Source organism: Scardinius erythrophthalmus (genome assembly GCF_964197995.2).
Source record: "Scardinius erythrophthalmus genome assembly, chromosome: 9".
Classification (NCBI taxonomy): Eukaryota; Metazoa; Chordata; class Actinopteri; order Cypriniformes; family Leuciscidae; genus Scardinius; species Scardinius erythrophthalmus.
In genome coordinates this window covers 17,705,778-17,766,725 of record NC_138229.1, presented here as the reverse complement: position 1 = coordinate 17,766,725, position 60,948 = coordinate 17,705,778, and the positions used below count along the sequence as shown (strand labels likewise).

General features: G+C 37.3%; 4 protein-coding genes and 1 long non-coding RNA gene across 21 annotated transcripts in view; 4 read left to right on the top strand and 1 right to left on the bottom strand.

Moving 5' to 3' along the window:
• Positions 1-962: 962 nt before the first annotated feature.
• amph (amphiphysin) lies at positions 963-30,109 on the bottom strand (the record flags this gene model as incomplete). Its single annotated transcript, XM_081373917.1, has 26 exons — positions 963-1,067; positions 1,965-2,066; positions 3,325-3,498; positions 4,112-4,372; positions 5,798-5,839; positions 6,145-6,198; positions 6,465-6,512; positions 7,095-7,148; positions 7,487-7,639; positions 8,032-8,073; positions 8,748-8,780; positions 10,621-10,797; positions 11,062-11,088; positions 11,353-11,376; positions 11,539-11,640; positions 11,779-11,901; positions 12,094-12,232; positions 12,871-12,953; positions 14,293-14,368; positions 17,365-17,450; positions 17,580-17,687; positions 17,861-17,956; positions 19,943-20,037; positions 20,124-20,178; positions 23,846-23,926; positions 30,041-30,109. 26 exons carry the CDS (start codon positions 30,107-30,109, stop codon positions 963-965), a joined length of 2,409 nt encoding a protein of 802 aa, XP_081230043.1.
• Positions 30,110-30,954: 845 nt separating this feature from the next.
• otulinb (OTU deubiquitinase with linear linkage specificity b) lies at positions 30,955-35,598 on the top strand. 11 transcript variants are annotated; one of them, XM_081374887.1, is made up of 9 exons: positions 30,955-31,061; positions 31,308-31,475; positions 31,591-31,818; positions 32,434-32,504; positions 32,607-32,713; positions 32,783-32,923; positions 33,065-33,181; positions 33,633-33,902; positions 34,491-35,595. In XM_081374887.1, exons 2-9 carry the CDS (start codon positions 31,345-31,347, stop codon positions 34,746-34,748), a joined length of 1,323 nt encoding a protein of 440 aa, XP_081231013.1. In that variant the 5' UTR covers positions 30,955-31,061; positions 31,308-31,344; the 3' UTR covers positions 34,749-35,595. The 11 variants fall into 11 exon arrangements, with proteins under 11 accessions (XP_081231013.1, XP_081231018.1, XP_081231012.1 ...); XM_081374892.1 differs by having other exon boundaries at positions 30,959-31,061; positions 31,308-31,363; XM_081374886.1 differs by having other exon boundaries at positions 30,998-31,057.
• Positions 35,599-36,655: 1,057 nt separating this feature from the next.
• Positions 36,656-52,838, top strand: ankhb (ANKH inorganic pyrophosphate transport regulator b). The gene is made up of 12 exons (XM_081373738.1): positions 36,656-37,125; positions 39,749-39,965; positions 41,197-41,315; positions 42,786-42,869; positions 43,289-43,459; positions 43,648-43,782; positions 45,009-45,101; positions 46,133-46,228; positions 48,337-48,466; positions 50,063-50,186; positions 50,341-50,440; positions 51,792-52,838. Exons 1-12 carry the CDS (start codon positions 37,030-37,032, stop codon positions 51,930-51,932), a joined length of 1,506 nt encoding a protein of 501 aa, XP_081229864.1. The 5' UTR covers positions 36,656-37,029; the 3' UTR covers positions 51,933-52,838.
• A 2,981-nt stretch (positions 52,839-55,819) lies between these two features.
• On the top strand, positions 55,820-58,293 carry mycb (MYC proto-oncogene, bHLH transcription factor b). Its single transcript, XM_081373383.1, has 3 exons — positions 55,820-56,213; positions 56,487-57,147; positions 57,437-58,293. The coding sequence occupies exons 2-3, from the start codon at positions 56,496-56,498 to the stop codon at positions 57,961-57,963; spliced, it is 1,179 nt and encodes a 392-aa protein (XP_081229509.1). The 5' UTR covers positions 55,820-56,213; positions 56,487-56,495; the 3' UTR covers positions 57,964-58,293.
• Positions 58,294-59,418: 1,125 nt separating this feature from the next.
• LOC308695285 overlaps positions 59,419-60,948 on the top strand; it is a 96,311-nt gene continuing 94,781 nt past the window's right edge. For 4 of the 7 annotated variants that reach the window (XR_014030683.1, XR_014030684.1, XR_014030685.1 and 1 more), the window contains exons 1-2: positions 59,419-59,508; positions 59,628-59,839. This is a non-coding gene — a long non-coding RNA (uncharacterized lncRNA). Of the gene's footprint in view, positions 59,509-59,627; positions 59,840-60,948 lie in introns of those variants that run through there. The other 3 variants (XR_014030682.1, XR_014030687.1, XR_014030688.1) reach the window with 1 other exon arrangement.

Here is a 60,948-nt window from a genome sequence, read left to right as displayed (position 1 = left end):
TGATTTCCCACCCCAAACTTTCCCACTCGTCATTGGCTTAAAAAATATAGAGTTGAATAAATACAATTTCTCCAAACATAAAACATCATTCACAAATTAATGTTTCCACGTCCATTCAAGGTTAAGTTCTGCATTTTTGTGAATATAATACACATAATATCTGTAATTATAGGGAGCTACATGTTGTGTTTTGCCAAGCTGTATGAGCCAGGTGCAGTGTTTCAGATTTCTTCTCACAACATTTCTCATGCTGTAAACTCAACACACATCCATATTCATCAAGAGGACTTGGATTAATTTGGCATAAACACTGAAAGTCTCGCCATAAACTATGCCGATATCAAATATATGCCAAATACCACCACCATATAGCCGCGCACGGCCAGCCGTGAAACTACAGAGAACACTAACGATGATGCAATGTCACATTTATATCAGAAATATCTCAAAGAAAACACCTAAGTTTTGTGTAACACTTAGAATGGTTAAATAGGTTATATCACTACAAATTCTGATAAAATTCGCTGCAGAGCAACAAAGTCAATACAATACACTTGGTGCAGAGAGGATAAGGTAACGTTTTTTTGTCTTTAGAGGGGAAACTCTCACTTTAGTTCTTCTTTAAACAGACAGGGATTACATGTGGAGGTCACCAGAGTTCCAACAAAGCACACATCAATTCGTTGCTGCTCACAGGTAAACGAACAAAAAACAGGGACTTTATCTTGGTTTTGCAAGAAAAGGTTGACCATACTATCACGTCATGCTTGGTTATTTTCTGTATGCTCTGAGTAGGTATTTGTGTCTCCGCTTGCTTCGTTTAGTCGCTTGTGTTATTTCCTCTTGTATGGTTTTTGCCTGCTCTGATTGACAGCTGTCATCAGTACATCAGACTTCACGGTGGATGGCTCTGTCTGCAAACGTCCAGGTCCACACGCCTTCTCATGACACGCTGAGGTCATTTACTCCAGGCGCTGCGTAAAGTTTTCAGGAAACAGTCCTTTCTTAGCTGAGCTTCCGCGCAGTTGCCAGTCGCTCTCTCTGATGCCAGTGAGCCAACCAGCATCCTAAAGAGAGAGAATCAAATGAGCGTTCAAATCAGAAAACAAAAATTAAAGGGATACTCCACTGTTTTTTCATATTAAACTATGTTATTCCCTATGGCAAGCTGTTTTAGCTTAAATTGTACCCAGCGTTACTCGTCGTAATTGCATTTTTACTAGGAAGTATTCAATTAGAGAGCTCTAAAATTGAATTGTTACTAGTAAGAATTACAATTACAGAGCTCTCTAATTCAGTTCTTACTAGTAACAATTCCAATTAGAGAGCTCTACAAAGGAATTTTTACTAGTCATATGTCTCCATTGACTTCCATTCATTTTTAATTACGGAGCTCTACAATTGAATTGTTACTAGTAAGAATGCAATTACGACGAATAACGCTGGGTACAATTTAAGCTAAAACGGCTTGCCATAATTCCCTCAACTAAGACGAGTTGATACATATCTCTCTCGTCTCCGTGTGTGCACTCAATCGCTCTGGCGCGCAGTAAAAAGTCACGTTGGTTCTAATGACAGAATTTAGAATCTAATTTTCAGGAGTGACTTTTTACTGCGCAGAGTCGAAGTGCTCCCAAATTCAAGTGCTATTCCGCCATACTTTATAGTTATCCTTTTTACCCGCTTAGAAAAGCGCCACGTTTTATATTGTGTCACCATACTTGGTCGTGTAACTACTCGTGTAACTGTATTTAAATAGGGAAAACGTGGAGGGGTTTGGTCGCTTCTAGCTTCATCTCTGGTTCCTAATGAATGAACTAAAGTGTCGCTGCGCGCCAGAGCGATTGAGTGCACGCACTGAGACGAGAGAGATATGTATCAACTCGTCTTAGTTAAGGGAATAACATAGTTTAATATGAAAAAAAACGGTGGAGTATCCCTTTAAACATTCAAGCAAATCATACCTGGTCTTCAGCTAGCTCTGTAGGGACCACCAAAACAATGTCTCCTTTCTTCAGCTCCAGTTCGTCTGGGTTTGCTGCTTCAAAATCATGCAACGTTTCAACCTACGAGACAGCAGAAGAACAAGATTCATGAGTACATGTGCATACAAGCTCTGTTCATTTTCAGTATGTTCATCTTAAAGTCACCATAAAATCAAAATTGACAATTTGTATTTTATATGGAATATTGCAGCAATTATTATAAATGATTAATCCGTGCAATCCCTGTTGCAGCGACATCTCTTCTCTGATGACGTGTTTACTGGCTACCCTACATTTTTTCTTGTTCGAGAAGCCGTTTCATTCGGATGTACGTCACAATAGGGATGAAAAGACAATCGTGGTAGTGCTATCTAGCAGTCACATGTTTCCTATGATTAGGCTGCGTAACTAAAACATGCAAACGTTCACGGTTCTCTTGTTTCATAAATGCAACTGGTGACATCTTTTGTCTCAGTTATCGATTGTAGTAAAAATATCAATAGAGGACTTCAGTGATTATTACTGTAATGTTGTTACAGTGTCTGTTTTGTTGTTTGGCCAAATGTTTTGTAACCTGTAATGGACTATATATATTTCTTAGCAGTAAATTTAAGGTTATATCTAGCTTATCTGGCTTGGTCATTTTTAACTTGATTGTGCAAGGTTTCTGGGTGTCAGCCGCTTCCAGTTGTACAAAAACAGTTTGTTATGCTGCTTGATATTGCAAAATGATATTTGTTATCATACCATTATCGTAATCATGAACACACTGATTTGTAGCACAAATAGTTTTATTTTTTACTGCACATTGTTATTCTTTTATTTATAGTGGCTAATGAATCGGAAGTCTTGCACATTAAAGGTAAGGTGGATATGGGCAAAATCAATATTTTCTGGGTCTCTGTGATTTTGCCAAGTAAGAAATGTTCCTGGATCAACATATCCTGTCTGAAAATTTAGTCTTAACCCTATCCCCACCCCTAAACCGAACCATACCCATAACTTTTCCCTAAAATCAGAGGGAAATGATAGCTAAATAAAACTGATGTAAAAGCACCTAACCTTGGTGGTTAGCCTAAACTTGACATAAACTGTAAACTTGTCCCTCAAATCTGATTGGTTGATTGGAATGTTGTTTCAGGATCAGCAAAGACGTTGATCCAGGGACATGCTGTACTTGGTGAGATCAGGTTCACCATATTTCCTGACCACGTGTTTATTTATTTGGCGAGTTGCCCTGTGATTAACAGAATAATGTACGGTCACTTAGTCATTATTGCAAAATAAATGTATGACTGTCCACTATCCCTTACTTCAATGGTGTTCGCTTTATATTCACCTTGAACATGTATCCAGTAGGCATTCCAGAGGAGATGTCATTGGTTGTCTGGCATTCTGCGATCACCCCATTGTCAATGGATGCGATTGGAGATGTGAGATCCCCATCACGGTCATCATCACCCTCATTACTAGAGGCAGGCTCAATAACAACAGAAGGGATAGGCATCTTCTCCTAAGGTGAGGCAAACAAACAGCATCACTCAAGTGACAAACCTTAAGGTAGGATTTTTAAGTATATTTTTGACCAACAACTTGACTGTTAAATAATAGCCTACACATGATACAGATCACACATACTTTATATTTATAATACTTGTAATGTATGAAATGTAATAAATTGAAAACAACTGGATAAAAGAACAATAGGTAACGCTTAACAATAAGGTCTCATTTGTTAATATTAGTTAACTACACATGTTAACATGAACTAACAGCGAACAATACTTCTACAGTGTTTATTAATCTTCACGTTAACATTGATACTAGTTAATGCACTGTGAACTAACAATGCACAATTGTATTTCTGATTAACATTAACAAAGATTGATAAATTATGTAAAAATACATTGTTCATGTTAGTTTATGCTAACTAATGCATTAACATATTAAGACCTTACTGAAAAATAATTGACATTTCAGTAGAACATATTTGTTTTTAAAGCATTTTGATTATAATTCTAAGTATCAGTGAGTTTTAAAGTGCAGTCCAGAACGGTTACATAAATAAACCAGGGTCTTGTCAATGGTCTGCATACCAAAGTGCAGAAACACAGGTGAATATCTACCTCCTCTTTCCCATTGTTTGCAGCACCCTCCTTACTGGTTTCATCCCCTGGTTGGGGCTCAACATTATCAGGAGCATCTCCTGGTTTGGGCTCAATATTATCAGGAACATCTGGTTGGGTCTCAACCTTATCTGGTTCATCTGTTGGTTGGGTCTCAACCTTATCTGGTTCATCTGTTGGTTTGGGCTCAACATTATCTGGTTCATCTCCTGGTTTGGCTTCTAGTGAACTGGCCTCTTCCTCTGGTTTGGCATCTATAGTCTAGAAGAGGTGCCCAGGAGTGAGAGCCAGTGTTTGAACACTTAACACAAGCCACTCATGTGGATGGATCGGTGTACAGTACCACAGAGGGGAGCACTCAAGAGTGTCACAATGAGGGGTGCAGGGACCAGTTTAACTTCAGAAGTTAAAACTGTCCCTGATGTGGAATGGCAAGTCAGTTCTCAAAAAAACTGACTTGAGTTTCACCAAAAGTCAAGTACTTTGGCTAGGGGAAATGTTCAATAGACGGCATGAAGGATAGGGGGTCATGATTCATAGTGGATAACCACTGCCTACTGAATGAAGTAGCATGGATGAACATTCCTCAGATCATAGTGACAATATGATCTCAATATACATATGACGAAGTAACCAAAAAGTTCAGCCTAACTCCAGAATAACTGTAAAATGCAACCCCCTTTTTTTTTGTCATAAATTCCAGAACCCCTTTTCATTCAAAACTGCTGAATTCAGATTCAACAAAACATAGATGCTAAGATTATATTGACACCTGAAAATGTTTGCCCAAAATTACTGCCTGTTACGGTGATGTAAGAATGGAGTCACCATAGAAACCGAAAATGGTGATTAGAGGGATAATAATAGTCATCTGTTAAGCCACTATTTAAAGGTTCAGTAAGCAGGGGAAATGTCGGGTTATAACATCATCTCTGTTAAATTGCCTTTAGTGTGTGCAACCTTATGTGGTTCAAAGCTATTGTAACATAAAATACCAGGGGAAAAAACATGAAATGAAAATTAAACAATAAAGGTACAATCAGAAATGGCAGAGACAGTGGCAGTGAGCCTTCTAATGATCTCTGGATCTAAAAATAAAGCTTTGTGCTTGGAACAAGAAGAATCATTTATGAGCTGGACGGTGTTTGTTATTGTGCTGCCAGATGTTGCAACAGCTGATTGTACCCTGTAAAACTTAACGTAAAACATACAAATATACAAAAAAATGGGTTAAAGGTTTTGATAAATGTCACAGCGCATGTTAGAAGTTTCCATCCATCAACACATACTATTAAAAAAGCATTCTGCAATATTAAATAATGACTTATGTGGGTACCATCCTGTTCCATTTTTTTCCCAGCTATCAGTTTGGTAACCACACGAAGTTGAATATGAAGCCAGATGATGATTTAATATCAGACTAAGACTCTTTATAATATTTGAATAATTATACTGTTACTAGGTATTCTATAGCATGCATTAAAAAATTGTCAGAAATGATCTGAAAGTAACAGTGATTGAATAAATAAAATAATTAAATGTATTTGGCATATGGCTTCATGAGACAACAATAATAATAAAAAAAAACGTAAATATGTACAAAGCAATGTTGAAATAATAAAGTAAAACAAAAATCTTTATCTATTAAGACTTTTTGATTTTTGATCTATTAAGACAAATAGTTACCGGAGTCTCGTCAATGGGAGACTCTTTATCTTCAATGGTAGCCTACACACAAAGAAACGTGGTTATCAGCATCATTACACATTCATTTATTCAAATGAAAGACATACTGCAGTGATGAGTCAACAAATCTGTATCTGGTCATGCGAGTATCTGGCTTTCCTTCGTAAGCGTTAATATCATCTGTATCAGAGTCTGGATGCTTATAATCATCTCTGTGAATTATTGCTGAACCTAAAAACATGTTTAGAAGTAGGAATGTGGAATTTAATAATGGAAGGTCTTCACTAATAATGGAAAGTAGTACTGATTTCATATTCAGAAGGCAATGATTATAGAGGTGAAATTACCAGAGCCGCCTCTGTAGGTGACTCCTTCTCTTTTTCTTGGACTGGAGCAGATTCCTACGTGCAAATAAAAAACATTCATGCTATCTCCAGTTTCTGTTATACTTCCAAATAACACCACCTGTTTTTCTTTCATATCTTGTATCTCATACATAATTCATTTGGACACACTGCAAATGCCAAAAGGCTGTTTCTGTACAGAAAACGAGGATTTGCTTAAGATACAGTACGAAACCAAGCACATATGCGACAGTGCTGCATATGACTTGAGTTTCTCTTATGCTATTCATTATACATATGTTATAAGTTGTTCTTATAGTTACCGGGGCTTCTTCACTGGGTTGCTCCTTTTCTATGTCCTCAACTGCGAGCTAAAGAATGGTTGAGACTTTTTCATCAACATTTAAAATCTCAAGCTCAACCAAAGTCTTTGTAAAAACTATGGCAATAATGTAAATTAAACAGTTTTGTTTTTTTAAGATTCACTCCATGACTGTGCTTCTGACATCCTACTTTGGTTCATGTGCAAAATAATAAAATATAGATATATATACTGCAAACTGATCCCAAAGCATGTGTACATAAAAAAAACCACAAAATAAATTTTGGTACAAAATAAAAATAAAAACAAAATTCAAAATTCACCACCATAAAAAGAACATAAAAAACATAACAGGCTACTATATAAGAAAAATAAAAGTCACAGTCAGAGCTTGCACTGGTATTGTATAAAATATGTTCATATATACAATATAATAAAACATCTATATTTACAATTGTCAATAGCATAAAAATAAATATAATATTAATCAAATATGTTTGAGTTACAGAACCCCAGAAAAATGAAGACAGTTTATTTTCCAAAACATACAGTGTTTTACAATAGAAAAGGTAAGATGGTCAATATGCAGGCACTGTGTTTTGAATTATTTTGAGAGGTTTAAGGCACATACCTCAGCCTGCTCAGCTGCCTCAGTCTCAGCAGATACTGGAGACTCCACAGTGCTCTTTATAAACAACAGTACACAATCAATGGCTCCAGCTCATTTCTGATTATTAGTATTATTACTTGTATATGTAGCCAAAAACGTAACATGGGGATTGTATCATGACATCAATGGCAATAATAACTTTTATGCAATGATGGAAGATGTTGATGATGAAGTATCAATAGAAAATAGTATCAATATATTTATGACAATGATCACAACGACTATGATGAGGGTGATAATAGTAACAATGGAAAGCATTTATTTAAATGACAAAAATGATGACAATGATGTTGATGATGATGGCGATGACATTATTTCTGATGACGTTTAGAGTTTGACGCTTTGTCACTCACTGTGGCTGTCTCTGCAGGGGGGCTTGAAGCAGTAATCTCAGCTGGTTGTGTATCTGTAGGGGGAGTGGTGACGGGACCCTCACCACCCTCAGGTACTGAGGCTGGGGGTGCTTCACCTTCTCCTTCAGCTACATCACCCTCTGGGGCTTCAGACTTTATTACATTTATAAGGAGACAATAAGAAACACTGCCAAATGACACCTTCACCACTGGACCAGTATCAAAACCCATAAGTTTAAAACAACAGTCACTTTCAAAGTTCCATCAGTTATCTAGACTTTGCAATGTAGTGCAATCAGACTTTGAGGCACTACAACCATGGGGGAGCATTACAACAAGATGATTGAAAAAAATACATATGACATTTTTTTCCTACAAAAGGGGAAAAATAAAATAGAGGAACAACTATCACAAAAAATTTTTTTTTTTACAAAAAACATGTATGAAACATACCTATTTACGCCCACTGAGTATGATAAGTTATTTCTGGGATAGTACAAAGCATTACAGTCAAAATCTTCACTATCAAAAGACTGTCAACTCACCATCTTATCAAATTCGGCCACAAATGTTGGGACTGTTGCATCCTAAAGAGAGAAAAAAAGGGATTGAGGTAAGGTTAATTGTATCTGAAACATATAACCAGCTAGAATAGACTGGAGATTATTTTGTTCAAAATTCCAGTGAGAAATATTTTAATGGATCTTTCAGGGCACAGGAATTAGTAGGGTTCACCACAGCATTAGATATAAAACAGGATTAGGTACATTAAAGCAGGGCCACAATTATTTTTAACACCAGGTTCTACATGTTCATTGTAAAATTAGTGTCATCATTTATTTTTGATAATAAAAATATTCATTTAAATGGACCAATTAGTGTCATCATTTGTTTCAAATGATGAGATCCATAATTTAATCTATTTTTCCCTAAAATAGGCCTATTTCTTTAACTAAGACTAAAACTAAGGATAACATTTTTACAAAACAACACTATGAACACCATAATCTATACTCAAAATAAACTATTGAGTATACTATACTCAAAATGAATGTAACACTTGTTCCTGAAAAACAGATTATGTGAAAATCAATATACTTTTTCAGCACCTTCAGGCAGCAAACTAAAAGCACTGCTAAAATATAAGCACAATCACTTTGGCCAATGTAGCTTTTGTGTTTGGCCACATTGACAGTAATTCATAATGTTATGAATTCTCTTTTAATCTATTGAAAAGCAAACTTTCTAAACTCTGATTTACCTTAGAGAATCCATTAAAAGCCTTGTTGGACACCTAAACCAAATTAAATGAGTAATTAGCATGTAAACCACCAAAGACATGTATGTTAATTGCACACACTTGGAAAACTGTAAATTCTACTTGAACTTAGCAAAACCAACAAACAATTAAAGCAAGCAAAGGAGAGAGAGGAGAACAGGTCCTGGGGCTGTGGGCTGTGGGAGGGGTTCCAGGGTCCGAAGGGTTTTGTAGCAGGAAAATAGTACTTCATCTGCAGGCAGGAAAGGAGGGGAGTATTCTTGCTGTAGTCTACTCTACGCTAAGCTAAGCAGAGTGGAAGGAAGTCAGGTACCTCTTCCAGCTCTGTATCTATTTCTTGGTATAATTTTCCGTATCTCCGGTTTGCAACTTCATCTTCAGACAGGTCTGAGTTCTCTGGCTCTTTATGACCGAGCTGGTCCGCTGCAATGGGACCTTTAGGATTAGAGGTGTTTTGTGGTCCAGGGAGGGAGGCAAAGGGGTCTTGGGGTGGAACAGCCTCACCTGGCCAGCCTGCTGTGAAGTTTCCTTGGCCATCAGAAGAGAAGAAGCCACTGCTATCGCTCACCTCTTGCCAGGAGCCCTTACTGGAGTTCTCAGAGTCTGCAGCTGGCGCAGGAAAGGCTGCCCACTGGGCAAACTCATTGCCATGTCCAGTTTTGTCATCAAAGACTTCTTCTTTTGAAGAGTCTTTTCCTTCATGAATGGTCTCCTTTGTCCCAGTAGATTCCCAACTCCCTGCCCACCCCTGGTAGTTTTCATTGGTAAATGGATCCCCGCTGCTTTCACTGGCAAAAGGATCAGATGTTATCTCATTAGCAAATGGGTCCTGATTGCCCCCAGTGGCAAAAGGATCTGATGGGAATTCAGCGGCAAAGGGTTCTGCTGCCCACTGTCCTTCGCCTCTTGACTGGGTCTCTGCAAATTGATCAGAATCAAACCCACTTTTCGGACTCTCTGTTGGTAATCCTTCAGTACCGAAAAGATCACTGCCTGTTGTAGAAAAAGGATAACTTCCAGAAAAGCCACTGGGATCTTGGTCTTGGTCTGAGGTGGCAAATGGATCATTTCCAGTGCCAAATGGGTCGTCCCCTGAAGCGGCAAAAGGATCATTCCCTGCACCAAATGGATCATGACCTTCAGTGCCAAATGGGTCTGAACTCGAAGTAAAATCAAGAACATTTTGAGGCATATTTGTTCCTGCTTTGGCTGGGTCGGAATGCGGCTCATCCGAGCTTTCATTTTCAAGCTCTGAGACACATGGTACTGCTTCAGGCTGATCGCAGTTGGCTGCAAATGCATCGCCACCAAATAAAGAGTCAGCAGGGGTAATCTGCTTGGGGAAACTGTCAGCCGTGCCCCAGTCTGCAAAGCCCTCTTGGGCCACAGTGCCTTGTTCTGGTGCCACAACTGGATTCTCATTCTCGGCAGATTCAAGTTCATCGTCTGCACTGACCCACCCACCGGTCTGTCCCGGGACATCACCCCATTCTTCAGCAGTCTCGTACTCTGACCCGGATCCATCTAAATCCACCTGGCTAGACAGGCCCCATCTGGAACTATCTCCCCCTACTCCCTCCGTGGCATCCTGAACCACCTGACCAAACTCATCGGTTAATATGATTCCAGGCATTGGTTGCAAGCCCACTGTCCCCTCTGCCCCTGTCTCCTCTGATCCGCAACCTGCCTTTTCTTCTGCCCATTCCACTTGATTTGTAGCCCAGTCTGTCTGACCTTCCTCTACACCCTCCTGCCCCTCTCCTGGATGCTGTTGCTTGGCCTCGCCACCCCCCACAGCACAGGGATCACAGTCTGGGTTTGGCTCAGGATAGTTTTCTGTATCCCAGTCTCTAACCTCATCTGTGGCCACCTCTTCCTGCGGCTCTGATGCTGCCTCTGTAGGCCAACCCTCAGAAGGTGGCCAGCCCTGCCCATCCAATGCAGGTTGAGCATTTTCAGATTCCTCCGTAACCGTATTGGCAGAAGAACCAAAGTCAGCTGCCCAGTTGGCAGTGAATCCAGCATCTGCAGCCTGACCAGGGAAAAAAAGGTAGTGGTTAAGGTCCCAAAAAAAAAGCCTCCAACAGAGGAGGGGCAAAAGAAGACTTGTCACTGACAGACACATATTTGTCACAGACATGGATTAAAGAAACTACGCATGAATATTTTGAACCAGAGTACATGAATTTGTGTAAATTGTGATGCAATGTCACTCTTGAGAAATTGTGGACATATTTCTGTAAATGAAATCATTTAATTGCTTTCTACTGAGACACTCTCGTCAGTCATTACTTACAGGCTCTGCAGGCTGTGCAGCATTTTCCTAGAAATAAACAAAGATATCAAAGGTATTTGCTGTCAAATTCATGCTCAACAGGAGCAATTGTAAGCTTTTCATGAAAATACAGCAACATCTTCACATTTCATGCCAGTGCAAATTTATTGTTTCAAAATAATACAAATCTAAGCCACTTCTTTTGACATCAGGACAGGAGACAGGATTCGGTCACCAAGTTACTAATAGCACCAAGATTTCCAAGATCAGTACACATAGATCAAAGAGCACAAGCAAAGGAAGCAGGCTCACCGTCCAAAGATCCCAAGGTAGTGTCTGAGAGAAGAAAAAAAATATTGTGTGCATTTAAGATCTATTTTCTCACTGATTGATTAATATTCCATGATCATAAAAACAAAGAAATTATTGCTAAACCTTTTATTTGACATATCACTGTCTCCCAATTGTAATACAATAAAGCAGAATATGAAGAAGAACCTGAGATATGGGTGATTGGGTCTGCCCGATAGGTGTACTGGCATCAGGCTTGAACGGATCAAAATCCAAGTCCAGGAGAGATTCTCCTGGTTTCTCATTTAGCTACAATAAGGACATAAAAATAAAATGGACTTACTATTAAATAAGGTAGCATGCTGCTCAATGACACTGGTTTACTCCTAATGTCTCTTCTCTTTTTACATACTACTAGTAAAGTAAAGCTCCAGAATGTTCACTCACCTGTGGTGATGTAACACTGATTTCTGGAAAGCCTCCATCGAACAGGTCGATTATCTGCTCTTGTTGGAGCTCCTTTGTTGGAGTAGCTTTTGGAGGAGGTGGTTTTGGAGGTCCCATCTTGAGCTGAGATGAAGATATACCATATATGTCTTTGAACTTCGCAAATCATGACCTCACAAATGCTGGTCAAGGAGAATAATTGTGCTGCACATCATAAATGAACTGCAAACTTTCTAGTTGCATTCATTCTAAATGTTGTGGAAAACCAGGACAATCCTGATAAGCATTGTGTCTTGGAGGTGTTTCAGGCCCTACCTGTGAAGGTGATTTGGGTCGAGGTGGGCCGGGAGAAATGGGCCTTAGTGTGTGGTTAGGGCTGGCAGCTGGGCTGCTGTCTGGGCTCTCATCGTCAGGTGGGGTTGGAGTCCTGGCTAATCGCAGGGGCCCCGAGTCACTGTCAACACACACACAAACTACATGACCACTAAGAACACCATCTTGACAATTCATAATGACTTCTTTAATTCTAAATATATATTTTTAAGAAGATCACAGCCCTAAGTGGATATTTTTAAGAAGAACATGTTTTAGCATAATTGCCCCTAAAAGTTTCTGACACCACCCATCACCTACCAGATTCACTAAACTAAACACAATCATCATTTGCCTCAAGCACAGTGCTGGTGAACTATGGGGTTCCACTGCACTACAAATCTATTTTGAGCACAGGACGTTTACTTACTCAAAAGTGTTCTTTCACTAAAGCTGTTATTTTCCTTACTAAATTAAGAAAACTTTAGAGGAAGTAAATATCCAATGCCTACACAACAGTCTATACTATTCCACTTACCGTTTCACTCTGTAACAGCAAAAACACAAAGAGCCAAACCGTATAAATGTTTGATTACAAGTATTAAAGTCATTATGACAAGATTCTTTTTTTCTTGTCATTTTTAAAGGTAGTAACAAAAATAAAACGCTATGACATCAAGACTCTTCAACCTTTGGCTCTTATGTAGAACCATCAGTTCCATCATTGAATAAGTACATTCTGTGCAGGGAGGTTAATGAAGGTTAAAACCTATTCCTTACCTGGGTGCTCCTTGAATCGTGAACATTTTGTCGGAATGCTGCTCAGCGAGCTTATTCATCACTTCATACAGCTTATGACAGAGCTAGATCCAAAACACAGAGATATAAATAAATGGAAACAAATAATTATGAGAAGAACTCACACAAAATGACTTGCTCTTGGCAGCCATTTATCTCTCCGTTCAGGACCTTTGGTGCTACTGAATAGGCTATTGAGCTATTCATGCATTTTTATTGTACATAATCTCAATGTTGTTAATAGAAAAATAGAAAATAAAAAAATTCTAATAATAATTCATAATCACCATCATAAACACTCAATGCTCAAATGATTTGATAAAGGTTTTCTGAATGTGAAATGAAGGGCAAAAAATGCTTCTCACTCCTTAAATAAAAGTACAAATAGAGCATGTGTCAGTAGAGAGATGCGTTGGCCTATATGTGCTGATAACACTGACACAAACATAGCAGACCTTTGCAGTAGCTTCTGTGCCGAGCTGCACTGTATACCCCTTCAGGCGATAAAAGTCTTTAACAATGCCCACTGACGGCCACATGCTGTGTCTAATAATAAACACAATACCAGGCAGAGTTCCCAAACCCAGAATGACAGATAAATTGTCCAGTGATTGTGTGGATCTAAAGAGGCAAAAATCAGCACTCAGTTATGTCTCTAACACTGGATGAAGACTAGCATTCCAAAATGACCTTAGTTAAATAAATTCTGTCATATTAACTGCCATACTCTATTACTGTTGTCATATTATAATAACCTGTATAAAACATTCAGTTTAAACTTGTCCAGTCTTATTGAGCATGAAAATATTATCAGCATTATAGAATATCAATATTCCTATATGTGTCTAAAGGGTGGGGTATTTGTTAGTTTATAGAACAGGCAGTGCTTTTCCCACATTAACACATTCTGTTGTGTTTTCCAGCAGATGCACTGCATTGTTAAAGAGTTAAATAGCCCTATAAATATCCCTCAATGGTTCAACAGTGTCTCTTCTGGGATATAGAAAACAGATACACACACAAAGATATTTGTCTTCATGAGTTATAGCTGCAGCACAACCAGCAGATTCAGAGATTCAGATGAAGCATGCAGAGCTTTTCTTTGACTGACTGCATGGATCAGAATCAAAGCTCCTAATCTTACTATGTAAAACTGTGAATTTTGTCATAAGCCATTCTTGAAAACACAGAAGCCTGTGACTGCTCTAAAACCCTCATGTAGCAGGAAATGTTCCCTGGACGACAATCACGGGTTACTCATATGTGACTAGAAACAAGTATGACTCAAAATAAACATTTGCTTTGTGTTTCCTAAGCACCCAGTTTTTATTGTTTGTGACATTAAGGAGAAACGTCATGTTTAACAGCTTCTAGACTAGAGCTTTAGAAATTAAACCAACTCACAAAAGAGATCTCCCTGTGGAATCGAGCTTCCAGGCCTGAGACGTTCTTGAAGGTGCTCACATAGAACCCCACCCGACTGCAAAGAGGGAAGGAGAAGAATAATGATTAGTGGGGGAGTACATTTCCTTAATCTTTAGGAAATGTTAATTCTGGAGTGAACTAACCCTTTAATCCTTATTAAACAAAGAATGAGGAAATCATATATGCCATGCAAGTCACTCCTATAAGCTAAAATGCATCAGTCCATGCTTGTTCAATACATCAGTAAGAACCCTAAAACTCTAAATAAAATAAATCAAATGTAAATCGGCCATTTTTGATGTCTGCAACAGTTATACATGTATCTCGGGCATCTTTCTTTCTGGCCCGTGCTGAAATGAGCGTGGCTGGAGGGCCTGGTGCAGAGAGGAAGCTGCTGATTGGATGGATTATGTAACCAGGCTGTTGCTTCAGTGAGCAGACAGAGCCTCTCAGCTCAAAACAGAATACTGCTTACCAGAGCATATTCACCACAACATACAGATGACCACAAGATACATACACATTACTTTACTCGTATTATTTACTTTGTTTTATTACTTGTATCTACAACAACACTCAAAATACTAACTACGTTAGTTAAAGGGTTCAAAATGAAAATGCTGTCATCATTTACTCGGCCTCATGTCATTCCAAACCTGTATGACTTACTCTCTTCTGTTTTTCAACTGTTTTTTTCCATATAATGAAATTCCAGAGTGCAAAATAACCAGTGACGTGCGGTCTGGGTAGGCAAACTAGGCACTGCCTACCCTGCCAAAATTCAAAAATAAAATGGTTTATTAAATAATAAACTTGTATTTGTATTTTTACTGTTTATTCTTGTGATTTATATATGAAATATGTGTGTTATTCCAATTATTTAGACGTTATGATGACAAATGTAGCAGTTACGCATAATCAAATAAAAAACAAATCGTAGAATAAGCAGTGCTTTTACTGTCCATTCATTGCAGACGGCAAGCGAAAAACTTGTGGTGTGTGATTTTACTTTTACTTTTGGCCGCTGTGCAACAATAAGGATTAATGGTTGCATTCTAATGCTGAAGTGGAGTGGACATAAACTACTGTTACTCGCGGTGTGTGCCTGTGCCGCTCTTGTGTGTGTGCGATGTGCGTGTGTGTGTGTGTGTGTGTGTGTGTGTGTGTGTGAGAGAGAGAGAGAGAGAGAGAGAGAGAGAGAGAGAGAGAGAGAGAGAGAGAGAGAGAGAGAGAGAGAGAGAGAGAGAGAGAGAGAGAGAGAGAGAGAGAGAGAGAGAGAGAGAGAGAGAGAGAGAGAGAGAGAGAGAGAATACACGCGATATACATCCTGATTTGTACATTTCTTGATATGCCGCGCTTGTGCGTAATGTTTACTGGTATTATTAGCCTTTAAGCAATAAATCAGGTAATATTTCATAACTCAGTGCCTAGCCTCTTTAAGACATCACCGCACGTCACTGAAAATAACATTAACAAAAAAAAAAAAAAATAATAATAATTTTCAAAATATCTTCTTTTTTGTTCCACAGTAGAAAGACTTTCATAATATAGACAGTCATACAGGTTTGGAATGATATGACGGTGAGTAAACTATAAAAATAAAATAAAAATTGGGTGAACAATCCACAACACGTATTACTGTAACACGCCGCATATTGCTTAGCACAGCATAACTACAAATATTTTTAGTTTCAGTCATACATAAGTGTAAGTCATGCATATACAGTTACAACAAAAATCCATTTGTGCTCTAAATAAACTGATGACAAATTCTAGACATTCTCATCTTTGTGAAAAAGCAGATGACTCCTGTTGTGTAAACCAGCTATTTATGGCAGGTTACCACATCTATCATTATCAATCCTGCAATTATCATCGAAATGATTGTCGTTCATATCCAACGCATTCAATCAACATTGCAAAAATGCACTTCCCTCCACAGAGTTCCTTTAAACATCCAGATTAGCTCCAACCAGCCGATCTATTGCTCCATAGCACAAAAAGCAAGCTTTTTTTTTAAAAAAAAACAAGACAAGTATTCGATCTACATGCATTGCATTTTACAAATTCGCCCCAATTTCTTCTGCAACATATTCCATTCCCTTTAAAAGTGACCTTACCTCTTCTATTGTATGTAACCGCTGCGGAGTACTGTACAGCTAGCATGCTGTGCAACTAATGGATAAATTTAGAAAACTGGGATGTAAATGTGCATTCCAGGAAGGCCTTTGGTCAAATTAAATCAATATTATCGGCCAGAGCCTTGTATTGTCAGGGCACCAGGCTGTAAATATAACTGCCACCCCTCTGAGAGTACAATAATATATACTGGGCATGATACAGCAAGGCTTTAGTTATATAAGATATTGATGCTAATTATTGAGCTAGTCTTGCAAATAATGTTGTACACCAGTTAGTGTTGAATGTGAACAAAGGGTCAAAACGTGACGCCCTAGGACGTCCAACTAGGACAATGAGAACACCAAGTTCACGAATTATAACTAAAGATAACAATAAAGATATAGTTCTAAAAATAGTTCTCAATATTAAAGAATATCGTTGCAATCACTTTCAGAACAATTTTATCCAGCTGATAAATGAAAAAACATTGACAGCCAATCAGAATCCATCCATCCATCGCTATAAAGTGATCGTGTCTCTTCAGAAAATTTGGACTAAACCGCTCGATTCATATGGATTAGTTTTACGATCTCTTTATGAACTTTTTGAAGCATCAAAGTGGTTGTTGTGTAGTTGTCTATGGAGGGACAGAAATCTTTCAGATTTCATCAAAAAGATCTTCATTTGTGTTCCGAAGATGAACGAACGTCTAACGAGTTTGGAACAACACGAGGGTGAGTTAATGATGACAGAATTTACATTTTTTGGGTGAACTATCCCTTTAATAGAATTAAAACTAGAAATAAACTAGCAAGAAAAAAAAAATCAGGAATATTCTTTATGAATGCTCTTCATGTGCATGCTCTTCATATAAAAAAGTGCAACAATTAAACTCAGATTGCAGTAGCAGTCAGTCTTAAAATGCCTCACCTATCCCAGAGTGTGGGCAGCTCATCCTGAAGGCCAACGTTGAGATCATCAAAAACCCTTTGGGCCTTTTTCAAGTCCTCTTCTGCCTACACACACACAAATATGGCACAAAAGTTGAAGCAATAGCTCAGATCACAGTATACCATATTTACCATTTTTTTCAGCAATTACAAATTGTATTCAGAACGTTTCAAAGGCCATAAAGACTGACATACTTTTGATATCTTCTTCTCATTCCTCATGGCTGAAGTCTGCAGGGTCTCAAGATGGTGTCTTGCACTGTCATAATCAATTAACTTCCTGCTTCTCTTTGCGACACGCATCTGGAGGGAAGGAAAAACACTTGTGGTTACTATGGTTACCCTTCAGCTGAATGTGCTTTCGCATTTATTTACAGCACAGTGGCACATGCGTCAGCTTAGAAGGTACTTCTCATGAAAATATGAATGATACATTATTTTAAACCAATTCAGCATGAGTAAAATGACATCGGCACCTTGAGATCTGGGAACTGAGTCAGATATGTTTCCAGTGTGTTGATGGTAGAGTCGACCAGCTTCTGATGGAAGTCCTCCCACAGAACATCACAGTTCTGCAGAGGAGACAGGACAACCATTAGCAAGATTAACCGAGAGCGTTTGACAAGCATGGGAGATTTCACAGAGAATCTACTGTATAGCCCTCTTTAAATGTTATTCAGCAGCTCCTGTAACATAAACAGATGAGGTTAGGTGTTGGATTTATGATTCAGCAGCAGGGAAATTAAAATCTAATTAAGCTCTTACTCACTCACAGAGGATGCAAATCAGATTCAGAAAGCTGAATTCATTGCGCTCCCCCTCGGTGAGGTGTGAGTAAACAAAAATGAGCGTCCTTGGGTAAATGAAATTGAAATTCTCTGAGGACAGTGTTGAGTCACTGCCCCACTCCATACTAGAAATGACATATGCCATTAGCCACTATTAATAACTCCCTCCCTCAAACCACATCATCTGTGTGCAGCGGGACAGATGGTATGGTTTGATTTTTTCTAGTTTTATAAATGTGAAGCCATTAGTTTGTCACATGAACTTGTTTTCTATCCAAGAAGTCAGTATAAAATGTTGTCAACATGAGAAACATTCTCTGCTGCTTGTGTAAAAGGTGTTAATAAAAACAATATGCAGCCCTGATATGCGGAAAAAACGCATTATTGCTTGTGTGATTCTAATAAAATAATTTAAAAAAATGTTTTTTTAATTAATTATAATAATAAAAAATGTTATATATAAAACATTATAGCATATCAGTATGAATTTTCCTCAAAACAATTATTTTACAATAAATGTACATAATAATAAAAAATTAAAAAAATAAATGAATATTGTTACTAATAATCATAATGAATATTATATATATAACAGTACATCAGTATGAATTCACATTCATTCTGTTTCTTCAAAAAATATATTATACAATAAATGTACATAATCCTAAAATACAATAAAATAAAATCAGAAATGTAACATTAGAAATAAACAATTCTAATAAATTATCATTACACTCAAAAACAAAATTAAGCCTTTTTTATGATTTACACGATTTAATAAGTAGTAAAATTCCATCAAATTGAATTGAATAATCCTTACGTATTTCAATTAAAATACATTAGGATTATTCAATTAAATTTGATGGAATTTTACTATTAATTAAATTGTGTAAATCGTAAAAAAAAAGGCTTAATTTTTTTAAGTGAATTACTATTCTCAGTAATTAATATTATACATAAAAGATCATCATGAGTTCACACTCATGCAGTTTTCTTAAAAAATACATAACATAAAAATATAACATATTCTATAAAACATATTCTTCAATTTCTCTAATAGCAAAAAGACCATTGCACTCAATTATTTTCTCTGAATAACAGTTATATATACATGAATTAATGCCAGCTATTAAATTTGCTGTATGGAAATTTAAACAGCCCAAGGATTAACATGACTAGTAGACATGACCCCTTCTGAATCTATCTTATAAATTGTCTGTGAAATGGATGTGCATAGGCTGTATGATAGACCTTAACGGCTCAGTGACTTGACCCCATTTTCCCTAAAAGGTGCAGCATTTTAGCTTTGGCTCAGGTACTGAGACCAAATCCCTCAGCTCGTGTGAGAGACTGCCAAAACCTCTTTTCTGTTCTTAAACCCCAGATCTCACCAGAACAGATAAGAATGTTCTAGAGTTGGTGAGAATTATCTTCAATTGAACATAATGCTCAGGTTACCAGAGGCCAGGTATTTCATTTTCACCCACTTTCACAACACTTGAGCATATAAAACTGTGAATAGAAATCAACACCTATCCTTAATCTTTAGCAGCTCTTTTGATGAAATGTTACATAATGCAATTCCCCAGCATTTCCCACAGGCCATTTGTCTGATGGCTCTCGTCTATTTGTCACCACTAATATCTAAAATTTATTTTTCTCTTTAATATTTTTCTTAGAAAATATTCTTGCTCTGTTTCAACAGCTGTATAATGTCATTGTTTTACATTGTACTAACACTTGCACAGTCACAACTATAATTCTGGCTACCTTTGCGATAGTCATGACATCATCCTTGCCGTGCCAGTCAGGCTCATATACTTCATGCAGTGACTCTGTCAGGTTCATAGATGCTTGCTGCATCCCTGCAATCATAACAAAATGAGAAACAGGTTCAGTATTGAGCAGGCATGTGTGTGTACTTGTATGTGCGTATTTTGCAATGGTTCACCTTTCACAGCTGCTATGTAGGCCTTCATCTCCCTCTGTAGCCTAGAGCCCTCAAACTATGGATCAAAACACAAAAGAGGTTCATCACATCAGATATTAAACCACAGGGAGATATTGACAACATTACATCGACTTTCATACAGTGAGGTTTTATTTATTTTTTCAGATCTGTCAGTGAATAGCATTTTTAAAAGAAGTCTCTTATGATCAGCAAGGGTGCCTTTATTTGATCAAAAATACAGTAAAATCTGTAATATTGTTAAATATTATGCTGTATTCTATTTTATATATATTTGTAATTTATTCCTGTGATGCAAAGCTGAATTTTCAGCATCATTACATGTGTCACATGATCCTTCAGAAATCATTCTAAATATGCCGATTTGCGGCTCAAGAAACATTTCTTAGAATTATTAGCAATGTTGAAAACAGTTGCGCTGCTTAATATTTTTTGAGGAAACCATGATCATTTTTTTCCAGGAATCTTTGATGAATAAAAGAGTTTATTAATGTAGTTTCTGAGCAGTTTTAATCTCATATCTGAATCTAATCACAGGACATTTCTCTTCACACTGGAACGCGTAATAACTAGTTTATAACTAGTATATAAAAACAGTTTCAAGTGGTGCAGAAGAATAGCTGTCCATGATGCTGAAACCACAGCATCACATAAAAAAAAATAAAAAAACGCAGGCAGTCGTACAAAAAACTTGCTCAATGCAGCAGATTGAAGTCATTTCATTCTCTGCATCCTGAGATGCAGCAAAAGGCTCAAGGAGACTTGAAATGAAAAGCCCAAATGGCAACCTCTATCAGCTCTGATAACCTTCCTCTGCACAACATGGTTAAATAATGAACCTTTCGATGCAGCAGTCTGAAATATATGGAAGCTTGTTTCCGCCACAAAATAATAAAAAAAAAAAGATAATTGCAACTTTTTATCTCACAATTGCGAGTTTACATCTCGCAATTCTGACTTTATTTATCAGAATTGCGAGATATAAAGTCAGAATTGCGTGAAATAAAGTCGCAATTGCGTGTTTTAAAGTCAGAATTCTGAGATATAAAGTCAGAATTGCGTGATATAAAGTCACAATTGCGTGTTATAAAGTCAGAATTCTGAGATATAAAGTCAGAATTGCGAGATATAAAGTCGCAATTATGTGTTATAAAGTCAGAATTCTGAGATATAAAGTCAGAATTCTGAGATATAAAGTCAGAATTGCGAGATATAAACTCGCAATTATGTGTTATAAAGTCAGAATTGCGTGATATAAAGTCGGAATTCTGAGATATAAAGTCAGAATTGCGTGATATAAAGTCGCAATTGCGAGAAAAAAAGTCCGAATTCTGACTGTATAAGACGCAATTGCTACTTTATATCTCGCAATTCTGACTTTATATCTCAGAATTCTGACTTTATATCTCAGAATTCTGACTTTATTTCACGCAATTCTGACTTTATATCTCGCAATTCTGAGAAATAAAGTCAGAATTGCGAGATGTAAACTCGCAATTGTGAGATAAAAAGTTGCAATTATCTTTTAAAATGTTTTATTCAGTGGCGGAAACAAGCTTCCAAAGACATATGTCAGCATTAAGCATAAAAGAAACATTTCAGATGAGAGATATAATGTGTCTCATACATTAAAACATTTCAGCAAAGGTGCTAGAGTTTTTTTTTGTGTGTGTGTGTGTGTGTGTGTGTGTGTGTGTGTGTGTGGTTATTTTAGCTTGACTGAAGAAACATCCACAGAATCTGGTGTAGGCCTTGCAATCAGCCATTGTCAGATTTACAGTATTTCACGGGCCCTGATGCAGATAATTGATGTGCACAATATCTCAGTACAGTTTATGGTTCCATGTATCTGCTCCAACGGGTGTTTTATGAGCCAGACTGGCAGCATATGGTATGTGGGTTCAGTTTTGCCAGTGACTGGTATCCTCCAGCTGTGATTGACTCTGACTAAGCAAATGTAATATTGGACCAATTAATTCTTCATGTACATCTCTCTGCACAAACCATCCATCACAGGGTGTCTACAGAAAGTGCAGAGCAGAGAGTCATTGATGTAGCCCAAAAGACTGGGGAGGAAGGGGTTAAAGTTTGGAGGTGAGCAGTGTTTCTGGAAGCACTGGCACACTGGAGCATAAAGCAGTCTAATCAGGATTAGTGAGGACAGGTGGAGAGGGTGGGATTAGACTGCTCCTTTTTCTTCAGCAAACACACACTTCTTCTAGAACTAACACGTCCCTCACTGACACTTCACTTCAACACCATATTTAATAGCATAGCTTTTCATCATCAAACAAATCAAATTTGAGACTAAATGAGTTGGTATTAAAAATGGAGCTGTTTAAGAAATGCCAGTTAAATAGTGAATGCCAGAGTAAGAAATGCCAATTAAATAGTGCATGGTAATTACTCCAATCTAATTTATCTTGCTGTATATTTGAACTATGGAATTTGCAATTGTTGCACTATAAAATTAAGCATCATTGTGAATATCGTGATGATTTTCATTTGTGGAATTACTTTTCCTAAAGATGTTTTCGAGATGTTTTGTGACTCACAAGCTTTAGAGCATTAAGATAGGGATATTTAATAGCGTCTCTGATTTAAACTTTGAAAGCAAAGTTTGATTCATTGAATTAGTTTAAACTTTTCCTTTTAGTGAATCAATTCAAAAGACTGACTCAAAGATTCATTTTGCAACATCACTCAAAATGTTAGCGTAAGATCTTGCATGACAATTTTCATATTAAACTATATTACAAAATAATATTAGAAAATTATGATATTTCCATATTAATTATTTAAGTAAAAATACTGCATACTCCATGTAGTTAAAAAATCTATTTAAATTTAGCGTTTTCCTTTTGTTGCTTTAGTAAAAAAAACTTTTTTTTTTTACTTGTACTTTAAATTTAAATGGCTACAGTGGCTGTTTAGTTGAAACGACAGTTCCTCTGATTAAAAAAAAAACCATCCTTTTAAATACTTATATATAATAGCCAAAAGATATTAATATGTTTCATTGAGATATTGAACAGCTAATGCAGAGAGCACTATTAGCCCAGAGATTTCTTAAGAAAGAGAGAATTAAGAGAATTGTATATGTGACAGTGCCTTTATTGTGGCATTAAAGTGTTGTAATGACAGCAATAATGGGAATCATTTAGGCCGCAAAGTCTTTTCAGACGAAATAGAAAATGTGACTACACCTTTGAAGTCTTTATCCTTTTAGTGCAGAAAACTATTCTAAGATAAAGAATATCGATGGACATTTTCCCATTAATATTGTCCCCTCTCGTTTAAAAGTGATATATAAACACAGAATGAAAGACAATAGAAAATTCTGCTGGTTAAACACAATGTGGCTGTGGTGGGAAAATCAATCCAGCAAAGCAACCAGCCAAAGAGTGGTATGGAAGTAAAATAATGACGTTGAAACACAAATTGCACGAATTGAAAAAATGCATTGCATTAACAGTGCTTGAATTTGAATTAGTGGTGTCAATTGATTAAAAAAATCATTTTTATTGTAACATTCAAGTTTTTAATAATGAAATTGTGTATGTTTTTTTTTTCATTTGAAATATTCACAGTGTAAATATACAAATATGTTGTCATTATTTTACTTCCATACACTTTGGCTGATTGATTTGCTGGATTGATAGACCAATTAAAGCACCTGATCGCTCTATTCAGACTCATCTTACCTCCTGTCTTTTGAAGTTCTGCACACACTGCTCAAACTGTTCATCTTTCGTCTCATCTGCCTTTCCCAACTTCTGCAGAACCTGAAAGAAGAGAACACAAGGATTCAGAGCAAATCAGGTTTACTCATTTAAAATATTTTTTTGGACAAGATGTAACAGTTTTTTAGTTATCTGACAAAATACTTTAGTGTTGATGATGAGACAAAGTAAAAATCAATTATTTTTTCCAAACATCAGACAATTCCAAACATTTTTGTCATCCATATAAATGTTTGCATTTCAATAAAGATGAAAGAAAAAGGCCAGCATGGACAGAAGAAGCATAGCATCCGTAGTATCTGATTCACACAGCATTTCTTATTGATTCAGCTGAGCCATGATTGAATTCCCATGAGGGAATCTTCTAACAGTGTCTGAACACCCTGTGGACAATATGACATGCACAAAAAGAAAGGGCTGAGCAGGAGCGGGGGAGGAAGACCGGGCATATATTTCACTTCCTAGTCTGTCAAGTCTTTCTGCCAAAAAGAGGACTTCTGTCACATGACCACCTCACTGCCTACCATAGTGACTAACATGTGAAAATGGCAGTCAACTGCTACTCACACACTGCATTTGCTGAGAAGAGGGTACAAAAGAAGCTACCTACTTTTTGATATGTCCTTTTTATGTAAGGTTTAAACTGTTGAATATTTACATAGTTTGACTGCTTAAGTCATACAATGTGCATACAATGACAACATACAACCAATGGACATAATGTGAGCAGGTTGTGTGCAAACAATATACAATTGATGTCTTTATAGCCTATTACAAATGAAATTGATGTTTTGCTTTGGCAAACACACACATAGTGCTACACCAACAACCTTCTGGGTTGTCCAACCTGTACAGACAAACAAGATGGTATGTCCTTATAGACAACTTAAAAATTATGTCAGGCAAACTAAAACCTGTACTTTATGTGGTGTGAATCATAGTCTAAAATATTATGTAATATTAGATTATAAAACCTACCATGATGTTTAGCTCCTTATAAGGAAACAACCACAGATTGTGCTTTTTATTTAAAGTATATGATTCAGTGAGATTCAAAAGTTTAGAAAAATAAATTACATTGTATCTATGATTTTTTTACATAATATTTTAGCTCAACAATATTCCCTGAAAGTTGTTCCAACTAGCCTAAAGGAGTTGTCTGAAGAAGCAAGTTAATTTTGAGTAATATTGCTGATCAGTGTTTATATAAAAATACCTTTGTTGTAAGCAGCAGATTGCAGATATATATGGCGTTTCCTCCGGGGAGGCAGTGCCTCCTCAAAAAAATTGGATGAGAAAATAATGTATAGTACAAAAATAAAACAACGCAAATATTACAAAATATGACATTAAAATTTGGATAGGCCGCTCTGTTTTCTGTAGCAACACGGGTAAAGTTACAGCGTGAGTTTGCGTCTCTCTTGCCTCATTGACTTTTAAAAGACACTCTAAAGCATGCGGAGGGTTTAGTTGGGGGTAATTAAGAATGAATGGGGGAAAGTCAAGTGAAAGGAGGCAATGCCTCCATCGTGCTATGATTGGATATGATTGATTCACGCGATAAATCCCACCTCTTGGTTGTTTCTTCTCTTTTTTTGATAGTGTAATGTTTATTTAACCAGGAAAATGTGACATCAATTCTGTCAGGACCACTATCGTCAAATACGATTGACATTAAGCATACATTTAGGATTAGCGGTATGATTCCGTTCTCGGCGACAACTCCATGCAACCTATAAGAGCAGGGAGAGCAGCAATAACCCCCTTAGGGTAAACAGAACAGAACCAAAATGAATGTATTGCAGATATCATTAGTTCATTTTAATGTACAACATAATTAGAGAATTTTAGTCTGATTCAAGGGTAATCAGAATGCTAAATCCTGACTGATGAGAGGAGGAGCTGGGGATGTAGGAGGGTAATTATAGCTCCTGAGAAACACGATAGCTGCTGATAATACTGAAGGAGCTTATGTGTACAGTGATAGGCGTCGTATTCCTATAGGTAGGCGTGGATCAGCTGAGAGTCAGCTGATACGAGCTTGACTAACGTGACCTGCCAGAACTGACGCTACGCTTGATGTGTAACTGAGACATGCATTTAGATTAGATTAGAATTTTTAAAAACTGAGGAAAAACTGAATCATGCAAGGATATTTACTAAGGTTTGCGTTCATCAATTTACTGGTGTTTGCGGCATTAATTACCGCCTAAAAGAAAGCAGACTGACTGGTAGATGGCGTTGGTCATTTTGGAAATGATCCGGCTGCATCTGTGTTCTTTTATTTGAGTGTTGTCTGTAGATCACGCACAGAATTTTCCACTATCATCAGTATTTTTATGGAATTGCACTCTCATGTTAATTTCCCTTGTTTGGTAAATCTGGCCCATAGTTTATAGTATAGTATAGTATATAATATATAGCATAATATAAAACCATAAGAAAAAACAACTGATAAAATTGACAAATTCACATGTATTGTATTACATGTTTATATTTTGCTGAACAATTTATTAATTTATTGGTTGAAGAGGCGGTTTGCATTTACAAACAAACTGAAGGTGTTAAAACGATGTTAGAGATGGCAATTAAGACACTTGCTGAAAGAGGTAAAGTGGTACATTTATGTAATTGTTACAATTATACAAACATAATTGGCGTGTTTAATACAATACAGTAAACTGTACAGTACAATAAAGACAATAGCTCCCATCATGTGTAAAAGTGAGAGTATATGGCACAGGGCTCAGTCAGTAAACCACAGGAACGAACCCCCTGGGAACATGAATAATGTCACATACAAAAGCTCCACATTACTCCTGGGTGGAAAGAACGTGCCATCTGTGTCTTTTCTTTGTAACACACTCACACATGTTAGTAGAGGCTTTGATATGGATCAATAGGTAGTGTGTTGTGACACCAACATCCCATGATACATATACTGTAAATGACATCAGGGAATATGCATCACAAAGATACAGTAGTAACTTTCATGCATGCTCTCTTATCAGGCTCAATTCTTTAATAATGCACACAAATATTTTTTAAAATCGATGAAAAATAGAGAGATCAGAATATTATACTGCTGTTAATAATAAAAGTACCAAATGTAACATTACTTTAAATATAGCACTGTATCACACTATAAAAAGTAGAGACCATCACTCTGGTGTGTGCTCATCTGTATTTCAATTCTTAAAAATGTCCTAAACCTCACATCTAGAGTCTGAGAATCAACACTGAACTCTCCAGAACGCAAATGGTACTGACCTAAGACACAGTGCCTGGAAGCATGGAAACACTATACAACAGAAGCAGCCAGCCTATGAAATATTAACACAGCTTAGGCCTAAAAAACAGACACTCCACCCTGCCTCATCCATTCAGGCGAGTAACGTCCTCTATTTTATGTCGACAAATGATCTTTCAAAAAGTGTTTTATAATGTTTACCAACCCCCCTTTTATAGCAAATGGAAGAGTCCCATTCAAACAATTATACATGATTTCCCAAGATGTGGATGCTAATATTTATCCTGCGATACACAAGAGCAAATGACAGATCAGTTTACATGGGTTTTCACCATCATTCTGCTTTACAAATACATTGAAAATATTTATAAAACCTTAAGTCACAGCACTTAGTACAATCAATGCTGCATCCAGTTCACAATTACACTGTCACAATGCTGCAATGTTCCTCTGACATGCAACAGGATTATGATCCCTGTTGATATGAGGTATTCTGTCCCCACCAGAACTCAGATTAAAGGATCCCTTACACCTCTTATCATGTTATCTACCCTGGCCAGGATATTCTGTTCCAGAGGCAGTAAATTGTATACCTGTTCTTAAATGTGGTTTTAACTCTCTAAAGGGAATCATGTTACATTGATAGAGATTGTGAACAGTCAGGCTGAACTGTGTGGCTTCATGATGCTTTTAAGAAATCAGATCAGATTTGATATTTGTCTGCGTGGCTTCAAAAATGCATCATCAAATGGTAATATTCATAAATTATAGAAAAACTAGAAATGATAATAGAAAATGGCAAAAACGTAATATAATTTAAATGAGAGAAATATTATTCTCTGTTGGCAACATACCAAAGCTCTGCTTTTCATTATAACAATTTATAATGAGTCATCAGGTAAAGTGGGGAAAATAAGTGTCATGATTGATTGTTTCTTAAATACCACGAGGCAATCAAATATAACAGTCATTAATAACTGCCACGAGGATCCTCATTATGAAAATGTTTTCATTTGCCTGATGTCACTGTAGTGGTTGTGGTTTTAATGTCTACATTTTTAATGATAGCTGAATGGTCAGTTACAAAAAACATTGTTGCAATGGTTTTGCTGTATCTTATAGGGATAGTTCACCCAAAAATGACAATTCTGTCATCATTTACTCTCCCTCAAGCTGTTCCAAACCTGTATGATTTCCTTTCTTCTGCTAAACACAAAAGAAGATATTTTAAAGAAGGTTGGTAATTAAACAGTTGCTGGTCCCCATTGACATCCATAGTATTTTTTTTTTCCTACTATGGAAGTCAATGGGGTCCATCAGTCGTTTGTTACCGACTTTCTTCAAAATATCTTCTTTTGTGTTCAGCAGAAGAAAGAAAGTCATACAGGTTTGGAACAACTTGAGGGAGAGTAAATGATGACAGAATTTTCATTTTTGGGTGAACTATCCCTTTAAAATGTATTTGGGCAGTAGCTTTCATCTATAATGGGACATTTTTAAATTGTTCTGATGGATAATGAGCACTAATAATTATACTACTAAGAGCTAACATGACCCACATAACATAATAGACCTTAGTCAAGCTGGTCAAGTCTAGCACCAGTAACAAACCAACTGAAGCAACATATGTTCCAAAAGCCAGCTTGGCCACTTTAAATAGACACGTGACATGATTTAAATGAAGAAAATATTTAAATTGCTTTGATCTATTTACATTTAGGAGGGTTTTACAACTCCAAAGGCAGGCAGAGGATGTAAAGCTAACGCATCTACCAAAACCTGTCCGACTTTTGCACAGTTCACCCTGAAAAACACCACCGCAATGTGTGACACCCATAGTTCATACATGCAAACATGAAAACATGAAGCACGGATTTCAAGGGAATCTTCACTTTCGATGTCTCACTACAGCTGGCCCTCGGGTCTGTGAGTGAACCCTGGGTATTAAAAGAAAAGCAATCCTCTTACTGCAGCTCGGCTCGGGCTGGGAAAACCACTACTGCTCTGTTTACCAGACGCCTTCAGTTTACTAGCTCTGTCAGACATTTCATTTTCAGTTCGCTTCCAACTGCAAAATATTGCGCAGGGAAATATCCGTACAACCCCATGACCAAATCCCATTCTGCAACCGAATACCGTCGTCAAAGACACATACAGCTCCTTGTCTCTTTGGACTATTTCTCGTTTTAAACAGAGCGAGACTGCAGCGTGTCTCTCTACAAGCACCTTCACGAGCGGCCTTCACGATCTCGTGGCCACTAGGAAATCTCCCCCTGCTAGTATTCATACCGCATAGACGAGGGCATCCCCCACCTCCCCTTCTCCTGACCTTGCAGGGAAATGACAGCTTCCACCAACATCTTGGATTACATCGTCAGAAATGCCAGGAAAATCGATAGAGTAAACACCTTGCCAAAATAAGAATGAATGACATGGGCTACAATAATACGTGTCACTGTATCAGTGAGACATTATAATCTATAGTCATACAAGGTTTTCATTTCTCCAACAAGAAGGCACATAATATATTTAGGCCACAAAGTATGATAATTCCTCGAAGGTTTAAGTGGGATTTCAGTCATGGAGAGCTTCTCACAGTCGCTTTTAAATGGCAGTGCTGGCTAAGATTGCAGTCTGCGCATTTCTGACGCCAGCAATGATGTTGAAGTTCTGATGCACTGAAAATGTAAACTATGCATGTGAGAAAGGACAAATGAAAACGCATTTTCCTCTAACCTAAAATATTTCAGGTTCAATCGCACACCTGAATCTCCTTCCCCCTACCCGGAGCATCTGCTGGACAAGCTCCACGAAGACAAAATGCTGCCTTTTGCTTCATCAAACGTCCTGTAAGAATCAAGTCGTTTTTTGATCCATCACAAATAAGAACATTATTAGACCCATACCTTTTCCTGTGCCCGACTGAGCCTCTTTTGGACGTTTTTGGCAAATATACCCGTCTTAATTTCAGCCATGGCTGCTAGTGCTCTGAGACGAGAAAGGCGACGTTTCAGCACCTCCAGAGCAGAGGAGAGCGAAGGGGGAGGAGCGACATTTAAAGCCACAGCGCGCGCCACTGAGAACACTCACCAAACTACTCGTCAATATTAAGATGGTGGATATCAAATATGTTTGACAATTTTTTCGTCGCAAGTAATGTGCTCTACTGCATCTCGTGTGGTTGCTTGTATCTTACACTCTTTTGCTCACACTTTACGCTCCAATCCCTCCCTGTTGCATACTTTTGATGCCCCCTTGATGGCGAAGGCAAAACAGGCGCAGTGTGGTCACATTCACCACCCAATTTTTTTTTTAAAGAAATGTTAATAAACGGCATTTTTATGTTCCATTTTTTATTTCTAATGTTTCATTTATCTTAATGCAGTAGCTAGACCATATAATATAAAGAATCCCCTATTTTTATTCATTACTATTAGAAATTGTATAGCCTGCCCTACAACAATTCTGAATAAACTAAATGCTGTCATCTAGTGGATGAAAAAAGTAGTGGATTATTTAACGGCTCTAATATACCTGATCTGAAAAACAGGCAACTTGTTTTGGTGTTTCTAGGTAGTGTTACATTTCTTCAATATTGGTTTATTTATGTATAACATATAAAAAATGAAATAAATAAATAAATAAATATTACAGCAAATGTTTAAACAGTGTTACCAGAAAAAGAGGAATACCACTAAATGCCGATAAAACGGTCATATTTTATTGAGCTATGGTGACCGAACACTAACAAGACCAAACATGCCACATTATGCCGTAAGCAGGCACAAAACCTTCATAAACAAACAAGCCAACACAAAGCGGCTGCGCGCCGGAATTTCCGGAAAACTACATTTCCCTTAATCCCCCTCGCACCGGAAGTATTTGTAGACTCTGTATAGTCCCCGTTCGGGAGGACAGTTAAGGCAGGTAAGTTAAATACAAGCGCCTTGTTGGCAGTTTTGTCTGAGTGTGGTTAGTAAATCGTTGCAATAATAATAATTATTTGCTATTTGGAATGGTAATGTCACTGATGATATTGTGGAATCTGATTGAATGCGGAAGTGTTTCTGTTTGTTTGCATTGTGATGTGGAGAAGTGCGCAAACGTAAGGTAGTCACCTTCAAGCTTCACGTTTGATATTTAGTATTTATTTGTATTTCCCATATGCATCAGCCCACCATGCAGAGATGCAGGTTGGACCTCCCTGCACATGTGGCATTATGATTCAGGTACGAAGGATGTGCAGAATCGCCAAACTGACCAAGTCAAAACCATGAACAAAAAAACAAAGTTTGATTCTGGCCAAAAGAGTCAGAGTAAAAAAGCCAAAAAGATTCATTGGTATGCTATAGTCCTGATTTATTTATTTATTTTATTGCAAGTTGAAAGTTATTATAATATTTGTCAATTGTAAACATTTTATATCTAAGCATATGTTATTTCATGTTGGACATAGCTGGGCCTCCCAACTTAGATCGACACTGAGCACTCAAGGTCAGAAAGCAGAAGTGAAGGGCCGGGCTGCTGGAAAGGATGCTTATTCTCCTGGACCTGAGAGAAGCTCTGAATCTACCCACAGTATGCAAAAACGTGCTCAGGAGGAGGCCACATCTTCTCATAGTGACATTAATTCATCCCAGCAACATCTGATGAAGACTTCAAGGCCTGCTGAAGCTGAAAAAGGGTAATTCTTCCTGTCAGCTGATTCAATGCAGTGCAGTATGGCTGTGTAAAGTACTCCTCAATCAAAAATAAATTACAGAAGATAAAATGAATACTCCTAAGGATAATTCTGGATGTCTACTGTCATGTGAAATTGAGGTTAAACTAGCTTTGTCATGTCAAGGAGAAAGACAAATCATTTGGGAATACATTTACATTTAATTTACATTTCAAATTTTACATTTGGATTTCAAGAAAAAAAACCCTCACTATCACTTTTAGTTTTGGTAAAATGCTTTTTTTAATAATTAATAGCTAATCTTTGGTCAAATAATTTACATGGTTTTATACAATGAAAATTCACTAATATGTACAATATAGATTTTTATAACAGATTAAGTTTGCTTTGACATAAAATTATTTTTACTTGCTATGTAGAAAATGTAACTTGACACGCAAGAACAGTGTTTAACCACTTTTCTCCGCATCACTCAATCACATGCAGGAGAGATAAACCATAAAATATACATATACACATAACCATAAAATATATGGTTATGTGACAAATATTATGCACCGTTTACTAGATTTAGGAAGTGACAAAAGTTAGTTTGTCAAGAGTCTTATTGTTTCTTAGTGAGTTGGACCTGTACAGAGGAGAAGAGGAAATAGAACAAGAACTGCTGGAGAAGCACCAGTCAAAGTCAGGTAGTGGCCAGTTTTGAATGTTCAATCTGTATTAAAATGTTGGGAGATATGTCTGTGAGGCTGTTTTTGTCTGAGCTAGAGGTGTCTTTATTCTCCAATCAGTGGCTGTTGGTGAGGCCCAGAGCAGTGTGTCAGCTGCCGAGGATCTTCAAACCTACAGCGAGAGAGAATGGAAAGGCAATACCACTAAAAGTCAGCTTATCCGAAAGGTGAGTCTTCTTCTCTCGCACATTTCTGTGTTTATTAAAGTAGCCTGCTCTCATCCGCATCTTTTTCAGGGTTATGAAGCAATAGCCAGTGAATTCAATCTATGCATAGTAAGAGGTGATAACTATTGTGCCCTGAGGGCGACACTCTTCCAGGTGCTCAGCCAATCCAAACAGCTTCCTGCCTGGTTACAGCACTCTGACATCATTAAGGTAATTTAGCCTTATTGCGTTTAGACATTAGGCATCCTTATTACATCCCTACTAATTCAGGACTTGCACAACGCAGCATATTAATATAGAATGTTATTATGTGTTAAATTAATTTGATGCATTATGAATGTCTTGTTATAGTGGCCAAAAGAAATGCATTCTGATAAGGATTTTATTAAGGAGTGGCAGTTTCCATTTGAAAGGAAGACGAGCACAGTACAGCATCTTGAACGATGTCTGGATTTACTGAAGAAAAAGGTTACTTTTGTTATTTTTCTTCATTGCTTATGTATGAATATTTAAGTCTCTTATGCTCACAAATGCTGTATTTTTTATTTGATCAAAAATACTGAAACAAATAGTAATATTGTAAAATATTATTACACTTAAATGCACCTGTTTTCTATTTTAATATATTTAAAAATATATTTATATTCCTGTGATGGCAAAGCTGTTTTTTCAGCATCATTAGTGTCACGTGATCCTTCAGAAATCATTCTAATATGCTGATTTGGTGCTTAAGAAACATTTCTTATTGTTATTAATGTTAAAAACAGCTGTGCTGCTTAATATTTTGTGGAAACCGCAATGCATGTTTTTTCAGGATCCTTTGATAAATATATAAATTTCAAAAGAACAGCATTTGAAATTTAAATAATTAGTAACACGATAAATGTAATCTAATAATATTTTATTGCATTTTCTTTAGTGGCAAGAGGCTGTTGAGTGTAAAACTCTTGAAGAGAGGGAACGCATGTGCCAGCTGGTGTTCAGAGGTCATGATGAGGAGTATGAGCTTCTGGAAGCGCTGAAGTTCTTGATGCTGAGGACTGCCATTCAGTTGCACTCAGATATGGAGAAGGGCTCTGACGTACCAGAGTTCTGCTGGCTCCTCTTTGCTCGTGACTCGTCCAAAGGCCCCAAGACCTTCCTCACCAACCATCTCAGACATGTAGGATTCAGTGGTGGGCTGGAACAGGTGAGCAAAAAATTGTTTACAAAATAACTTTTCACTTTATTTAATTCTGGACCAGTCATAAATGAATAATAACTACTAGAGACTGTTATTATACTACTGTAATTTAAAGGTAGGGATGGCAATTTCAGAGAGGCAGTAGCAAGCTAGCTTTGAAAGCATGAGATCATGTCTCAAAGCACATAACATTACAATAATAGTGAACGTAAACAGCTTACAGTGCTCTTACTTGTACCACCTGACTGCTGCAGATTAATTTGGCCATTGATAGTGCTGACATAGAAACATATAAATCCGAGTCTGAGGATGTACTGTAACAGAAGGTCCTGTAAAAGGCTGTCTACAACTCTGCATAGCATGAAACGCACTGATGATGTGTGATGTCTGCGCGAGCAGGGTGTGCTGTGGTATGGAAATGCAGATGTTGACCGGCAGGTAGGACAGCTTATGCAATTGGATGAACATTTTTTGGTCCTGAGACTTCCACAGAAGATATATGTAGATGTTTTAATATTGCCTACCCTACCTTTAATTCATGCCATTGTTTAAATGGTTGAAGTGATCGTATTTTTATGATGTAATGTTGTTTAGGTGGAGATGTGCCTCCTGGGTCATTCCCTTCAACAGACGATCCGGGTCGTTCGGCTGTATAAGTGTGACACAGAAGAGTTTATCACATACTACCCGAATGACCACAGGGAAGACTGGCCTCTTCTATATTTGCTTACGGAAGATGACAGACACTACAATGCACTCGTACGCAAAAAGTCTTCCAAATTTGATGAACGCGGTAGGCCAAAGTGGAATCAACCCTCAGATGGACAATCAAACATAACTACACATCTTTAAAGAGTATACGGCAATCACAGACAATCTACAGAACTCAGGAGTTACTGTACAATCCTTTGTGCTTTCCACATTGCAGTTCTTGCATTTATGTTTTGGGATAATTTTTCCTTTCTTGTTTTAATTTTGATAAATGTAAAGATTTGTTATCCTTATTCTGCTACCAATGTAATTTTGGATAAAAGGATGCATTTCTAAATAAATCTTTGCAGTGGTTATATGAGACATAGCTGCACCTCCAGCTGGGATGGGAGATTTTTTTTTTTAAATGATTTTCATTAGTTTACAAGGTTAATTATTGCTTTGCTTAATTACAATAACAAATTTACCATACATCTAGACTTGTTCTTTTGCTTTTCTAGATTTTGAGGTATTACATTAAGCTAGTTTAGTGTCCCATTCGTTTTAAGATCTCTGTGTTCTTCCACTAGTTTCTATATCTTTTTGTACTGCCTTCTTCAGATGACGTCATCTTAACGTTCTGACCATTTATTACTTTGAAGAGCAATGTACTCACAGCGTGGGCAGGAAATGAGAAATGGCCACAGCTCAATAATTTACAAGCATCTGATGAAGCAAGCATGCAGCATTACAACAGGCCGCCTCCATCTCAAATTAATTGTTCACTGAAACTTTTTAATGAAATGTCATGATGCAAGAGTAAAGAAATGCCAAGAGATTATTTAGCAATTGTGAATGCAGGAATCTTTTCTGATTTTAATCTGTCGATGGTTTCAGATTTTGTGAGCATAATGGCTAAAAGCAGCATCTCTTGATCTTGTAAGGTTTACATTTTATTGTGCCAAAAAAGTATCATTCGAAAATCTATAAAATATTTTGGAGCATGTTTTACAAGCACCTTCATACAGTATGTTTCTGACTGGCCAAGTCAATCTGCGCTTGGAAAAATAAGTCCTGTAATTAATGGGAACCAATGCAATGCAGAAGTAGCATAATATGGTCTATATCAGGTGTTTCCAATCCCGTTCCTGAAGATCTACCTCCCTGCAAATGTAAAATCTTCAGGAGCACTGAAAATCCCCCTCTTTATGGCCTCGCCCACTGATCTGGTAACTGCTATTAGTGTCCTGCGGAGACCTATACTTGGGAGCACTTGATATTTACAGACATGTATTTGGATCTGAACTCTGCTGGTATAGGTAGATATACAGGGACAGGACTGGTCTATATTAATAATAATTTATTAGTTGAAATATTTTTAAGTTGTCCTTTAGCCCCCTTGGAGGTTTGCTGAGGCCCTTAGTGGGCCCCAGCCCCCATGGTTGAGAAATTATTGAGCTATTCAATATATTTGTTAATTTGACCGAAAATTATATTTTTGCTAGTTGCATCTGTATATAGGCTAACAAAAGTTTCTTTTGGGCTGCGCAGATGTCATACTTTCACATGGAGCACAAAAGGAGATGTCGGTCACGGTCATAACGATATGATATGTATGCATAACTGTGATTTGTGGGTGAACGGTCCCTTTAATTGCCAGTTTGACCGACAGCAGTGCTTCTCGCTTCTCATAAGACTTGCCTACTCCGCAGCCCCACCTGCTGGCCGACAAATAAGATGTTCGTGTTTCACTGAGATTCTTAAGCGATACTAAATTTTTGTTTTTAAAATGTCTTTGTCTCAGTTTGATATTTATTTATTGCGCTAACATTTCAGGTCAAATTATCGTGTAACATGCAGCCAGCCAGGTAAGATATAGACGAGGACGGCCATTTCATCCCCTTGTTGCGCGGTGCCCAGACCTCTCTGGCATTAAGCCGTTATCTGAGAATGAACTCAATTTTGGACATCCGTGTGTGTTGTTCAGCAGTGTATGTGTCCCTGCACGCAGCAGGTGACGTTTAGAAGAGGAGTGGCCTTTATGCAGCGACCGTCTCCCACGTGTTGTTAAGGAAGGATGATGATTTAAGTACAGTAAACAGAGTGGCCATCTACAGCAGAATAGCGGCTGGCCGAGCGACTCCATGTATATGGCTTGTGCCGCACTTAATCGCCGCGGCCGATTATATGCATCTTTTTCCTCTCCACTGATGGCTGAACAATGGAAAAGCCGTCAGCAGAAATTTCTGGTGACCCTCCTATTTTCCCATGCACCAGAACATTGTTTATGATGCTGTTGTTGTGTAGGAGGGCAGGGACGGACCTGATCTCGGTGGATTTCTGCTAGAAAACACTCAGAACGCGACAGGCGGTGACCGGCCTCTCATCCTTCCAGAACCGAGCAGCTGATGTTGGCAGTGCTGCCGCTATCTTCCCGGCGAACATGGTGAAATTCCCAGCGCTCACGCACTACTTGCCTCTCATCCGATTCCTGGTGCCGCTGGCCATTACCAACATAGCCATCGACCTCGGCGAACAGGCAAGTGTGAATGAATTGTCCGTTAAAAACAGCACTTCGTGACGTAAGATTGGTTGTGTATCCTTGGAGCTGAGCACTGCAGCAATGGCATTCCTCGAGAGGTCTGTTTATCTGGCTCGCGCATGTAACGTTTTAGTATGTTAACGTAGGTTATGTGCTTTTATTTCGTAAGGAAACGGGCAAACAGCGGCCCTTCGTTAACAGGGCATCATCACAAACAACATGAGCCGATCAGCTGTGTTCGTCAACAGCTGGCCATACAGCGCATCCAATAACGTGTGTCACACCGAACAATGCTAAAGCAATCTGTCAGAGATGAATGTGCACTTTTGGATGGGCTGATTTTTGTTTTCACCTCTGCGTGAACTGGCCTTGTTTTTGTCAACCATTAACAAATGTACTGCGGCTTACAGAATTTATTTATTTGATCGCAGTCTCTGTATGTTTAAATGGGTTGGCTACAAAAACCCTTGGGTGATCAAATATTTTATTCATGTAATTCACATCTCATTTTGATGCTCTCATGTTTCTTCCCGAGGTTATACTAAATAATTTCTAACATTGGAAAATCTTTCTCATTTTCATGAGTTCCAAAGATTAAAAAAAATTGTTCACGCTATTTAAAATGTTTAAGGTCATGTTTAACTCAAATATTTGTGCACAATCACTTTTTTTATTGAATGTTTGAGGGCATTATAGACAGACCGATAATTGGTGTTTTGATATTGGGTTTTAAAATAATTGTATAGCATTATTTCATAATTGTTTGGATTTTGACACTTCTCACTGGAAAATAAATGGCTGTTATTCAAAAGAATTAATAATTATGTAATTGTTAAGCTACACATTTCACACTGGAGAATAAATGAAGAGTTCAGATGCAAAAGCCTCTAAGTGCCATCTGAAATTTTCTTCTAGAATGATCATTATTATCAAGCTTGTATGTTTTATGTTCAGTTATTTCACTTTAATGGCAATGAAAATGACCTATTAATTGCCATTAAAGTGAAAAACTTAAACATACAAGCTTAATAAAAATGATCATTCTAGAAGAACATTTCAGATGGCACTTTGAGGCTTTTGCATCTGAACTCTTCAAATGTTATTCAGTTCAGTAGCTTAACAACTACATGATAATAATTATAATGGTTAAATGTTTTTATTATATTTATAATATTTTAGCGTTGTCGTATAATGAAAAGTTATTGTATTAAAAAGCAGAAATAAATCTATAAACTGGCTTTTAATATCAGTTATTAGAAACATATTGGCCATATCGGTTGATCCAGATGTTGCAATTGACAGTTGATGAAGAAATGTTGAGTGTTGATGCAATCCCTCAGTTGTCATGATGACAAATGATTTTTTTGGTAAGTAAAGATCATAAAAATAAGAACATTTTGAAATTAGAATGAATTTGATGGATGCAAGTCACTATGCTGAAGAATTCATTTGATTTTGGGAAAACTGGAATGAAATATTGCCTTTCGTTTTTGTTAGATACAAAATAAAAATTTCAGAATCACTTATAGCAGAAAGAAGAAATGTGAGCAGGAACTCTAAGAGCCCGTCTGCCCACATTAACAGACATCCATTATCTCTCTGCACATTGTTGTAAGACGTTGGAGATGAAGTGGCAGATAAAGAGTCAGAAGAAGGCAGCAGATAAGGAGGAAAAAAAGCGTACATTCATGTGTCCTTTTGACTTTATCTCTTATTGTACAGGACTTGCTGCTTATTAATTATGTGACTTCTAAGATTTAAACATAAGCAATGTTCTCCTTAAAAAGAAAATATTACAGAATGGTGCCACCAGGTTAGAGTCGTGGACAGGACAGCAAAGGTTATTTAATTGTGCAGTAACACCTACAACTTGAAGAGCAAGTAGAACTTATGTACACCTCAGCATTTTCCAACAAGTTTAACATCTGACACATTTACAAATCACCTTCTCATGTGACGGAGATATATTCTGGATATATTTTACAGCTTTATTGTCACAATAAAGTCGGTTATCATTGAGGCACTTTAGAATTACTCCATCTCCACTTTCTCTGAGAGGTTTGAGACTACATTGACTGTTGATTCTGATCACACTTTTCAGGTGTTTATCTCAATAAAAGTCCATGAATAAATGTAATCTTATAACTCTTCTTCCTTTTTCTGCTTAGAAATGTTCCTTGATGGACAGTGTACAGACTTTTATACTGTGATATTTAGCAGCACATGGTGCATTGTCACACTAAAGTTTGTTTTTTTTACACATATTCAGCTTAAAAGAGAGAGAGAAGCCAGCGGTCCTGTGTAACACAAACTTATCCAGCGTAGCAAATACCAGTCCTCACATTTAGATCCTTTTCTGGGGGACATGCCATGAAAGGCATTTAGTCAGTTGATTCAGGGGTAGTGCTGTATATCTTGGGTATAAAACCCTCTTTGTGTTAAAGAATCCCATGAGGAGTGATAGTTTATCACCATTTCAATTCATCCCTCCACTTTAGAAAATCGATAATGCGACTAAATCTGGATTCTTTTAATCACTCTGCTTGCCTGTTTTTTCTGTAATGCTGGAAAAAAAGGTGTTTCTGATCAATTTGTATAATTTCTCTCTCTTCCTAAACAGGCTTTAAACAGGGGAATAGCAGCAGTCAAAGAGGATGCTGTGGAAATGCTGGCCAGCTATGGTCTGGCCTACTCCCTCATGAAGTTCTTCACAGGCCCTATGAGTGATTTCAAGAACGTAGGGCTGGTGTTTGTCAACAGCAAACGGGACAGAACCAAGGCGGTCCTCTGTATGGTCGCTGCAGGAACCGTGGCTATCATTTTCCATTCTCTCATTGGTCAGTCTGCCAGTCTATCATTTCCTCACTCCACCTCTTGCATGAGTTTGTACTAAATGTACAGGGCACACCGTTTTGTTTTGCACTTTTCTAAACAAATATGTCATGATGGTAGACTTAGTGAGCGGTGTTATGACTGGAGAAGGACCTCAAATGGTCTTAATCATGCAGACTCTACTCATAGAAGGCAGATGTAACCATTCTCTGGAAAAGTCATTGCACAAAGGAACATTATATTCCAAACACGGTTCATCCGCTGTGTTGACGGAAAGGCTTTTTTGCCAGGTTACTACATGCCTGTCCAGTGTACTCCCTGTGAATGGAGAGGCCTCTCTCAAACAAACTATCCAAACTCACGGGGGTAGTAGATTGCCATTTATTTTCGGATCTTCGTTCGTCCTCTATTATTATATTGTCATTAAACAAATTGGGCAAAATACTGCACTCCTACTCAGCAGGAAATAAGTTCTGCCACCCATATTTACCAAATTACAAATACTTAAGCTTGTGGGTTGTGGTTAAAAACGGTCCAATCGTCTTTAAACAGTCTAAATTTACAGTGTAAGTTGTCATTTTACTAGAAGAATGAAGGATATTCACCTTGTATACGTCAGTTTATCTACCCCAAATTCATTTGCATTTACACAAATAGCCATTTAAACACAAAGCAAAAAATCAGCCATTTTCAGCTGCTCCGCAGTGCCCATATGACAGTTATTGCTATGAGTCCATGAAGAAAGAATGTTACCAGGGTAACCTCGAGGGATATAAGATACAAACCACCACCCTCTTGGAGGAGGGCATGAATATTTAACCAATATGCCAACACCTGTCTGCCGCACTTAATGATGTGCTTTTAAATGAAGAACTTATAGTCTGTTAACATAACATGGTCACTCTCCATCATCTTGCGTGCGGTCTCAGACTTAGTTATGCCCATTTGCACAGTCTCTGAGTTTTGTAGAGCTGTCATCCATCTGTGGATCACGTCACTGCACACATTACTGAGAAAAAGGGAAAAGACATGGGAGACATTAGAACTTCTGTCTTTGCATGTTATTTTTAAAATTATATTATATTATCCATCCATTCTCCACAACTTATTCTATGTAGGGTCACAGGGATGCCTATCCCAGAGTAATATAATATAATATTAGAACTTCTGTGTCCTTGCATGTCGTTTGTGTACATTATTGATAAATTAATCTTGTTATAACTTTTCCTTGTTTAGCCTACACAAATCTTGGCTATTACATCATTAACCAACTGCATCATGTGGATGAGTCTGTGGGGAGTAAGACCCGGAGGGCGTTTTTCTATCTGGCTGCTTTTCCTTTACTTGACGCCATGGTGAGTGACATACCACTCCTGGAGATATTCGGTCGTAATGTCATAATAAGTTCTTGCTCTGACCGTCAGATCTGGCTCGTCTGCCTGGCACAGATGGGCAGAGAGTATGTGTGTTTAATCGTGTGGTACAGCCAGGCATCAGAGCCTATTAAGATCTGGAAAACCATCAAGCTCCTTAATTTGAATATTTTGATCAGATAAATGCATTAAAAATCAGACCCAAGAATTTTGAATGGTAGTGGATACTTTAATATAAAACTACATGAGTCATGATGAATAACGTTTATTTTAATGGCTTTGCAATGTTATCATAAACATATATAATATGCAAGCAAATGCATCAATATAGTACTATATGAGTAAAATACACCCTACAATTTAATATAATATGTAACAGCTCCATCTATCTATCTACTAAAGGGTCCTTGGCCTGGATTAACAAATTGTATCCAGCTTTTTCCAACACACCATAATGCTTTGTGCAAATTATGGGAGTATCTTCTGTTAAACTGTAAACAATCAGTTAAAGGTTCACTCTATGGATGCAATAATAAGCTGGTACAATGAGATGACATTATCCTACTCACCCTCTAACCATCACACATTAAATAGAAATTTAAAAATGTAAAAGAAGTGAAGATTAGAAATGAAAACGGGAGACAATTACATTTTAATTCGGCCTTGTGAAAACAAACCTGGAAGGAGAAAAACGAGAGATTCTTAGTACATTCAGTGAATAATTCATGGGATATATCATAAATTAAATTGGGAGAATAGAACAGACAACAAATGCACTGTATTAGGGATGCACAATATATGGGCCACCATATCGGTATCGGCTGATATATTTCCATTTTTGATGTTATTGTTATCATCCCAATGAAAAAATTGGGCTGATATATTAAAGCTGATAAATAATGATAAATTTCCTTCAGCTGAGACACATCAGATGCACACTGTTCACCGTGATGGTTTTGAATTGCTTAAAATATGATTGGAATCACTTCAAAAGGAAAATATAGTTAAGTGCAACATACGGTTAAGAGAACATCATCCAAACACCACGCCGCGCACATGTAACAAGGCATACAGACAAGAGAGACATGACAAAACAGGAGTGTCAGAGCTCTGTCACAGAACCAAGAAATACTCTAGACAGAAGTGACAAAGCCCTGACAATTAGACATTAAAAAATATCAAGCTGACGTCTAAAAATAGAACATGAAAGAAATCTTGCAGCTTATTTAGTCACTGGCGGATAAGGATTATTTGTAGCACATGTTTTTGTGTAATGTTTTGTAGTGTACATGATTTGAACCTTATGATTTGAATTGGTTTGTCTCAGTCTTTTTGAGTGCAACATTCCCAAACTGGAAGTGCCTCCTATAATCTAAAACGCAGTAGGCTCATCAGGAAAAAAAGTGGATTGGATTAGTGACAGTTGATATTAGCTCTTGTCTCTGGTTCCAGGCCTGGACCCATGCTGGAATCCTTCTGAAGCACAAGCACAGTCTCCTGGTGGGATGTGCCTCTATTTCTGATGTCGTTGCACAGGTAAATGCATGATTTCAGATGCATATTTACAATCTGTATTGATATGTTAGTGTTGTTTATATTTTCAATGTTTTGTGAATGTGAATACGGTTGTGTATAAAGGATAATTGAAGGTGAGATAATGTGATATAATGGGTTATATATAATGTCAATGCTTTTCATAGCTGTGGTTTAAGTTGTTGTTATTTATCATGTATTTGGGTTTGAATTAATAATAGTCTGTATGTGTCATGAGAATGGCGATATTTATCATTATAAGTCATTATAAACAGGGTCTCTCTCTCTCTCTCTCTCTCTCTCTCTCTCTCTCTCTCTCTCTCTCTCTCTCTCTCTCTCTCTCTCTCTCTCTCTCTCTCTCTCTCTCTCTCTCTCTCTCTCTCTCTCTCTCTCTCTCTCTCTCTCTCTCTCTCTCTCTCTAGGTTGTATTTGTGGCTATTTTGCTCCACAGTCACTTGGAGTGTGTGGAGCCCTTGTTGATCCCAATTCTCTCTCTGTATATGGGAGCTTTGGTACGCTTCACTATCGTTGGTTTGGGGTACTACAGGACCGTTCATGACAACATCCCTGATTCCAGTGGGCCAGAGGTTGGGGTACGTCCATTGACTCTCTTTACACCAATTCACCCAACTGACATTTTATTGTGTAAATGTGTTGCTATTGTCCTTCTCAGTTTAGTATCAAAGCTACATTGGTCAGTTTATTGTTTTTCAATACTCATTTCTCCTTGCTCTGCCCCTTCAAATGTGTGCTATATACTGTCAATCACTCTGTGTAATAGGGTGATGCCACTATTAAAAAGATGCTAGGCTTTTGGTGGCCGTTGGCTCTTATCCTGGCTACGCAGCGGATTAGCAGACCCATCGTCAACCTGTTTGTGTCACGGGATCTGAAAGGAAGCACAGCTGCCACAGAGGTTAGTCTGGCAAAAGCACTGATGCCTTTACAGTATTTAAATATCAACTTGTAGTCATAATCGTTATTTTCAGTCATTTAGATACAGCATATGTGAGAATATGTAGCTAATATTTAAACTTAGCTATACATAGTGAAAGCCTTCAGCAGCTCTGCATATTTTTTTGCTATGAAAATATGCTGAGAAGGAATGGAGGAAATGTTTCAGTTCTTCTTAATTACCAATTTGCAATCTATTTTTACTTTAAGCAGTGCTGTCAGATGTAAACAGAGTTGGACTTGATTTTGTTGTTAACTAAAACTATTAAAAATTGTTTTTTTGGTACTTGAAAGCTAAAATAAAATATAAATATTAAATGAAAAACTTGTACAAAAATAAGTTTAAGTACTAAAATTAATAAAACTAAAACTGAAATAAAAATTAATTAAAGCTAAATATAAATACTTTTTTAAAAACTAATAAAATTACTCTAAAATTAAAATGAAAAAAATTCATGAAACTCTAGATAACACAGGCTGATAGGTCCTTAACTCACTTGGTAGCAATCGCAGCATCATCTACATACTGCAACTGATTGGTTGCTGTTGCATCAGCGGCCATTGAGCTGCAGTGCAACATTTAAACAAATACCAGTAGTGTTGCTGTTTGCAGTCTGCAGCGCGCTTCAGAAACCCTCCACCTTCCCCAGCTCCACCTGTGTATATCTGCTACAGGGGTTATTTAATGTATGTTACATGTGCAGCAGCAGCATGTCCTACATGCTCACAGCAATGTCTGTGAATGTATTGGCAGTAGCAAGTCTTTCTACTTTTTACTAGAAGAATGACCAAAGACCAAATACATGAACATTTCCATATCCATTACCATGCCAATCTCTCAGAGAGTTGTCATGACAGAAATACAGTAATAGCAAATAAATACTAAAATAACACATAATAATAAAAATCATTTAATCTCATAGTGCTCATTTCATCATAGAGTGGGATAACTGGGTCTTTGCATCCTGAGTGCTGCATTTATGGACCAACTTTACCATTTTTTCCCCTGCTTTATTTTTAAAGCTAGGTTTAAACAATTACTGTACAAAACAAGTTTTAATGTCACTTTAGTTGTTTGGTGCCTGGATGTCAGAAATATTTTACGTCACTCGGCTATAGAATCATTCGTTATAAACAGATTAGATTGTGGGTGTTTAATGTTACCATCATCTTTCCGTTGTTTTCCAGGCTGTTGCAGTTCTCACAGCAACATATCCAGTGGGTCACATGCCATATGGCTGGCTCACTGAACTCAGAGCTGTTTACCCTGCATTTGACAAGGTAAGTGTTTGTTGTTATTTCAACTAACATTTTTTTTTTTTATCCTTAAACATACACTACTCAGAATGCTTAATGCTGATCATCCTCTGCATATATACTTAAGTTCATCATCTCCTCCCAGTATTCTTCCTGAACGATCAGTAAAAAGAATCAGTGTGCAGTTTTTTGCTTTTTAATTTATACCACACTGTCTAACTTTGTCTCAAGGGATGACAAAATTAGTTTATATCTTCCACCTTTCGTGCTAATACTGCAGTATGTCTATTATCTTGTTCTACTTTATGACAAAGCAATTATTTTTTGGGTAAACAGAGTGGGTTCATGGAGACAGACCTGCAGCTAGAGTTCCAGAGACTGTAATTAAAAAGGCGCACAGTGGTGTGGTGTTATTTATGGATATTTTCCCAAAGAAAAAGGACTCAGGATCCACAATTAGGAAGTCCACGGGAAATGGGTTGACGTTCTCTGGCTGCAGGTGGCTGGCCAACCGTAGATCATTTTGTTAATGGATAAAGATGATCTACATTACTGTTGAAAAGTTAGAGGTCTGTAAGATTTGAAAAAGAAATGTTTTTCAGTAAGGTCACTTATGCTCACCAAGGCTACATTTATTTGATCAAAAATACAGTAAAAAAAAGTAATACTGTGAAATATTATTACAATTCAAAATAACTGTAATTAATGTAATTTAATCATGTGATGGCAAAGCTGAGTTTTCAGCAGCTCTTGTTCAAAAGAAACATTTCTTATCAATATTATCAATATTGAAAACAGCTGTGCTGCTTAATTTTTTTGTGGAAACAGTGATACATTTTTTCATATAATAAATATCTTTACTGTGACTTTTAATCAATTAAATGCATCCTTGCTGAATAAAAGTATTAATTTCTCTAAAACAAAAATCTTACTGACCCCAAACTTTTGAATGATAGTGTACATTATAAATGCTCAAAACATTGTACATTATAAAGAAGAAATGAACTGCTTTCCTCACGTCTGCTGTTTGTCTTTGTTCTCTTCTCATTTTCTAGAATAACCCGAGCAACAAGTTGGCCAGCAGCAGTGCAGTTGTGACAAAATCCGACATCAAGCGCTTCACTTTTGTTTGCTTGGCTCTTTCTATAACAGTAAGTTTATCCACATTCTCAATCTTCGTTCTCCGTCTGGCTTTAATAACGCTTGTTTCATATTTTGGTAACTGCAGTTTGCTGAAGTTCAGGGACTTTAAAGGTGCTGTGGGAGTTTATTGTGACTGTGGGCTGCAGTCATATTTTTTGTTTAGCCAATCAGGAGGAGCTTTCTTTCTGTCAATCAAAACAGCCCATGTATGGAAAGCACGAAAATTAAACATGGTAGACAGAGTTAGTTAGTTCACTTCACTTAAGCTGTAACTGACTGTATTTAAGTGAGATACTCCACATGATGGGTATTTTGACAGCTGTGTCTGTATTTGACCATTCAGGCGCAAAGAGAACTGAATTCAGGCAGAGTTTGAAAGAGCTCAGTCTGAAAGAGCGCATCTGGTGTGTGTTATTCAGCCCGATACCAAAAGTTCTTTTTTTTTTTACAACTTACTGCGCATAATAACTTGTTAAACTCTTTTTGAAGATCCTCATTAAATGTAAACACGCATCTTCACATCTGACTTGATCTCCTCCGCGCTCTCTAATATCCCGCCTTCACTTCCTGCAAGTTTAATCCATAATGAACTGTGATTGGATGGTAATTGTGTTCTCCAAAATATACTATGATGAGTACATTTGATTAGCCATTCTCGCATGACAGAAGACTACTGCACCCGTTTATGATCACCTAGCAAAGACAATTTAGGAAAGAAGTAATACGGGACAAAACAAGATTTTTTCCTAAGCCGGGACACTAAAAATAGAGCTGAAAACGGGACGTCTGGTCACCCTAAATAGGGTCATGTCTAATCAGTAGTTAAATCTGGCTACAGCGCACTTGGTTGGTGTTTTTTTTTTTTTTTTTACTTTTTTACTTTTTTTACATGTATAATAAACCCACATAGCGTAATCAGTAAAATTTATATTTTATATATATATATATATATTTTTTTTTTTATTCTTCCATTTGTCCCCTGAATTTAAAATGCAATAGACAAAAATCCAAAGGCTTCTTATTCATCTACTAAACACATAGTTGTAAAGCCGTAAGGAGTGCAATTAGGGATAGTGTGTTTTGTTATTGTGAGTACTTTTAGAGTCAGGCTAAATGATTAATTGATGCTGTCTGCTTCTGTAACCGGGTCATATCTTCCATCCCTGGCCTAGATCAAAGCCTGCTTAGTATTTCACTACAGTGATCATTTTTATTCCATAATTTCACTTCTCTGTCAGTGATGTGGAGGGAGAATCATAATTGAATGAGTATGAGTCTGTCATTAGTACAGCAAGGCTTCTGTTTAATCTCTTATGTAAGCGCTATATTGTTTTGCCCACATGGCTTCTTCATTGAAATGTTGCATGAATGTGCCACTATGGATGAATACTATGGTTTCTTTACATTTTAACTCAAAGGCATCTAGATTTTATATCAACATTTTGCTAAGAAATTTCCCCTTTGGACTTTATTGTTAATTAAATATCATTGATGATTGGCTTGTGTTGTTGATTTTAAGGAGTTGTAGCAAGTGTTGAGATCTGCTCTCAGCTCCTTGTGCCAACATGTCTGGCCATACATATCTGTGCATACGCTTCTAATTCCAGCCCTGTTACCCACATTTCAAAGGCTCTTCTCCACCCAGATAGATATAAACACTTATGAGTGTAAATGATAGTGTTTTGATAGCTGTGTCAACAGGGTAAGTATAATATACCAGCTTCCAGATGTGTGCTGGCTCTAAAATTAACATGCCTACTACTACTATATTACATTCCGCTAGATAACCAGTACCATCAGGGTGCCTTTTCACACAAATAACTAGGAATACACTTTTTTTTTTTTTTTTTTTTTGCCCTTGTCGACTGCTTTATATTTTACTATAGATGTTTGATTGATGGTTTGTGAGTGAATATTTTATTTTATTTTTATTTTATTTATTGACTTTGTCCTATTTTGTTATGTTATGTTATGTTATGTTATGTTATGTTATGTTATGTTATGTTATGTTATGTTATGTTATGTTATGTTATGTTATGTTATGTTATGTTATGTTATGTTATGTGTGAGATTTTCTAGATAGTCCCATTCATGTAGTCTGTCTTTCTCTGTGCAGCTCTGTTTTGTGGTGTTCTGGGCGCCACACATATCTGAGAGGATCCTGGTGGATATCATAGGAGTAGATCAAGCCTTTGCTGAGCTGTGTATCGCCCCATTACGGATTTTCTCCTTCTTTCCCATTCCAGGTATTGCACTTTTAGTAAATTTCCATAAAGACACAAACATTTGACACAATTTTGAGAAACCATGATACATTTTCATTGAATCACCGTATATACCCGACTATAAGACGACCCTGAATATAAGACGACCCCCCCATTTTCCAGACTTATTTTTGGGACAAAAAGAGATTTTTGTGGAAAAAATCTGGTTTTCAACAGAAAATAATTTTATTTGAAAATTGCAGTGATAATTCATTCTCTCTCTTCCAGCGCGCGCGCGCACCTTTCTCTCTCTCTCTCTCTCTCTCTCTCTTGCGCTCTGCGTCTCGCACGCGCACCTCTCTCTCTCTCTCTCTCTCTCTCTCTCTCTCTCTCTCTCTCTCTCTCTCTCTCTCTCTGCGTCTAGCGCACCTCGCTCTGCATCTCTCGCGCGCGCACCTCTCGCTCTCTCTCGCTCTCTCTGCGTCTCGCGCGGCAGAGAGGAGCAGCGTTTTAATTCAGTTAAACACAGAATGTTGCTTCTCTAATTTTACATGCAAGTATAGCCGAAATCATTTGTCTTAATGGGTCATGTTTCAGTCACTATTTCATATTTATTCAGTTGTTCTTTCTCCCTTTCCCCCCGTGATTTTGTCTATATCGCGAATATAAGACGACCCCCCATTTTTCAGCCTATTTTTAGGACAAAAACCTCGTCTTATATTCGGGTATATACGGCATTTAGCAGACAGTTTTATCCAAAGCGATTTACGATCCAAAGGGATTTTTTCAGGATATACCGTATCTGATAAATTGAGAGTTCAAAAGAACAGCATTTCTCTGAAATAAAAATCTTCTATAACATTCTAATCCTTGGTTTCGCTGACAAGGCTTAAGATATTCCCAGACTAAAATGCATGTTTGCGCTGGTTCAACTGAAAGCAACTTGTACTGAAATATCTTAAAGTATGTCAGTGCCATTGTTGTGTCTCAAGATGCACACCAGTAATGTTTCTTTCTAAGGCACGTTTATAAAAGCTACTTAAATGCCCTAATTGAACTAAGGCCTAATCCTAGTTTAATCTAAGCCCTGTTTGTGAAACCAGGCCTAAATGCCTTTACTGTCACTTTTGATCATATTAATGCATCATTGCAGAATAAAAGTATTAATTTCTTGGAAAAATGGTACTGACCCCAACATTTGAACAGTAGTGTATATTGAACTTTGTGAATGACCCATGTTCAAATTCTGTTTAAATCTGCAGAACTTTCTGTTAAGTCTTGTAGCTGCAAATTCTCCAGGGGCCTTCTCATGACAAACAAAAATGGTTGATCTAGGGTCTGATGTGCAGTGCATCATCAAATGGACAGATGGTCTTAGGGGGGACCAGTTGCTCTTTAAAAAAATGTCCATTTGAAAAGGCAAAGGTCATGCTTCAGTTACAATGCTCCAGGCTTACAGAAACTGAGAGAGAAAGAATCACAATGAGAGCTCAAAGTACCTTCGAATTTTATTGTACTTAACTTTTATGATATAACGATACTGATAGCCAAGCAATCACTGGCGTGTAAAACATGTTCACATGATTGCTTGATACCGAATTTGCATGAACTGAATTGTCTTTTGTTTTTTATCATCAGTGACGATTCGTGCTCACCTGACTGGTTGGCTCATGACCCTGAAGAAAACCTTTGTCCTGGCACCCAGCTCTGTCCTCCGCATCATTGTCCTCATCACCAGTCTCATAGTGCTGCCTTACATGGGGTAAGTGTGTTGTGCGTGATTCTACACCAGTACCAAGTAGAAACCTGAAACATACATATTACTAATTGTTGTACTTTAGTGCATCAGACTTGTAAATTGTATATTAAAATGTATTAGACTTTGTTAGAAAGCTTTTTATGCTCAAATTGTGCAGGGTACATGGAGCCACACTTGGTGTTGGATCTCTGCTGGCTGGTTTCCTTGGGGAGTCTACTATGGTTGCAATCGCAGCATGCTATGTCTACCGAAAACAGGTACAATAACACTGAAGCCTGTAGGTTTTTCTGATGATTAAAGTTGCTTTCTATTTGAATAGTTAATACAGTAAAAGAGCAATAAATATTCAGTTCTGCGAAAACACAATGGCCATGAATCTCCAGACATGTTCATTCCAATACTGTATTGTGTATTATAAGCACAGACACACAGGAGACTGAGGGTAGTTATTTCAATAAATAAAGTCCAGTCCAGTCAAAAGTCCAGTTACATAAATGTAGCACTGATTTTGTATGCTCATTTAAAAATTCAAGAACTTTTGGCTGAACAAGTAAACACAATAAAACCACACTGATGTATAAGACAAGGGTCAACTATATCATGAAGGTAGATTTAAGAACAAGGATGTTCCCCCATAAATATCAGTTTGTCATTTAACAAAAGTTTTCAGGTTTAAGTAAATTCTGTTATTTTAGACTTTTATTCAGCAAATAATCCTGAAAAATGTATCACAGTTTCTTCAAAAATATCAAGCAGCTGTTTTCAATATTGATTATAAGAAACATTTCTTGAGCAGAAAATAAGCATATTAAAATAATCTCTGAAGGATCATGTGCTTCAAATTCAGCTTTGCCATCATAGAAATAAATTAAAATTTAAAATATATTGCAATAGAAAACAGTTATTTTTCACAATATTAATGTTTTTACTGTATCATATAAACGCAGCCTTGGCAAGTAAAGAGAGTAAACAGATCTTTCCGACCCCGAACCTTTGAACAGTATTAGTATCAGTATCAGAAGTACTCTTTACATTTTTATTATTTCATGAATGAAAACTCTTATTTTCAAAAATCCTATGTGGTTTCTCATCTCTATTTCCCAACATACCCCATATAGTGGCACAAAATTCTCCATTCTTGTTTGGTAAATTAAATTGTAATTTTACATGGTAACACTTCACAATAAGGTTTTTTTTTTTTTAGCTAATTACATGAAATAACAATGAAAGATACTTCTACAGCATTTATTAATCTTAGCTAATGTTAATCTCAACATTTACTAATACATTTTTAAGATCACTGTGCACTGTGAACGAACATGAACATTTTTATTAAGTAGCATTAACAAAGGTTAATAAATGCTGTATACAATATATTGCTTATTGTTAGCTCATGTTAGTTAATGCATTAACTAATGTTAACCTTATTGCAAAGTGTTACCTTTGACAAACTCTGCATCACATATTTCATTGTAAAACCTTTGTAAACCATTCTATCATAAAATGTCACATTCAGTTTGATATGACAAATTATGTAAGGATGGCTTATGAATGATTTAATCAGTGAAACCCAGTGCGTCGGTGTAAAATGACTTTCTGCCCACACAGAAGAAAAAGAAAGACTCGGATGAAGACTTGACCATTGACGGGGAGGACTCTGCCCCCATGAACGAGGTCAGGGCCGGGGGCCGCATGGACGACATCGTGGAGTTAAGAGAAGAGGATGAGGAAGAGCTGGAAGAACACTGAGCTGTGGATTCCAGGCTGAGCAGGATGCATTGTGGGAATCAGGGCCTTCTTGCTTTCTCGGGCAGTGTACCTATTGCTTACTGTCCCCTGCTGCCGCCCTTTCCCTCCTGCCGAAGCGAGAGCGCAGCTCACTTTTAAATGTGCACAGTTTAAATAAACACAGAGGGAGATTTAGATATCAGTTATGAAGACTTCAGGTGTCCGCTGCAGCATATCTTTGTTACAGTACACACGCAGACATACAAATGCGTACATGCGTCTTCCAGCTGCCGTCAGGAGATTTTTTTCTTCTGATGCAGGACAGTGAAGATATTAATTTGTACCAAAGCAGTGTTGTGCATTTACTTATTTTTTCTGTATGCTGATCTTTAATGTGCTGCCGTCCTACACATTTCAAAGGAAAGACTATGCTAAATGGAGTTACATCATTCGCTTGGAATGTATTTCCTGTTCCTTCTTCTTCTTTACCTCTACTATTTCACAGAAAGGACAGACTTGATAAGATTTTTGAGGTTCAGGGGTAGTGACCTTTCAAGGACCAACTCAAATGTCAACAGAGGTTATATATATACATATATATATAAATATATATATGTACATATTTTATAATTGAATTGAGAATGAATTTGATGGGCATCTTAGAAAACAGAGTGACAAATGGTTGGAGTTTATGGGTCATCTAGAGGACCTATTTTTTTAAATATACATACCATATGTTGTAGGTGTATAAAATATGATACATTTTGTATGGGTGATGTTGTGAACTCTGTATATTGTATGAAAAGAACGAATTGGACTGTGTTTTCATAATGAAGTCTATTGGAAGTATTTTTTGTTTTGTTTGAAGTATTTATTTTGTATCTCAGGATGTTCGTGATGGAAAATATTAAAGTACTTTAAAGTCTGATTAATGATCCCTCCCCGTGAGCTGTTTTTCAGGTTCTTCATTGGACAATGATACACAGCTGTTAAGGGTGTCTTAAGACGGTGTTTGTTCATTTAGATTATAGTAAGTGAAGTCTGGCTTAGCTTGTATTAGAGATTTCCTGGACAATACAAAGTAATGATAGAAACATTTATTACAGTTTCAAAAAAATCTTTGGTCCTCTTATTAAACATTGAAAATGTGGTTTAAAGTGGTCTATGATGAGGTTCTTATGTTCTGTCTTCTATTAAAATGTAGAAAAGTGGGTGTGTTTGTCACTTTTACTGCAGCTGATGAGAAGTCTGCTACACAGAAAATGGAAAATTATACTATAGATGTCACATATATCGAGAAAATTGTGAAAGTAAACTAAATTAGATCAAATTGACATCTAATTTGCATTGTGACTCGTAAAAATGGGAGCAAATACATTGATTTCATAGCGGTGAAATGACGCCCCTTATCGTGCAACTTTGACACTGCAATGACATCTGAAAAGGAAGGGTGAGTGTACTTTTAGAGCCATGTCTAGATGATCACACCCCCCTCACCCATGTGTGTTTTTTTTTTTTTTTTACAATAATTTTTAATTTGTTAGCTCTAATTAATGCGTTAAGTGCCATTCTTACTGCATTTAATATATTTTCTAGTTGTATAAATTAACATTATAGTTGTTATATATAATTATCATGTAATTTATAACTAGTAATAAGAATATAGTAATTTCATGATGCCTAGTGCATTAAAGTGATACAGTTCAGCTGGAAATAAAAATTCTGTCTTCATTTACTTCCAAAACTGTGACTTACTTTCTTGCAAAACACAAAATAGGATATTTTGAAGAATGCTTCCACTGCTTTTGTCCATATAAGCTAATCAAAGTCAATGGGGTCCAAAACAGCATGGGACACTTTTTCTAAATATATATTTTGAAATTTTGTGTTTCACAGAAGAAAGAAAGTCACAGTTTTGGAAAGACATGAGGGTGAGTAAAATTTGACAGAATTTTCATTTTTGGTTGAACTATCTCTTTGAATTTTGGTGTTTCCAGTTGTTCTGGAGTCAACAAACTTTGATTCAGAAACTCTTGGCCTCCTCCCGTGTTGAAGTGCTGAAGGTCCAACGCAGTACAGTGCATTCCCATGGGGTCAGGCTTTCCCTTGTGCACACTTGGCTCTGACATAAAAACCTTTAATAGTAACCCCAATGTAAAAGCCCTTCCCACTGCCCTCAGCACTCTGTCACACCCAGGGCCCTCTCTCATGACTAAACATGGGCCTTTGGCATTCTGCAAATTAGGAAAAGACGGATCAATCTGTATGTCTGGTAGTAGACCTAGACCAACTGTGCGAGAGGGTCGGGCCTAATGAATCTGTGCTGCTCAGCCATATATCTTGCGTCATTATGCTTGAAAAGTAGCAATCCATAAACAGAGCCTTGCTTCGCACCATGTTTAAAAACCTACCGGTATATGACTTTCTTTCTTCAGTGGAACACAAAAATATTTATTTATAGCAGAATGTCCAAGTGAATGAATGGGGACCACGGATGTCAAGCAAGGCACAATTTTTTGTAAATAACAAAATTCTGTTTTTCACAGTTACTAATATGGCTTCAGAAGACTTGGAATATAGTGTTATGGACTATTTTAGCACAAATTTATGTGCTATAATATGGGCTTTTGTTCTTTTGGAATGTGGTTCAATTGGTCAAAAGTGACTTTGCTTACATAATTGTTTCTTTCTATTCTTTTCTGAAAAGCACAGTTTCCACAAAAGCAGCACAACTGTTTTCAACATTGATAATAAGGAATATTTCCTTTTCACCAAATCATCTCATTAGAATGATTTCTGAAGGATCATGTGACGCTTAAGACTGGAGTAATGATGCTGAAAATTCAGCTTTGCCATCACAGAAATAATTTACATTTTAAAATATAGTACAATAGAAAACAATTGTTTTAAATTGTAATACTATTTCACAATATTACTGTATTTTTGATCAAAAATTAATTAAAAAATATCAGAAACATAAAAAAATCTTGCCGACCCTTTGAACTGTATATATTATATTATATAGTATTGTGCGTACAATACATTTCGACATGTTCTAAACACAATACTGTAAAGGATTATTAAGGATTATAAGAATGTGATTATTAAAACAATACACCAAACATTCATTCAACAATCCTAAAAAGATTTGAAACAGTTCCCAGGACACAACTAGTATAAGGTCAGTTTAAAGTCCTCTTCAAACGGTTTAAAGTAAATATTGAATTCCTTTTCAATATAACAATCATTTAATATCTCAGAGCGATCATATTAAATCTCACACAATTGGCTGTTAATCATGTAGCATTTATTATAGATGGCCACCAGAGGGAAACACTCACTTCTGAGAGGATAAATCGAGACATGTTTGCTCCTTCATCCATCAGGTAAGATCAAAAATACTATATCATTCTTTTTTTGATAATCATTGATAATACTGACTTGATTTGTTTTATAATAATGGTTATCATGATGATGATGATGATCATATTATACACAAGTAGGCAAATAAATGACAGCATTACTGTAATGCAAAAATAACTTAATTAAACAGTAAATAACAAACAGTACAATAAAAGGGAATCATTTTCATTCTCAAAAAAACAATCGTCAGATTGTTTTAATTTAATTATTAGGAATTTTTAATAAGGATGATAAAGACTTCTGTGGATTTATTACATTTTTGTTTATTTTTAGGTTGTATAGCCTATAAAATCCCCCCTTCCAACACCCACCACAGACAAATATCAGTGGAGGGGAACTTGTAAAATGTGTAAATAATTTGGGTGTTAGTTCTCGGAATTATCCTCATGCACAACTCAATGTGCAGTTTTCATCAAAGCTCCGCCCCGCCCCTCCAGCACCCCCAGCACCCCCCGTAATAAGTCCGCGACGACAAGTAGTTCCTTGTATAACTCGTTTTCATTAAATAAGGTCGCATTTTGAGGATTTTTTTCATTGCTGTATACATTTTCATTCAGCCATCTGTTAGCAGAATAACTAAGAAGAGACGTTTGTGATCTCTTCATCTTTCTGCGTCAGGCAAATTTGGCGCGAACGGCGCAAGGATTTAAGGGAGGTGAAAAAAAAAAACAATCCGTAGTATTAAAACCCGCGGGAGCAGCTGTTCGAAATCTTGCAGTAAATGACAAGCAGCCGCTCGGCTCGGGTGCTACATTCGCAGAAGTGCGCAGGGTGAGCGGCTCGACCCACTCCCACTTTGGACTTACTTTAACTTGATACTTCACACTCACTGACATCTGACCATATTGACCGTTTTCATTCAGTTTCACCACAGCTACGGTAAGTCCTTCTGAATGACCATTTATAGACTGTTTTCATTTATTTCTATTTTTGTAATTCATTTTTTTTTTTGGACCATAACAAATAATCTGAGAATTTAGACATTTTAATGTTTATATGACTTGCCTTTTGCTTAATCATTTCTTAACACGTAACACGTTAAGTGAGTTGATGAGATAAGACAACAGTAACGTTACTTCTGAAGGTTTTAATAAGATGAATCACTATGTATATTTAAAGGGCAAGATCTTAATCACGCTTCCTTCTTTACAGGCACTCACCATGCCGCTGAGTTCAAGTATGGCGAGTAAAAATTATGATTACGACTACGATTCATACCAGCCCTATTTCTATTTCGACAACGAAGAGGAGGATTTCTATAACCACCAACACGGACAACCACCGGCCCCCAGTGAGGATATATGGAAAAAATTTGAACTGCTCCCCACTCCGCCCCTCTCCCCGAGCCGGCGTCCCTCTCTGTCAGACCCCTTCCCCTCCACTGCTGACCAGCTGGAGATGGTTTCGGAGTTTCTGGGGGACGACGTGGTCAACCACAGTATTATTTGCGATGCGGACTACTCCCAGTCTTTTCTGAAGTCAATCATCATTCAGGACTGTATGTGGAGCGGGTTCTCCGCCGCGGCTAAACTAGAGAAGGTGGTCTCGGAGAGGCTGGCGTCGCTTCAGGCGGCGAGGAGAGAGTCTTCCCGGAGCGACTCAACGGACGGCTGTCGGTCCAGCCCCAACGTCAGCTACCTTCAGGACATGAGCACCCCTACCTCGCAGTGCATTGACCCGTCTGTAGTGTTTCCCTTTCCATTGACTGACAGCTCAAAGCCGTGCAAGCCGTCGTCCACACCGACATCCACAACACTGACCCTGGATACTCCACCAAGCAGTGGGATTAGCAGCAGCAGTGACAGCGATTCCGGTGAGCAATAGTTTTGACGCTTCTTACTTATTGTACTAACTTGACGGGTCAGCTTACACTTTGACCATTTTTATTCATTCTTTTGAGCTGTCATTTGTTGCTTATTAATGTCTTTTAAGAGTACGATATGATCATTTAGATTCGTGGTGGTTAAAGCGGTAATCATGGGTTGTAGCGTCAATTACGTAAGGAGACGCTCCCACCTACGCTAGGCTGTCTAGTATGAATGAGCATGCAGAGCTGCAAATTGACTTTTTTTTTTTTTTTTTTTACATTTTAATCCGAATAGATGACGAAGAGGAGGAGGAAATCGACGTTGTCACGGTGGAAAAGAGAAAGTCTGTGAAGAAGTCTGACGCGAACGCAACGCATCAAAGCCCCGTCGTCCTCAAGCGGTGTCACGTTAATATTCACCAACACAATTACGCCGCCCAGCCATCCACGCGGAACGAGCAGCCTGCAGTCAAACGGATTAAATTCGAGAGCCACATCCGGGTATTTAAACAAATTAGCCACAGCCGAAAATGTGCGAGTCCCAGGACGTCGGACTCTGAGGATAACGATAAAAGGAGGACTCATAACGTGCTCGAGCGGCAACGGCGGAATGAGCTCAAAATGAGTTTCTTCGCGTTGAGAGACGTCATTCCTGACGTGGCGAACAACGAGAAAGCTGCCAAAGTGGTGATACTCAAGAAGGCGACTGAGTGCATAGATAGCATGCAAGAAGATGAACAAAAACTGATCTCACTTAAAGAGCAATTAAGGAGAAAATGTGAACATTTGAAACAGAGACTTGAGCAGTTAAGCAATTCTTAAATTGCTTGGACTTAATTTAGGGACTGGACTTGTTTTAAGCATCCTTGTATGGTTATGCCCTCAGTCAATACAAGGTCTTGAGGGTGTGTAGTAAGCAAGCAATCTGACATTGATTTATACAAGTACACTGCCTCAATTTGGAAATAACGGAGGTTGGATTTATTTGTATTTAATTTTATTTTTTAGTAATAAAATGGTCTGCGGTTTCATTTACTGTTGGCCTTAACTTAATGTTTTGTTTTTGTAAGTTTTGTACATAATATTGCACATATGTATTCAATATACTGTTGATTTCTGAAATGCATTTCTCTATAAAAGTTTTTTGGCTAATCATGTCTTCAATGTGGACTCATTGCTTTTGCCTTAACCAGTCTCATGATGACCCACTTCAAAGCCTTCATTAGGTAATCCATTAAGATGATTCAGTCATGCACCGATCCAATGTTTAATTGATTTGGCCTACTTCCAGTGTACATGACTCTTGTTTTGCACATCATTTACTTTGGAAAAGCCATCATCTGTTTGTCAGTTTAGGATGACTAATGCTTGTGTCAGAATTGCATTCACTATTTAAACGCAATGTTTGGCTTTAGGTGATCACATTTAATTCCACAAGAAAATAAAGATGTGTATAATCTCCCTCTATACCTTTTACTACAAAACAGATTATTTTTTTTTATATTAAAGTAAAATGTTTAGAGATTTAACTTTCTAAGAAGAGCTTTGATGCACCTGGTGCAAAAAAAGATGTCACCTTTCCTTTAGTGGAGCAGTTGTTAAGAACATGTTGGTATAGGGAATCCTATAGGAAAACTAGCTTAGTCTTGCCCTCCCCTTCAACTCACAAGTGCCAGTTTTCTTAAGTGTCTAGGGTTTGGTAGATAGTATACATAAGGGATGGGCAACGTCAGTCATGGAGTGCTGGTGTCCTGCATGGTTTAGTGCCAATCCTAATCAAACAATTGAACAAGCTAATCAATGTCTTGAGGATTACTAAGGCTACAGGCAGGTTTATTTAAATTTATTTAAAAAGAAAAAGTATCATGATTACTTGGAGCTAAACTCTGCAGGACAGCAGCACTCCAGGACCGATGTTGCCAATCCCTGGCATACATTCTCCTTTTCATACTCAGATTTAACTTTTCTTTATTTTCTCTAATATAATTTTCTTGTCCTGCAACCTGGATGTTGGAACTTTTAAGGAAACCATTCTGGATGTCTTTTCTCTCTCGCACACATGCCAAAACACCTTATCTGCTCACTCTTATCAAAATACTCCAATGGTGCATGATATAACCAAATTCATAAACATAAAAACATTCTCCAGTTTGTCAGGCATCCTCTAATGAACCTCTTGGAGCAAAACATTCAAAGGTAAACACTGTCATGTGATATGATGGTCTGCATTGTCATTCTGTTTCACAATAAATTCCAGCAATGAGCGTTGCATTCTTTACGGTAGATAAGTGTTCTATTATCCACCCTGAATCCATGTGGAGGAAAAAACAAGAAATATGCAGAAGAAATCTGACAGTGTCTTGACAGGTAGAGAGACATAGGGTCAAACACATGTCAAATACTGTGGAATTCACGGTCAATATTAGGATGATAATGCAGCAAAATTGACAATATAGTTATATTAATTTCGTAATTGTATGATGTAGTATTGAAGTTTTCGGCGGTGACGTCAAGCCCTGATCTGACTCTATGCAAAGCGGCCACGATGCGCGTGCTGCTGTGAGCACATGGAGGAGAGAGAGAGGACGCACACTTAGCAGCCTGGCTAATGTAGCCAGCCGTGGAGCGCAAAATATTTGGAAATGAAGTACATTTCCGATCTGGAAAGCGAACTGACTTGCCTAAGGCGTCCAGAATGGTAAGATTCTTCTCCATTGTTGCGGTTAAGATGCATCCAGCAGTCGTGAAACAAAAACGTAGCTTTAGCGCAACGAAATGTGTTTATGTTTTGTGCCACAGGTGCTATACAGTAATCAATAGAGGTTTGAATAGGAAACTCGAAACAATTTATTAAAAACCCTTATTTTTTTATTATTATGCATTGATTTAGGGCAGTTAACTTTGCATGTGAACGAGCAGTGATTGATTCTGATTTGTCAGAGCCTCTTGATTTAATGCAACATGTTGACATTGCAGTTTACAAATGACTTTCAGCATGTTAACATAGCATTAATGCGACCGTTTTTGATACAGTTTTGATGTTACCAATTGCAAATATTCAGTTGATGACAGCTTTATAGATTTTATATATAATTTGTGTGTGGTTATCTGTCTTCTTGAACTGGTTATGAAAGCTACTGTACTACAGTGCACTCTCTCATGTTTTTGTAAAAATAAACATAATTTGCTAAAAGGTTACAGTGTTGCCAAAATGGAAGATTTTCTTCCATGTGTTTTGTGCATATTCTATAAATGACCATATTTTAAAATGCAATCAGGCAAGTAGGTCCATTGATAATTTTATGGTATGATAAATGCAATGTACTATAAAATGACTTTACCAGAATAGGGCCACACAAATTTTTGTCTTAGATTTATTCTTAATTTGCTGGTCTTGTCACTGTGTAAGCAGTGCCCGTCTTCCCTCAGTACAGTGTGTTGACAGAGTTCATAAATTATTTTCTGAATGAGAGACTGAGGCGCTCAGTCTATCACTGGATTTAGGACTACCTTGTAAGAGATTTACGATCTGGACGCTGGTGGTGGTCGGTCATGAAGTAGAGGTTCCCTTTACCATGATGGTCCTACCACAGACTGTCGACCGTAGAAATATGAATGTAAGAAATAATCGTTAGTTGCAGCCCTAGAGAACTTATAATTCTTTACAAACAGCGACTTTAGAATTGTCATTCCAAACCTGTATGCAGTTATTTCTTCTGGGGAACATGTTTGTTGTCCATGCAATGAAAGTCAATATAGGGTCCAGTGTTGTTTAGGACCGCATTGAATTTCTTTACATGGACGAAA

Coding starts and splice junctions, on each gene's coding strand:
- otulinb (XM_081374887.1), top strand. CDS start 31,345: ATGTGGCATTATGATTCAGGTACGAAGGATGTGCAGAATCGCCAAACT. Junction 31,476..31,590: donor AAAGCCAAAAAGATTCATTG/GTATGCTATAGT, acceptor TGTTGGACATAG/CTGGGCCTCCCAACTTAGAT. Junction 32,505..32,606: donor GAAGCACCAGTCAAAGTCAG/GTAGTGGCCAGT, acceptor TTCTCCAATCAG/TGGCTGTTGGTGAGGCCCAG.
- ankhb (XM_081373738.1), top strand. CDS start 37,030: ATGGTGAAATTCCCAGCGCTCACGCACTACTTGCCTCTCATCCGATTC. Junction 41,316..42,785: donor TTCCTTTACTTGACGCCATG/GTGAGTGACATA, acceptor CTCTGGTTCCAG/GCCTGGACCCATGCTGGAAT. Junction 43,460..43,647: donor CCAGTGGGCCAGAGGTTGGG/GTACGTCCATTG, acceptor TCTGTGTAATAG/GGTGATGCCACTATTAAAAA.
- mycb (XM_081373383.1), top strand. CDS start 56,496: ATGCCGCTGAGTTCAAGTATGGCGAGTAAAAATTATGATTACGACTAC. Junction 57,148..57,436: donor CAGCAGTGACAGCGATTCCG/GTGAGCAATAGT, acceptor TAATCCGAATAG/ATGACGAAGAGGAGGAGGAA.